Source organism: Tasmannia lanceolata, unplaced genomic scaffold (assembly GCF_043159265.1).
Source record: "Tasmannia lanceolata isolate RefF3 unplaced genomic scaffold, GAP_Taslan_0.1 ptg000020l, whole genome shotgun sequence".
NCBI lineage: Eukaryota > Viridiplantae > Streptophyta > Magnoliopsida > Canellales > Winteraceae > Tasmannia > Tasmannia lanceolata.
In genome coordinates this window covers 2518716-2576506 of record NW_027518697.1, presented here as the reverse complement: position 1 = coordinate 2576506, position 57791 = coordinate 2518716, and the positions used below count along the sequence as shown (strand labels likewise).

Here is a 57791-nt window from a genome sequence, read left to right as displayed (position 1 = left end):
TAAGGAAAAATTTTCCATTTCAAAGGTTTTCTTACAATCCTAACATGACCTAATTGACCTATAGTAGCTTAAGCCCTGTTCATTTCAGATTATGACAACCGATTGTCAGCCCTAAACCTATTAGTTGGTCAAGTATGAGAATGATTATGCAGTCACATTTACTATCAGTGGTAAAATGCCAGTTTTGGGTCATACAAGGTAGCATACGTGGGAGATGAAGCCATTGATCCTGCAGAACATCAAGAGGCTATTCATGTGGCCATGATCCATTCCAGAAATGAATTTAGGATAATGGGATCAATGTCTAAAAATTTTTATTTGATTTTCTTCTCCCTTCGGTTTAGTGACTTTATGCCTAGTGTTTTTGCAGTATAGATAAAAAAATGTTTTAATTTACATTTTAAATAAGGGAAATGATTTCAGCGCTCCAATGTTTTGATAAACATGTGCACCACTTGTTTGTTGTGTAGTATTTAAAGGGCTTTAAGAGCTTTTTGAGAACCTAAATATTAGACCTGGCAAACGGGCGGGTCGGGTCGGGTTGCCCGCGGGTCAAAATGACCCGCATTCCTATGGGTCAGCAACCATGTGACCCATACCCAATGTGAGTGGGTCGGGTCGACCCGCGGGTTACCAGTATTTTTTTGCCAAAACAATGTTTTTTTGGGGGGTGATAAATTCACCCCCTTCTATGTATGAATTAAACTCCTAATTTTCAAAATGGACTGTACAGCCTAAACCATAAGATGATCCAAACAGTCCATTTGATGGGCCACAATGTAAATAGATTGTGCCCCAAAAATTATTGCCATAGGATGATCCCAACCGTCTGATCTATAGAAGTTTCCATATTGTGAGTCCCTCTTTAGATCGGAGGGTTAGAATCATCCTATGGTAACGATTTTTTGGGCACAACCTATTTACATCATGGCCCATCAAATGCACGGTTTGGATCATCTTATGCTGTGGGCTGTACCGTCAATTTTGAAAAATAGGGAGTGTATTCATGCTTAATAATGCCCTCTTTTAAAATAAAAATATTAAAAAAATCCAAAAACACTCACGGGTTGACCCCGACCCTACCCATGTTTTTGTGGGTTGGGTGACCCGCAGTTCGATTTTGACGGGTCACTAAAACTCGACCCGTGCCCACAAATTTGCGAGTGGGTAGGGTTGACGTGACGGCACAGGTGGCTTTTGCTAGGTCTACTCAATATATCCTCTGACATCCCTTTAAATACTACTAGACAAAGGCAAACAAGTGGAGCGCATGTATACGAAAACACTGGGAGCGCAGAAATCATTAGGTTTCATTGTTTTATTTTCCGTCGAAAAGCGCTGAATGCCCTTCTCCCCTCTCTCGGTTTTTATTCCTCAAATGGGAAAGAGTCTGAATCTCTATTCCGAGATAGGGATATGATATTTGCCAAAGGGTCCAGGTCTCTATTCATTTTCTTCTTCATTTGAAAGCCAGGTTTCTCTCCAGCTCACAGCTATGAGGTACGATCACTTTCCCTTTGCAGTAGAAAAATCTTAGGCAGTGAGGCAAACTCTATTCTTAGTTTCTTACACCCTATCCTTGAATCAATCCATCATCCTTATCAATTGGGACTGTGACAGACACTGATTAGAAATCCAAATTTCTAACACTAAAATTTTTGACATCTGTTGCACATTATTTGGAGGTTGGCTTGAATTTTGACCAACCATTAAAAATTAAAACACTCAGTCTGGTCCAGACTTCATCAGATGATTTAAATTTAATCCTCTTATGAATTTCCATTATTAATCTTTTGCATTTCTACATTTTATAAGGTTAAGGCTTTATAACCTAATCTACCTTCCCTTTATTTCTCATTTAAACTTATTATCTCTAACTCATTACACAAGGAGTCTTAGATAGGGGCAGTGGATATGAGCCATCGGTATTGTGCACATCTCTCAACTCAACTCAACTCAACTAAGCCTTTCTCCCAAACTAGTTGGCCTCAGCTAATGAATCCTTTAGAAAATTTTCATGAAGAAGGATCTATTCGGCTCAAATTGACTAAGTCTAATCCTGACACTAGTTGAGTTCGTCTACATGGATCATTTTCTTCCATTCTATCCTATTCTGGGTCGTGTTCTCTGTTATGTTCCTAGCTCTCAAGTCTTTCCTCACTGTTTCTACCTAAGTTGTTTTCGGTCTGTTAGGTGTGTTATATTGGTATTGTGCACATCTCAAGAGAAAAAAGAAGAAGCTGTTTCTGTGTGTTAGGTGTGTAGAAAACAGAGAAATACCTTTTCAACTAGGATCAAACACGATGTGCAGCGAAAATGACAAGAAACGGTGCAAAGAAACATATCACACTAGATTTATTTGTTTTGGCTTCGGCCGTGTGCCTACATCTACAGGAGAAGGGTTTTCACTATTTCAGTCTAGGGTTACAAACTTCTCTTCGTCTTGGACAAGAAAACACAAAGAAAACCTAGCTACCCGTAACCCTAACATGTGGCTTAAATATCAATGCCATTACGTCAAGAAAATTAACCGCAACCCTAACAGTTCTACCCGTGTGCGCATCTCGCACATTAGTTTAAAACGCCAGAATACAAGACATCTGCCCAACAAGGTGATCTATCAATGACATCGCAAATGAATTAGCTCAGCCGGAGTGTCTAGGGAATCTTTTGCCCATTTCAGATTCCTAAAATTGGAAGCCGCTATTTAAGGTTTTTTTTTGCTTCCTAATTTCACTGTTTATTCCTCTGTGCACATTTCAGACCTTTGGTTTTTCTTTTCCTTCTTAATAACGTTCACCACTCAGAAGATAAAAAATTGTGGAGTGCAAACTTATAGCTGCAATATTTTTCTGTATTCTCCTGAAACAATAAACTAATATAAAGCCCCTTGAACTGAAATTTCTGATCTGGTCCTTATACTCGCAGCTTGGACACCATCAGAATGGTATAATTAATGCATGTAGAAATAAAAAGAACTATCAATTGAAGGCCTTAGTTATTCATTCAACAGTTATCTTGGCCATTTAGTTGGTAATTACATTGGTTTTGGTATAATTGTATTTTTTTGTTGTTTCAGGCACTCCATGAAAACCCAGCGACATATTCAAGTTCAAACATGTATGATGTTTGGTATTCATTCCATCGTATTCCTAGCTGGCATTGGTACTTGTGCTCATATTCCTTCATTTTCCAGCAAGGTGAGTGAAGCAGAGTGCTTCAATCCTCCATATTATTGATGTGTTGTGCTGGAAGGTTTCTGATTTTAGATGGTTATTCGACTCGTATGATTTACTGTTTCTTTTCTGAAAATACATTGATTCTTCTAAGGAAAGTTCCTTGTTTGTATCGCTTTGTGATAATTGATTGACTCGTATGATGATCCATCATTTTGTTGTTGATTCTGAAAGTAATATGGCAATTGTTGTTGATTTGAAGTTGGTTTTCAAAGAGTGGTTGCTATTCAAGTGAACATTGACTGGCATGTAGGAAAACAGCTTGTTTTATTGGTAACAAACGAAGTTTGTGAACAGGGAGACATAAACCAAAAGTGGGTAAAAAGCTAGAGTAAAATGATTCTTTTACATAAAGTAGTTCTTTTAGCATCAGATGTGCTGCCTTCATAACTTCAAGCCCATCTAAAAGGTTGGAAATCTCACTAAAGATAAGAGAAGGATGCTGAGGGGGTGAAGATGACTCTTATATGGTCCATAAAATGATGTTAGTGATCTCTGTTGATCCATAAACATGATGAATTCATGTCATAGAAACTGCTTCAGCACATCTTGAGAAGGAAAATAGTGTTATGAAGTAGACAAATTTGAGATCAACAGGTAGAAGATTTATCATTAGTGAGGAATAGTTTTCTAGTATAAATTTAACTCAGAGTTTAAAATTGCAACTGCATTCAGTCGTAGCACACCAATTCTTTTCTCCAAAGCTTCCTACTTTTTCTGTTACTTACATTTCTTCAGTGGATTGCCTTCTTCTTTTTTTTCCTGCCTCCTTGCTACTTTTACTTTGTATTTTGTCTTCAATTATTTTTCTCTCCGAACTTTCTTTTTTCTTTATCTTTTCTCCATAGTTTGATGATATTCCTGATTAAATTTCATCTTTCATGGACTGACTTTTTATAGGTCAAAACTTTGTTAACGAAAACATAATACAAGCACTATGTCAATGAGATGTCTGAATTGGGGTCTAGTGGGGCAGATTTATGTTCTTTCCTGGGACTGTCTCCATTGATTGTTGCTTCTTTCTCTATATCTCAGATTCTTCGTAGTTCATACTACTGATTTAGGTGTTCTAAAAACTAAAATATAGATAGAAGTATGGAAATATTTCTTCATTCGGTTCTTACGTTTGATGCAATCTGTTCATTCATTACTTTGGTTGAAAGCTGGCCAAGATATCCAGAAATATTGATGCAGATATTCCCAATTAGTAGTTCTATCATTGATGATTTAATGTGTGGAAAATTTTCTTTAGGACATGTTCCAGCTTGAGAGGATTGAATTCCAGTCCTGGGATTGTCTCCATTTATTATTTTGGTTGAAAGCTGGCCAAGATATCCAGAAATATTGATGCAGATATTCCCAATTAGTAGTTCTATCATCCTTGAAGATTTATTTTGTTTTTTTAAGATCTAATGCAGTCCTAATGGGTCGAATCATGCAATTCAGTCCTCTAGCATCCTGCCTTGAAAGTGATTAATGATTGACCTTTCCAATATCTCAAGACCAACTTAACCATGCCACCTATTTCGTACTAAGATCTAATTTTAAACATAAATCTCTAGTCTGTAAAGTGTAATAGTTAATTTGGCGTTCCACTCATCAATTGTGCTGTGTGAGATTGAGTTTGCACTTTTTTGTGCATTATTGATGTGTTTTATTTAACTTCTGATAAATATGTTTAGGGATACATTTGCATTTAGTGGCGTGATGCCTAATTTTATTGATGTGTTTGCATTAAGGACAAACACCAACTTAACCATGCCTACCTATTTTGTACTAAGATCTAATTTTAAATAAAGTGTAATCATTCATTTGGTGGTCCACTCATCAATTGTGCGGTGCTAGATTGAGTTTGCACTTTTTTGTGCATTTTAGTTGTGTTTTATTTAACTTCTGATAAATATGTTAGGAATATATTTGCATTAAGTGGCCTGATGTCCCCAAGAGGTGCCTAAGGGGTTTTTGCCATGAAACTTGATTGTCATTTAATTTGACCAGTTTCCATTTTGTTTACATGATTTTAATGCAAGATAATAAGGTCTGGTCTTTTCTTCTTTATTTTCAGGTGGGCATGTGTAATTTGGGTGTGGATCATGAAAAAAAGAGCAATCAAAATATCAATGCCTGTTTTCCATCCTCTCACAAGTATCTTCTCAAATCCTACTTTGAGAAACACGAGAACCTACTCGATTCCGATTTTCAAGGTTTTCTGTCACAAGAGTTCTGTTCTCTTGGCTCATGTAAAGGGCTGGTACATAATTTGAGTTCCATGCTTAGAATATCACTACTGCAACAACATCTGATTGGCGAAGGTTCTCATCGCCGTTTGGTTTCTTCCGTGAAATTTGATATCCTCTCAGATGCCATATACGAGCAAGCTTCACATGATTGTAAAGTAGTGGTTATTGAAAGACTGCCATTGGGGGTCTTTGCTGACCCATTTGAGCTACAGCATCTTGTTCAGCGTGATGGTAGGGAATCCTCTCTCTCTCTCTCTCTCTCTCTCTCTCTCTCTCTCTCTCTCTCTCTCTCTCTCTCTCTCTCTCTCTCTCTCTCATACTTTGAAAGCAAGATCAATGGCTTGCCTTTTAATTTTATCTTGGCATGGATTTATGTATTGCAGTGTTTGTTGATGCTGCTGTTTTTGGAGACACGAATCTTGAATTACCTTCAGCCCTTTCCAAACGATCTGCTGTTGAGGTTCACATGAATATCAGTCACAATGTTTTATCAATGCACAACAAAGCACTGGACATTGCTGTAGAAGTGCCATTGCATGCAAGGTATCCGGTAAGTTTGAAATTTGGAAAGTTAAAAAAAAAAAAAACCAATGTTTTCTGTAATGGCCCAATGGATATAACATGAATCAGTTCTTTGGTTTGTGTCATTTGAACTGGTTAACTTGTTTGTATTGTCTTAACCAAAACTTCTATAAGTAATTTACATCTTTTTTTTTGCAGCCACTTGATCAAAGTGGTTATTCAAGGGTTGAGATGAGCTTGCCCGACTTGTTGATGCGTTGCAGAGTAGAAAAATCGCAAGAGGAATTTCTGTGGATGCCGATTGCTTGGGATGGCGACTCCATGAATACAGACATTGCTGTGTGGCAAATACCTTGCGGAAACAGGGTACATGCAGGAGTTGTATCTGCTGTTACTTTTGTTTCAGCTATAGTCTCTGCTCTTTCTATTGTTTTTTCAGCTATATTGTATTCTTCACCTACCCATCATCTTATTAAGAACTCTCAGTGATTGTTGTTATTAATTTATTGATCTTGTTTCTCTTACATTTGATTTGATCTTTTTTTTTTGGGTTAAATCAAGCATTTATAGAAGAAGAATTATATGAAGATCATGCTGTTACATTTGCTAATTCGTGGTTACTTTGGTGGCCCGAACTATCTATCATGTGGCCCCACTTCATAGGTAGGTCATTCGAGTTAGAGATTCTCAGTATTGTACTAAGTGACCAGTGTTTCAAAATGCGAATGTGAATGCGGGGCCTGGTAAATCACTAAATCCTAGTTGACTTGACATAGCATGATCCAGTAATTGGTCGTGCGGTTCTCAGTTGATGCAAGTAGAGCTAAAAGAGTTTAGATTGACTCTGTAGCAAAATGTGGACTTAGACAAGAACTCGGCCAAAGTAAAAGGGTGTCAACGATGATGCAGGGGGAGTTTTGAAACTATGCGTCTGACTATATGCTCCGATGACCTAGCTCCATTTTGGTGGGATTTACCTTGGCTGGGGACTGGTACAAATGTAAAGTCAGGGATGAACCCATCAAATGGCTTTTGCTTGTTCACTGGGCACTGTTGACTAGAGGCAAGCTCCAGTATAATACGACCTCATCGTAATACAACAAGGCACCTTTTCATAGTGGGTCCCAAGTAATTGTCAATATGGATCTCCCATGGCCCCAAGTTTACGTCAATCATGCAATCCTTACGTCCAATAATTCATAGGTAAAAACTACATATATATTAACAGTATGAAACATAATGGTCCATATTTTAAATACACAGGATTGTGTGCTAGGGTTGCATGATTAGTGTGAACTTATATGGGTCATCAGAGATCCAAAGCAAGACCTATTGAACGGATGGATTGAATCAATCAAATGTGGGACCCACTATGCTGTAGTGGGGACACCTCATCATATTACAGTTATCGCCCTTGATATTTGATCCAACAACGGGCCGACTTTATAAGAGGCAGTCACTGGATCAAACACACAGTAGCTCCCTCCTGAAACAAATACTCCATGATCGTATACCAGAAATCAATGGCACCATCCTTATTACGAGATTCCAGTACAGATTTCTAAAGTATTCTTCTTTTTCCCAACGACCGTCTCTACAAGGGCTGGTATCTTCTGTGAAATCATCAGATATCAGTCTATTCGGTTAACACCGATTGCTTTATGGGGTTTAATAGTTATCAAACATAGATCCAGTAAACAGCCGTCTACAAGTGTATGACTTAAAGAAATTTTCACTAATATTGGATCACTTTCATTAACAAAAACAGGTGTGCATAAATAAGCACTTACAAATAAACAAGGAAAGTGATAGTGATAAGATAAAAGATCAAGATAAGGATTATCTTATCTACCTAATCAAGCTAGATAACCTAATCTCGCCCTCTAATGATCCAATGGTTAGATCTTACCATATATGACCTGATATATCTCAACACCAAGTCTCAATAGCTTTTGAGACAACAAATGTGACAATTCCTTGCTCCCTTAACAAAATTTCAGATCACTTTTCTGCTGGGTAAGCTACATTGGCAACATGGGCTTTCATGTTCTACGACTCGGGCCGAATGGGCCGAAGAGTGATTTACACTGTACTGCAAGACCAGTGGATTACATTTGGAGAGTTCAGATCAACATGCTGTACTGGTCCTAGTTGCTGCTAGACCAGTGGATTACATTTGGAGAGTTCAGATCAATATGTTTTGCTTCTTGAAATGGATCGCAATCTTTCTATGGCCGATGGTGATACATTTCTCATATGCTGCACTCCATAGGCTGCCGTGGATGCTACTGTTGTTGAAGCTACCAACCAACTGTTAAATTAAAAGGACAGACTCTCAGCCCATCTATAATTCCAGTTGATTCAAGATCAAATGTAATTAGTAGAATTACCTCAAGTATGTGATGTATGATTGGGTTTCCTCGGTGCCAAATTCTGGTTGGAGAAGCGCAGCAGCAACTAAAACCAATTGGAAGACTGTATTAACCTGTGGCATTCATGAATTCACAAGTGAGAAATGAGAAAAAAAAACCATACATTTCCTGACTGATCACATCCGGAATCACTGAAAAAAAGAAAATTAACAATCATTATCTCGTTGAACTTCCAATCAAGCCGTGACAAATAGCGAAGGAACAAGATGTCATGTTCCTAGAGCTGGACAGTTATGATCGTCTGAACAGTGGGGTCGTGGTTGTCATCTATCCACAGTGGACCCCCATCAGATGACTGGTCCTAATAATTATCAACACACTGGGAAAAGTCAAGCCCATATGAAGTATAGCTATCTAGAGATACAGACTCAAGGTACGATATAATAGTTACTTCTGGGCTTCATCAACGACGTTCTGTGTTACATAGTTATGTAGCGGGCAGCAAATAAAGCATACCTTGCTGATGAGGAGGGGCTCCACCTTTTCTGGCCGGGTTGCATCAAGGTTGATGAAATCAGACCAACTTTTCCACTAATATTAGAATCACAATTAGAATGAATAGATTCTGAAAAGATTTAGATAGAACAATAGTTGTTCCCCAAAAATGTAAAAAATGTAACCTCACCTCCCAGCCCAAGCTAGCAGCTCTTTTATAGACAGCACCAGTGACGAGACCAACATCTCTTACCATAACGAGTCCAACGAGCCAAGCTTCACAATTCCAAAAACTAAATCAGACGATGCCTTGCCAAATATGTTTCAACTACAATTTTCCATAGACCTTAATGCCAAATACATGATATATGTTCATTCCCTTCCCTCCTATACATCAGAGAGTTTATATCATCAAAATCTTATGGCACTAAGTCCAAAGTTCTAGGGTAGGAAGACAGATGCTTTAGGTCATCGGGTTACGACTCATTCAATCTCCCATGAGAATAGCTTACTGGCCCAAAAATACAGTAGAAACTGCTAACAAATTGGGAATAACTAATGATACCAAAGGGGCCTCGAAGGTTGCATGGTGTTCCTCTGAAAATCATTATTACGCATGTGCCAAAAATAAAAGCGAAGACTACTTACGGTCCAAAAGGTCCTTCTCCACCATCGCTAGAGCGACACAGCATATTAGCACCTGTGTCATTGAGATACAAAAGTAATCAAATAGAATGATGTTAATGTTGAGTTTCACATGTAGGCAGCAAAAGAGTTGGATGCTTTTTGAGAAAGGTTGCATTAACAAAAGCGCAAACATGACTTTTATCACCTGTGATACCTAAGAGGGAGAGAACAGTAGAAGTCAAAGACTTCCGATTATTAGTTTGGAGCATAATTTGCATAAAGTTGTGGCTAAGATTTAATCACTACCTTAAAGGATGTACTACCAGGTCTTCTATCTCCATTACAAGACGTATTTATTGAAGGAAAATCCTAGGCGGGTTTGTATAGCAAATGAATGTCTAGATTGAAGAAATCGCGAAGCAGAAACTAGTATACGTTGTAAAGTAGACATGGAGAACGTGTACGGCCATCATGGGATATGCGTGTTTCGAATATATTATTACGATGAGGATGGGATTCAGGGGAAGATGCGAATTAGAGAATGACCTCAACATTAAGAAATGGAGGAGGTGGATTAGAAAACACATTTAGACTGCATCCTCCTTGATCCTAGTAAATAGAAGCCAGGTGGGTTTCTTGCAGAGCACAATGAGAATTAGAGGAGACGCACTAACCCCTTTCTTCTCATGATATGCGGATGGCTTAAGCCTTTTGATAGGTTTGGGGGTGGAATGAGGTTCCATTGAAGGACTTCAAATCAATGGGACCGTATTGATATTTGGTATGGAAGTGCGGACTAACTAAAGATACTCGAGTGAAATTGAGATGGTTTAGGGTGATGAACGAGATGAGAATGTACCTTGCAAAAAGTTCGTTTGTGGAAGGTAAGGTACAAAGAAGAAGATTAAGAAAAATAACGGACATGGTTGGATGTTGGGCCAATAGTCTCTCTGTTTCATATCTTGTCCTTCCACTAGGAATTGGAGTGCACTACAAAGAATTATTGGGACCAAAGGTGGAAAGAATAAAAAAAAAGTTAACATCATGGAAGGAGAGAGTGGCGCTGCTAGCCACAATTTGGGTCCTTTGGAAGGAGAAGAATGCCAGACATTTTAAAAATGCTTTCAAAGGTTCTCACTTAGCATACACAAAAATCATCTCTACCATTATCTTTTGGGTGAGGGTTCTCTCCTGCTTCAAGCTTTACTCTGGATCAGATATTAATAAGTGTTGGAACGATATCTGCTCTAGCTTAGAGAAGTTGAAATCAGCAGCACCTAGATGGACCCCACCTGACACTGCTTGGCTCAAGTTCAACTTTGACGGTTCTAGGCTTGGGTAATCCTGCGCCGTCCGGTGGAACTCCGGCTTAAGAAGTTACTCGGAATGCTGCCAAGAAATCAACATATTCGCTAAAACGATAGGGTCACAAACATAGTAGTTTGGATGTTGCACGAGACAAATTTTATGACGAGATTAGGCATAACATGAGAGGGTATTAAGTTTAGTTCTTTTGAAAAAAATGTTCAACTGCGAGAGTCCCCCTTTCACCATTGTGGATGGTAGTGAGGATACTGGCAACATTATTCAAATGTTTTGACATTTTTTGGGTGCTTCAAAGTCAATGATTGACCTATTTCTATGTGGGCGTAAGGATTGATCGGGCGAAAGAAGGATTTTATTTTTTAATTTTTAAATTTTTTGTGGTGGAGTGGGGGTGGCAGGGTCAACACGGTATGTGTTGTGGTGCTCTGGACCATGTAGATTACAAGGAATAACAGAATCTTTGAAGATATAGAAATACCCATTTGGAAATTGACAATGAAGGTTAAGCTACCATTATTAATTGGGTCTTGACAAGATAAGAGATTTGGCTAGGGAACTTACTCTGTAATTGGAAAGTCATCTCCATGAGTTGATCCTCTTCGGAATGGACTGTTCTAGGTCGTTTGATACTCTAACTTAAATTTTGATGGGATTTCTAGAAATAACCCGGGACTGTTGGACATTGGTGTGGACTTTTTAGGATTCGAATGTGGGATGTTATCAAAGTGTATTACGGATATCTTGGCAAAGTCTTGCCTCCAAACTATCGAGGGAGTAGTAGATCAGCTATATGTGAAGAGCGACTTAGAAATCTGATTGCTTGGGTGCCAAAATTAAGTTCAAGCCCATGGAGATTAGCAACTACAATATTGGAAGTGGCAGATTTTTTTTTTTTTTTTTGAAAGATAACAAATTTTATTCCATAAAGAAAGAAGTACAGAGGGGACAAGTTGTCCCCGAAACTAAGATTACATCCAGAATTTAATTCCCTCCATTGGGAAGAATCACACGAGTTGTTTGTAACTCGACGCCTTCCTTAGCAAGCTGATCCGCGCTACCATTCGCCGAGCGCCTTCTGTGTTTGATTTGCGGGTGAATAATACGTATAAAATCGCGAATAGCATCCATTATCTAGTAAAATCTCCATGGGCCACAACAGCTGCCAGTGGCCCAGGCAATGGTATTTGCCGAATCACCCTCAATCATCAAAGGCCCAAGGTTCTTTTTATCATACCATTGCAGACCAAAGAGAAGCGCTCTCGCCTCCGCCTCATTTGCATCGCATTCCCCCACAGGACCGGAGTATGACATAAGAGTGTTACCTTCGCTATTTCTAATCATTCCTCCAACGGCCCGTCCCGGGTTTCCGAAGGAGCTGCCGTCAAAATTAAGCTTGAACCAGCCGTCAGGTGGAGGTACCCAATTAGGCGTTATCAGTTGACGTGATCTTTTTTCGCCAATCACAGTATTCCAATAACGTAATGCTTTCCCTACCGAGTAAGGTAGTTCATTCTTTGATCGGTTCCACGCAATGATCGACATTTTAATCTTCAAAAGAATGTGCAACCAAGATCTGCTCTTATTTTGAAATATGCGACGATTTCGCTCCAGCCATACATGCCAAATTACCGCATAGGGAATAGCGGTCCACATTGATTCCCTGAGGCATCCAGGAAAAGCTCCACTCCAATGTAAGATGATTTCTGATATACTACTCTGCATAACCCAATGCATCCCGAAGGATTTGAAAATCGCTATCCAAATCCGGAAGGTAAAGGGGCAAACAGCTAGCAAGTGGTCCAAGGATTCCTCGTTATTCCTGCACAGGACACACCAATTAGCAAGATGAAACCCACGTTTTTGTAAACGCTCGCCAGTGTTAATGCATCTATGGACCACGGTCCATGCAAAACTCGTGACCCTCGGGGGTGCAATCTTTTTCCAAACTTTTGATTGCCGGGAGGCCGAACCATACCCGCCCGATATTTTTCGAAAGAAGGATCGCGCAGAAAATGCCCCTTGAGGATCCGGTATCCAGACCCATTCATCTTCAGTGTTTGGCGATAGGTAGCACTCATATAGTTCCTTAAGCAATGATGTGAATATGGGAATTTCGTCATCCTTAAGATGGCGACAAAGCCTTATATCCCACACCTGATTTCCTATTCCAACACCCCGGGATAGATACTCCGATATTCGAGCTTCCGGATTTAGAGCAATCTGGTATAGAGCTAGGTAGGCTTCCTTAAGTGACCTATCCCCTAGCCATAAATCCACCCAAAATCTGACCATATCCCCCTTCCCAACTTTAAATCTCAGATTTGGAGAGAAAAATAACCGTGCGCTTGTGACCGATTTCCAAACACCGGATCCTTCACCCTGTGCTGGGGATCCACTCTCCCATTCACCCCAACCAGATTTCCCTTAAACTATACCAAGAAACATAAATGATAAGGTGGGACAATCTTGCTATGAGAAGGGTTGTTGTTGGCAAAGAAGTAGCTATTAAGATATAGATAAACCTTTTGAGTTTTCTTGAAGAGTAGTGAAATATTGGTGTTTATGATTGTGGGCTCCTTGTTCATATCAAGGCCACCTCGTTCCCCATATCTTTTTAACTTTAACTAGCTAATAATATTTTCATCGTTAGTTTTCAAAACAAAAGGCTAATGAGTGGGATGAACAAACCTACTAGCTTGAACAGGAAGAGTTCTAACCTTATCAGCAAGGGGATCGAGATATGATCCTACAACTGAATTAATGCCCATCTTCCTAGCAACAAAGCCATCTAGCTACACAAAGAGATACAGACAAAAAATTAGGATTTCATTTTGTAGACTTTAAAAACATGCCATTGTGCTACTGACAAACAAATGTGGATCACTTACCCAGTCAGTTGCTCCAGAGATGGCCAACCCCACAAATGCAGGAAGATACCATTCATTTATGATCATCCTACAACAGATTTCTAGTTAATGATAATCATGCACAAATCCAGCATCCTCAATTCCTCATACATGAGAAAATAATGTCTTCTAAGGATATATAAATTAAGGAGTCATATAGAGTTACATTTGTAAAACAAGGACATCCAGGGAAATTGTATGGACACCTCGGGTCCTAAAAATTTCTCCACGCCAAGCACAAAAGTTTACAATGTATTCAAGACAAAACATTAACTTATCTTTCACCATGCAACTGCTCAATTCTTTCCTTTTTTCCGCTTATTTATTCAAGGCTATTTTGATCAACTCAAATTTCCCTTGATGGATGCGGGAAGCTTATTGAGGTAATATAAATAGGAAAACTGGACGATAGAACCTTCGGGGAGTTGGCTTTAGATATCTACGGTAGAGATTGACTCCATGTGTTGGCAGAGATTTTGGAAAAGAGTGGTTCATCCCAATATTTCTAGGCTTAGAAGAGGATTGCAATGTAAACCAGTTTAGAAATCTGGCTCTTTGATCCTCAACTAACAGTCATTGCCTTTAAGCTGAAATTCACAGAAGCAATAGGGCAACAATGGAGTTTTATGTGGTGTATGTCAACCATGACATTGCTGTACTGGTTCTTTCAATGAGAAAAATACTAAAGGGGTAAATTAGGTAGTCAGGCAAAGGTTTTGGATTCATTATCCAGTGAATTGAAAGGGACCAACCCTACACATATAGATACCCACTGCCCTAAAGGTTGGTTGGCGAAATATACAGTTAATCCCAGAAACCCAAAAGGGCTTCAATGAGTTCGCATGCCTTCTGATTTAAACCAATTTAGATCTTCCCTCTTAATGACAGAATATTTCAATATAGAAAGCTATCATTGACAGGTGCAGGATTCAATTGATCCGCTGCATAACTCGTCCATTCCTGACAGGAGGGTTTGAGTATAGGAGTTCTTTATCTATAAAGGCTACCATTCAGGCCTTAACCCCTAAGGCAGGCCTACTACCATAGTAGTAGCGTGGCGGATACAAAAAGAATATATGGAACCATTTACAGCATTCATTTGTTTGGGTAAAGCAGAAGCCTACTGAAGCATGTAACTTGTAAGCAATTTTCTTTCATAGTAATAATGGATAAAAACAATAGAAATATATCAAGGGAAAAACAGAGAGAGACCATCCAAGAAATGGACCGGAAACCAATCTGCTCATCGAAATCAAATTTGGAAGATTCAGAAATCCCTCTGAAACTCCGACTCCAATAACGCCGACTTTGCCACCACCACTGGATTCCTTCTCTTCATTTTCCAACTCTCGAGGCGATTTCCTCAATCCAAACCCTAATTTAAATGGAAAACTTCTATTTCGGAGCAAATTCAAGGCTTCCGCATTTCTTAAAACGAAATCCCCATGTAAATACAGAGGTGTAGCAGATTGAGAAAGCTTCCATGCAGGAGAAGATAGAAAAAGAGGCCCTGAGAATGGAATCCATTTGTAGAAAGGCGAGAAGAATCTTGTGTGAGAGGAAGTGAAGCAGAGAGGGATTGAAAAAGAGTTTGAAGAAGCGCAGGAAAGAGAGGGGGAGAATATGGAGAGAGGAGTAGGAGAAGCAAAGGGAAATGGAGATGCAGAGGCGTGACTGTGGAGAAGAAGAGATAGAGGGTTAGGTTTTCGAATGAGAGTTTTGAGTGAGCTGAAAACCGCCATTAACAGAGAAACATGCTAGACTAGAGATTGAGGAGAAAGAGTTTGGCAACAGAATAGCATTTGGAAAACTCACATCAAAGCATCAATTTTCATGTTTTTTAAGCAGAATGACGATTGGATAAAGGGCGGCTCAATGCACGAGGCTCCCGCCACTGCAGGGTCTGGGGAGGGCTAGATGTACGCAGCCTTACTCCTGCTTTGCACAGAGGTTGTTTCCGTGACTCGAACCCGTGAACTCAAAAAATTGGATGTGACGATGGGAAGTGACAAAAAAATGAATTCTGGGTTAATTGCAATTCTGGGATTTATGTCTCATTACTCTTTGATAAGAATGCATGAATGCCTCAATTGTGTGCGACCTGCCAAACAAAACAGATCAGACAAATCAAATGTGGGTCCCTCTATGGCAAATTAGTCCAACACAATAAGCACAATACTTAATAAACTGTTCTATAATATCACAAATTGACAAAATCTAAGTTTTTTTAAAATATCACAACTCAACTGATTGTCATATGAGGGATTGTAAACTGAACACCCAAAACCAAAGGCGAAGGCCCCCAAACTATGTTACATGGTCATTATTTGTTATTGATTTTTGAAATGGCCATCATATGCACATTCCCTTGTTTTCAACGTTTGATATTGGATTGAGAGCTCTAACACCGAAAACGCAAAATCAGTTGCAACATTGTATTTTCAATGATATGAGATCCAAAGGAATAAGGCTCCCAGCTTAGAGAATACATACGGACCAAAAGGATAGTACTATCTTTCCCAGCCTAAAATAGTTGAAGCATTTTATCAACTTACATTACATGACACTTTCCTTCATTGTGACCATATAGAAGAGTGGCAACAAAAAAAAAACAGCTTGAAAGAAAATAAATTTAGAAAGACTGTTTGCTATTTTGAAGTAAATTGCTTGCTATTTTGTATACATTCCAGTAAAAGGTATTGTCCTAGACTACAATGGTCCAGTCGGGGGTGGAAGGCGACTTGCTAATGATCGAATAGAGAAGGTGGGTCATGCCGACACCTACCATAGCCTTTTCTCTTTTGTTAATGAAATCTGCTACCGTTCAAAAAAAAAAAAAGGATATTGTCCTAGACTACAATGGTGCTATCTTTTTTAGTGGGAATGGCTGAACTGAAGCTATAGGGATAAAGGATCGTTTGAGAAAAATGATTTTGTCCTTTGGAATAGAAATTGCAACTGAAAAAAATTGAAATAGAAATAAATCCAGTCTACGAAAGGAATACTACTTAGAGAAATCAAATGTGAATAGAATACTGTTGCTATCAGGAGATACTGATCCTCCAGATAATAAAATCTCTACAGTCACAGTATATTTGTTGTGATTTGTGAACTTCACGCCGAACAAGATATTGCATCTAATGTAGTTAGATTGCCAGTGAGTGAATACAACTTTTTGGCCATGGAGTCATCTCCTCATGTTGTATAAATCTAAAAAAAGCATTTTAAATGTCATTTTTTCCAGATCATTAGAATGACTTCATGTGCATATCAATCAATGGAATTTGAATATTTTATATGTAACAAATCCCAAGTAGTCATCAATACTTGGCTATTAATAGTTTCTTGTAACATCAAATGATAATAGAGCACTGAGAGCTCTAACACCCAAAATGCAAAATCAATTGCAACAGAAGCATCAAAGAAGGTATCAAAATCTTATAGATGCAACGAAATAAATAAGTAGGCTATCAAATAAATTTAAAACCGATTGGAAAATGAAAGGAGTCCAAAAATCGAGAAAAAAAAAAAACAAATAGAAGTAAGAGAAAATCCCAATCCAAAAATTGGGGATAGAAACCCGAAATTTCAATTTAGATTCGAGAAAACCCTCTCCTTTATTTCCAGTTTCCAGACAAGAAAGAAACCCTAGAAACGAGTTTTCGTTGGATGTGTTTTGTCTGAAATCTTAAACGTGGAAGTAAATGAAAATCGGATGGTAAAAGCAAACTACAAAAATCAGGGACTTAGATGATCCGAATCGGCAATGAAACCCGAAAATCTAATCGAATCGGACATATACAAACCCTAACCAAAATCTTTGCTTGAGATAAAGAGAGATGTAGAAAATGAAGAGAAATAAAATGGGGGAAAAGCAAGAGAGAGGAAGACGCATACCTCTTGGTCGAGCGAGAGGGAAGAAGACCGGCTCGAGAGGATTTCTGAGTCTAATAATCGGTTTCGGACTCGCAAACAAATTAGGGTGATGATAAATTCGCACTCCCTGTAGGATGATTCGCTCCCCTCTTTCACTTGAACTGTGGGGTGCGTATAATCGGTTGAGGACTCTACAATCGATTGTCATGATCTAAAACAAACAGGGCCAAAGTCCAAAGCAGATTAACAATCAATTATCAAAATCCAAAACATTAATTATAAAATCCAAGACTTCAGCTATCCAAACACTACTTTCAAGTTAAAAGTTAAAACCAAGGTTTTACTAACTTCAGTTTTCCAAACACTACTTTCAAGTTAAAACCAAGATTTTACAATCCACGAGGATCTATATATGAGATTTTCTATGGTTTACAATCTTCAAAAGCTCTTTTATTTATAACCATCCAGTGTACATACAAGAGGACCCTAATTGAAATTAAACTCGGCCCAGTCTTTTACAAAAAGGATTGAGCTGAGTAAAGAATGAGGATCCTATGTATTTGCATATAATCAATATGTACATACCTTACCTATACATACAGGACATAAATACAAGATAAGATCTTAGACTAAATAACTCAATGCTTCTATTGTTACAAGATAAGATCTTAGACTAAATAACTCAATGCTTCTATTGTTGGACCCTAATTAATCCTATGGATCCTCAGGTTGCATTATGGTTGAGGACTTGGCAACCCAACCCGACTCGAACCTTACCTCCAACCTCTAATTTTATTGTGGTTTTCTTAGGATGCAACCCGACTAGATTTGAAAAAAAAAAAAAAAAAAACAAGTTAGATGGGTTGGGTTTGGGTTGAGAGATTTAGAGGTAGGTCGCGCTAGGATTGACCGTCCTCAACCCGAAGCTCAAGTTGGGTCAAGTTAGGGTGAGGGAATGCTATCACGGGGTTGGGCTAGGGTGGGCCTCAACTCAATGCAACAAGACCTGAGTTGCACCCTGAGTTTTCTGTTGTAATACAGAAAAATCTGCGCTTATCTAAGGAATAGAGGTTCTGTATATGTTAATGTGATATTTAGATAATTTTGAAGTCATGCCTCACCCCTGTTCAATGTCTTCCCCAACACTCTACTCTAAAGTATTCAACAAGAACTAGAAAAGGAAATCAGATTCTGGCAAAATATGATACTTTGAGCAGTCACTTGACTTAAATGTCTTTCGGATTGTTTCACCTCGTCCTAACTTACAGGCATTGCCCAAAAATCAGCTTTTCACTCCTTTGTGAAGGGTTGAAATTAAAAAACATGTTTTAGTGAAAAAAATATAACCCATCAGAATTTAATAGAAAGTTTTAACCTTTTATTTAGTAGGTTGAAAGTTTTACCCTTGTCAGTACATAAATGACAATACGGCGAAATTCGGGTGCATGATAAAAATCAGGTGCCATACATTTGTAATTGGCCAACCGTTCAAACTGGATTGAGTGGGTTGTTTGTGAACATTACCCTATTTGGTTCCCAAGACCATAGAAGGAAATATAGGAGATTGGTGGATTATCAAACTCCATTCCATGTTTGGTTGCCAATAGTGCATTTGAGTTCCATTTGACTCCCCAACAGGCTCTAGATGTCATTATTGTTTTTTTCCACACTTGGCGCTCATGTGGGACTAATGTTCCCTCTACTTATCTTCCAACCAAATTCTACTAAAAAGTTAAACTTTTGGTAGAAGAATGACATGGCCACATCTCCACATGGCCCGCTTTCCTTGTTGCTTTTCTTCTTTCTTTTAGCTTGCTTCTAATTCAAGTCCTACAACCCATTGTGTCTGTAATTAGCTAAGTGTCCTTTTTTTTTTGTTATTAGTAGCAGTAGGGTAGCTGAACAAGGTTCGTTTCCTTTTTCCCTTTTGCATGTTGCCTTTTGTATTTTAGATTGTTACCTTTTCTTTTAAACTCTAAGCATGGTAGGAGTTATTTCCTATAAGTAGTCGTCGACAATGTAAAAACACGGTTCATACTTTTATGAAATAAAGAACTTTTTTCGTCTTTATTCCTAGAGAGAAAGTGGTATTTTATTTGTTCTTCGTGGATTCGAACGTATATCCGATCGGAGGTCGACAATAATCAACCCCAGACTCGTTCTTTGCGCTTCTGGCTACGCCAGGTTGTATCAGAGCCCTGCTATGTTCCATACATGCCCTCCCATGAATAACGAGAATGACGGTGGAGATGTTCAATTCTCTACAGTCTATCGTTAATCAAATAGCGGAGCAATTGGCACCGTTGAATCCTATTGAGCGCGAGCAACCCCATGTCGATGGCAATGATTGGTGAAGGCACGTTAAAGCTCTACCACGAGTTCCACGCACGGACCATAGAGTTATGTATTTTCCCAACGATGATTACTCTAGTGAGGAGGAATTCGAAGACATCATCCATCCGAGGTATCCCGTGATCACGTTCTACAAAGCCATGGCTCGTGATCGCGATTATTGTATTAAGGTGGATTTGTCCGAGTTTAATGGTCAGCTCCACATCGAAGATTTTCTTGATTGGCTTGCGGCAGTGGAGAGATTTTTTGATTACTTGAAGTTTCCGAGGAGAAAAAGATAAAACTCGTGTCCATCAAGCTAAAGGGAGGCGCTTCGGCATGGTGGGAACAACTACAATTCTCTCGTACAAGGATGGGAAAGTGACCAATCTGGGCATGGGCACAGATGCGTCAAATCCTTCATGAGAGATTTCTTCCCATTGATTATGATCAGGTACTTTTTCAATAGTACCAAAATTGTCGTCAACGTAGTAGATCAGTGCGAGATTATACAGAAGAGTTCTACAGGCTATCGTCCAGAAACGATATTTCGAAGACCGAGGCACAACGAGTGGCACGCTACAAATGAGGTCTTCATTAGGCAATCTATGATCAAATCGCTCTCTACCCGATTTTGATGATGTTTGAAGCGGTAAAGATGGCGGAACAAGTTGAGACCATGATCAACCGTTCGGCCCAAAGGGATTTTTACATGAGTCAAACCATGGTAAAACACCGCAGATGATGATTCCAAGGCAAAAGAGAAGGCGGTTTTGGATCTTCCTGTTGGGGTAAGCAAGTTTGCCCAAGCATTCCCGACATGAGGAGGATGATGTGGAGATATTCCATTAACTTGGGCATTAACTCCTCCAGTTCCACGGGGTGATCCGTACGAGTCGCAATTCGAGTAGTGGCAACAAATCGGGTTACAAATCCAACGAGTGTCTCAAAAGTGGTCGGCATACTACAAATCTAGTCGTTGGTGACAAACATGAAGAAGATGAAGAAGAGCATGAAGACGAACAAAATATTGAAGATCTAAGAAAGGAGACCTAGTATCTTTTCTGTAAAACCACATTTGAACAAGTGTTCGATTAGCATCAAAGCCTCATGGTAGAATCCTTCAAATTTCCCTACCAGTTGACGTGTCACCTTGCTATTTTCAACTTTCCCGAGCGAAAAATTAATGAAAAGCCTCTCTCTCTCTCTCTCTCGCCTCCAATTCATCTGCCCTCCGCCCCTCACTCGCTTGGCCCTCCCTTTCTTGCCTTTCTTAGACTTGAGCTGTAGCCCTTAACTACATGACCTTTGTCTTTAGAGGCTTGGTTGCTCAAAGTTCATATTCTAGCTTCAAACCTCTCTCAATCAACTCCTCCACCTGAGCCTATTTATCTAAATGGAGTTTCGTTATTATGGTTTATACACTAAATCTAATCACTTGTGGCATAGATGTAAAGCTAGATGATTTTCACCCTGGTGCCTGTTCTTGGCAAGAAGTCTCTGGATTTGACCTAACCATCTGTCCCACTTTCCATTCATCTTTCTTTTCCTCTTATTTTGCCATTGAATGGACTTGTTTATCTTTCACTTCCTTTTCTTCTCCTTCGGGTTTTCTTTTCGCCACGTTAATTCCAAGGGTTTCCTATACGAGGATTGCAACTGAATGGAACCCGGAAGATTTTTTACATTATGGCATTAGGAGAGAATCCCATTTGCCATCCTCTACTAGCGGATCTTCGTTGTTGATGTGAGAGATGTCATTTTCAGCTATATCTCTGTTGACTTGTTGGATTAGGGGGCCGTTTGGGTGCCACGACTACTTCCAAAAGTCAATGCCTTTTTCGTCTCCAATTAAGTAACAAACAGTGTTCTTGGACGGAGGATGGTTCTGAAGGCCTAGGAGAGCTTGGAGAGCGTTTTGATGAGCCATATATTCCCAACCCCCTTAGATATTTCTTTTTGAATTCAATCATTCCAGGGTGAATCCATATTACTAATGATGTGCCAAAAGAGCTTTAGCTCAACAGCTTTATTGATATCACTTAGCTTCCTGATCCCTAGTCCCCCTTTTGACTTTTGCCTGCAGACATCTTCTCAAGCTATCGGGTGGTATTTGCTTTCAATTTGCATCCTGCCCATATGAAGTCCCTAAATATTCTCTCTATAGCCGGTCGGCTTTACTTTTACTTTTAAGTACATTGTAAACAATATTTTCAAAAGTTAATTAACAAATTTACCTTTTATATGACGACTCATTAATTTCCTAAAAATGGTATTTTACGTTTAAATTTTTTTATTCCCACTGGAAAATGGCAGGTGTCAGGAGCTCTCTGACAACACTCGTTGTATTCATCTTTTCTTATCTTATTAATAAATTTTGCCTTAAAATAGGTTTGGGAAAACCCTAATTTTTCCTATATAAGGGATGCTAATGCTAGGTTAAACGATGTAGTCCCTTGTCAGCGCCTCCAAGTTCTACAAGCAGAGCATCCTGTGGTGGTGTTTACAATTCGGCGGTTTGCTTGTTCACCATTTTAATATCTATTTTAATTTTAACATATTTATAGTTTTGATTTATTAGATTTTTGTTAGTTTTTCCTTTTATTTGGATCAAACTAATCTAATTTTCTTGTGAATGTGATATTTGTACCAGGCAAAACCCTAATCTTATTTCTTGCATAGCATTTGCACTCAATCACCTTAAAGGATGATTTTCGGGGTTTAAGATCACCCACGTCTTAAGCCAAGCTCCTAGATTACGCGATATTCTTTCCATCATTGGCCGAGATGAGATCATATGAATGGTACTCTTTCACCGATGGATTCCTACCTTGTTTGTTGTAGATTAATATATAATTAATATATTCATAGCTGTGGAATCGAAAGCAAATGATTTGAAGATCTACCATTATCTTCCGGTGAAATTTTTTGGAGATTTGGCAAATATGGTCCAATACATATTGTCATATTATAAATCGATAGATATTTGATTTCCTTGGTGATGATACGATGAAGGACGAAATGATCCGTTCGAACAGAGAAATTAGGGTTAGACATTTTAATCCTGCATCATTGATTAATACAATCAATAAAATATTATGCCTAACCAGAAGAATAAAATAGGGCTAGACATCGTAATGCTTATGCAGAATCCCTTGATCATGTGCAAATTTCACTAATCATATCATAATATCGGTAATTTCTCGCCACCATTTTTTGAAAAAAAAAGACACCATATTTGCAATTTTTAGCCATAGTTGGTATTCTTAGTGATCTTTCCTTTTATTAAGTATGTTGTTGTGTCTAGGCTATTGACATTCGCACTACCATGTTTTGATAATGGGGCGAACTTAACTCGTAAGATCTCACATCGGAAAAGGAGAAAAGATTTCTGGGCTATATATGTGGATTCTCCCTCTCCCTAAGTAGACAATTCAGCATCTCCAAGCGGTAGGCCCTGCGGAGTGGGTCGGACATGGTAGTGCGAATATCAATCGCTTTTTTTTTATTCGTATTATATATTTTTATTTCTCGTGAGATGACTTAGAGAAGTTTTAACTGAAAGATGGTTTGTTTAATAATTCGTCCAGGAAAATGCTATCATGGTTCGCGAGAGAATGGTTTGCGAGAGAAAGACTTTACCCTGATTCAATTGCCATGGCTATCATTTTTCTTTACCATTCCTTTGAACGAAGGTCATCACTTGGACGACTAAGATCACCAAATTTCCTTGAGGTTTTGGGCCATGTCCTACCAAATCAACACAGCTCAACTCAACTAAGCCTTTGTCCCAAACTAGTTCGGGTCGGCCCCACCAAATCAACGGTGGGGATTAATTGGTCTGGTGAGCAAACTGCATTATCCTTTTATTAAACACTATTCACTATACTTTGATTTATTAAAAGGTCAATTATCTGACTTGAAGAATCACCCTTTATTATTTTGTTAGAAAGAATTAGGGAAAACAATGAAGAGTATTAAGACATAAAAATGTCATTAGAAATAGGGTTTGTCGGGAGGGGATAGAGGATAGCGTATCCGGCTTGTTTGGGCTGGGATATGGACCAAACTGTTGATTTGGGAATAAGCGATCTTTTAGGCAAGAAACAAGGGGGTGTGGACGGAGGAGAATAGTGAAAAGTGTATAAAGCGGGGTCCGCGTGGTCTTAAGGGTAATTTATTTTGAGAATTCATGGGGGGAGTGTTTCTGGCTTTGTTGAATAGGACAACAAAGATATCATACCAGTTTCCTTATTTAACTGTGCTTGTTCTTATCTTCAATGGTAACAGTTCAATGATGCTACAGCTCAAGTTGTAAAATTTGCTTTATAAACATAGTATTGGGCATCTTTTAAAAATAGAGTGTGGGCCCATCGTTCACTCCAAAGTTTCCATCTAAATTCAAATTTTAGTGAAATGCCAAAATTCTACCCACAACTTTTAACTTTCATTTTTTTCTTTATAAATGCGAGTCCACCCCTCTCTCTTTTCACTGCAATTACTCCTCCACTTGCTCTCTTCGCTCCTTCCTCATTTCGCTCTCACAAGCTTTCATTTTCTTTCCCTTTCTCCCCTCTTACCATATCTTCACTCTCTCACCACCCTAAAAAAACCCACAAAAAAAAACCTCTCGATCAAGCTCTTCAGTAGCCTCAAAAACACATCTGAGAGAGAAATAGAAAGGAGAAAAAGAGAGAAAGTATTCTCCTAAATCCTTGTGGATTTATTCTGTTTTTGTTTTAGCTTTTTTCACGTGGTTTTCTCGTCAACTCTTGCCAGTTTTATTTTATTTTTGTTTTTCGTTTTCTTGTTGTTGGTTGGCACGTTGAGGGTGAAAAAAGCTTTCTAAATAAGAAAGAAAATAAGCAGATATTTGTTTTAGGGTTTTAAAGAAGAATGCATGATATGGACATGCATGATGGGGGGGAACGGAATGGCCACCAATGGATTTGGTGGGTCACCGGGTCTCACTCAGCGGGTCATGCATTTTTCTTTAACCATAAATACAGATGAAGATTAATATGATGAAGATTAATCATGCAGATGGAAATCCAATTAGAAATAACGAATGGCCCTTATTTCATTGTTTTCTATTATATTTGTTCTGTTGGCGATGGCATTTTTCTATGTTCAGTCAAGTATTAAGCCATTAAGGGAACAATCTATCTTGAAATTCGGGAAACGCTGGAATGTCTTCTGAGAGAGAGAGAGAGAGAGAGAGAGGGAGAGAGTTATTTTCTCCCCCCCCCCCCTTTTTAATTGATCAGCCTTGCCTTTTCTTTTCTTTTTGTTTGTTTAAGAAATTGGTTAGAGAGAGTTATTTAGTGAGAGTGAGTTATTTTGTTTGCCCTCAAGACATTGGTTTTCATTAATTGGATCCTCTGTTCTCATTCAATGAGTAGTTAACATGAATTCTATAGATAGTATAAAAAAACATGGAATCTGAATCTTAAGGATCTGTAGGTATGTACAAGTCAAACAGGATGAGAGCCGAACCACACCTTTTCGAGATGAACCAACCTTCTCAAAGTGAAAGGAGAAGGACCAGAGATGAAGATTTCGATGGCAGATCGGAAAGCAACGACCTCAAAGGGGCGTCCGACAATGATCAAGATATCAATCAGCCACTGCCAAAGAAGCGACACACTCAAGATCAAATCCAAGTGATGGAGGAGTAAGCTTGAAAAACCAATATTATCTTTTCAATATTAAAAAAAACCATCTAAATTACTTCTATTACTTTTTTTTATCCATAAGCTAGGGTTAAGCAGGACCCCTACTAGTAAATTACCCCTACCAATGAATTAATATAAAAAAATATATTGCAATCAAGAGCACAATGCACCACCCCTATCCCTAGAGACCTTATCTAAAAGAAAAGGGGAGAAACAAAGGATCCCATGCGATCCAAATTCTTCAAACTCCCTATCCCTAGAGACCTTATCTAAAAGAAAAGGGGAGAAACAAAGGATCCCATGCAATCCAAATTCTTCAAACTAGCCCTAGATACAAGAACTAGGGAAAAGGGGGAAAACAATGGATTCCCAATGGTCCGATATATGTTGTGGATGTAGATTTACTTTCGTTACTACCTCGATTCGAAGGGTTTAATGTTTTATTTTATTTATGGTGGTGTTCAGTTTTTTCAAAGAATGCCAACTTCCGAATGACGGACAAAGGAAAGAGTTGAGCCGTCAACTAGGGTTAGAGCCTCTGCAAGTCAAGTACTGGTTCCAAAACAAGCGCACCCAAGTGAAGGTAAAATGTATCTGCATGGGCTGACACCTTTTTATAGTATAAAATAGTATGTTATACTTTGGATTTGAGTTCTTTACTTTATGAGAAATATCTGCTAAATATTATTCTAGTCTTAGCCATTTTAGGTAATCTTTAATTACCATGTTTTGCTAACTTTAGCTATTCTTTTTAAACTTGACTCCCAGGCCAAATGCGAGCGCCATGAGATCTCAAATTTAAGGGCAGAAAACGAAAAACTCAGGCTGGAGAACTTGGCTTACAAGGAAGCTTTCAGTAACACCTCATGTCCCAACTTTGCGGGGCCACTCCTCGCTCGGCGAGATGTACTTTGATGAGGAACATCTGAGGGTTGAGAATCAATGGTGGGCCCTCTCTTGGGTTGTCCGACTATGCCATGTAGCGCTCAATCCAATGGTCAGCCAGAGACTTCTTAGGGCTGTTAACTCAGGCTGGAGAACTTGGCTTACAAGGAAGCTTTCAGTAACACCTCATGTCCCAACTTTGCGGGGCCACTCCTCGCTCGGCGAGATGTAGTTTGATGAGGAACATCTGAGGGTTGAGAATCAATGGTGGGCCCTCTCTTGGGTTGTCCAACTATGCCATGTAGCGCTCAATCCAATGGTCCGCCAGAGACTTCTTAGGGCAGTTAAGTCAGGCTGGAGAACTTGGCTTACAAGGAAACTTTCAGTAACACCTCATGTCCCCACTTTCCGGGGCCACTCCTCGCTCGGCGAGATGTAGTTTGATGAGCAACATCTGAGGGTTGAGAATCAATGGTGGGCCCTCTCTTGGGTTGTCCGACTATGCCATGTAGCGCTAAATCCAATGGTCCGCCAGAGACTTCTTAGGGCTGTTATTAGGTTTAATGATTGATAATAGTTCTGGTCCTTTTTGAGTTATTGGTTAAATGAGTATCATCCATTTTACTGTTTTAAATTTGAGTGATCCGTTTAATGACTTTCCTTCACTTGCTGTTTTTCTCTTTGAGTTTTTTTTTTTTTTTTTTTAAATGAAAAAGAATTAAATTAATAGAGAAAAGAACACGGGGAGCACCCTTGCGGTCAAGGTCATCAGATACAAAACAGAAACAAAGGGAGAAAAGATCAAACACACTACAAAAAGCTCTCACCAAGGGAGGAATTCAAAGAAGGAAAGAAAACCCGGGGAGCACCCCAGAGATTGAGATGATCATGAACAAAACAACCAAGAAAGAATAAATACAAAGAATACAATACTAATAACTATTAAGGAGGTAGGAAATTGATAGTTTCCAAAACCACCCTTGATACTCCCTCCCTGGCTATTCGATCAGCCATTCGGCCTCACTATTAGTTGACCGCCTTGGGCGATGGAAAGAGATCGAGGATCCCGAGATCAAGGATCCATCCACCCGATCCGAGAATATGGTGTGGGCCTAATTGCGAAGGAGTTGAGAAGAAGTGAAGAGATTTGAGAGAGCATAAGTGGAGAGAATACGAAGAGAGCATGAGTGGTTTTCTAGACGTTTTCCAAGGATTCTTCATTCTTCCCTCTCAAGTCTCCCTCGCAGGCCATCTCTCACAATTGGCTCAACTAATATTGATTGGAATATCTTTTCATGCCAAACATCCGCTTATTGCAAGAGAAATTCCATAGTGAAGGGTGCCTTTGCAAAAACCAGCGGCAAGAGATACTCCATTGGATCACTTCATTTATTATTTCTTGGGATTTGCTAGGGTCCATCGCGGATGGCATTTTGCGGATGATCTGTTGCATGTGTGGACGCTACCAAATCCATAGCCCGTTTGGATACCTCATATATTGTATTTGGATTTGGAATTGAGTTTTGAATACAAAAGGAAACTGGCAGATCTGTGGATTTCCAATTTCTTATTTGCACAGCTTATTTGGAAATTTGATTTTTTTCACTGCCAGTTGCTGAATTGGAAATCCAAGAATTTGATCGGATCCAAATTACAATGGAAAAAGGGCTACAAATGTGGGAAATCCAAATCAAAATCTTCCATGCATCCAAACGGGCCCATATTTCTTTACCTTTACATTTTGTGGGGAAATGATATTTTTCTAGTTCAAGGGGTCCGAATTATCCTACAGGGGGTGCGAATTATTATGGTCCATAGTATGCCAGGTCTCCTGTGCCGGAGTCTCTTTGTCTCATTGTCCGGAATCTGACACGCTCACACACAGGGCTGAGCCCATAAATATAGAAAATCTGGTGAATGCGATATAAAACATGTGAGGGGCCAGGGCTTTTTAGATATCTTAGTTTCAGAGGCAGATCTCCGTGTTTTCTAGGGTTTTAATAGCGATTCATGGCAACGAAGAAAGAAGCATAATAACGAATGCAGGTTGTCAGTACGCCGTTATATTTTTGCTTCCATTTTCGATTATCTGGAGATGGATTTTTGGTATTGAGAGCTCTTTCTCTTCTCGTTTTGTAATCTCATCTATTCGAAGGATTTCAGTTGATTTGTATGCTTCTGAGTCATGAAATGGACATTCATTTTCTGTTTTTAGGTTCAATCAATGGTTCTAAGCATAAATTTGCGACTTGTCGAGAATTTGGTGGCATATTTGTTGGTTTTTGTTCGATGATCTAGAGAGAGGTAATTAATTTTTCGGGTTCTTCTTTCACTCGTTTGGGAATGACATGCTTTGGACAGAGTTTAGGTTAAATTTAGAAGCTTTAAAGCTGGAATTGAAAATTAGTCGTGTCCATATGTTTGCGAAATTTTATAGAACAGGCGATTGTCTTTGAATTGCTTCCTGTTTGATGATCTGAAAATTTATAGCTGATTTTTAGGGTTTTGGTTTGAATTGCTTCCTGTTTGAATTGTCTTCAACGATTTAAGCTGATTTATGAGCTTCCGAGTTGGAAATTGGAAGTAAATTGGTAAATGATTCTATGCAAAAAATGTGATACTTTTATAAAAAGATGCGATCGATTTTTTGTTTGTGATTTTGGATTTTCAAAATCTTGATTTTTTGGGATAGTTAAGTATTTTGGAAAATGTTTTCTCAAGAGTGTTTGGGAAAAAAAATGTTTTTTTGGAAAGATTTGCTTTTTACAAAAAAATAAAGAAGTGTAGTTGGAAAGATAGTCCAGAACGAGAGAAAAGAAAGAGAAGGGCTTATAAAGCATTACCCTTCTCTATTACTTGTTTGGTTGCCCATTGGGTTGAACCCATGAGTGGACCCGCGGGACGGTGCCACGCACGCACGCGGCGTGGGCAATAGGGCGCATAGTGGCGCTTTTTAAGGTGCACTTTGCACTTCACATTGAAAAGTCACTAGAAGCTCTATAAAAAGAGCATCTAACTGATTCTAAACACACTTCCACATTCTTACAAATTCCCCAAGTGTTTCTACATATGACTGATTCTAAACACACTTATGACTGATTCTAAACACTCTTCAACATTCGTACAAATTCCCCTAGTGTTTCTACATGCTGTTTTCTTTTGTTAAATTTCTGAAGGGCATTTTTGGGTTTGATTCCGCTAGTGCGAGGCGTCATCAAACATAAGTAGGATTTTCTTTTGTTAAATTTCTGAAGGACATTTTGGGTTTGATTCCGCTAGTGCGAGGCGTCATCAAACATAAGTAGGATTTTCCTACTTGGCTTCATTGTATCTTGGAGGCAATTCGCGGATCCCCTTTGCACATTTCTAAGTGGGGGCGAATCTGGTCTTAAGGAAAGTGATATCACGCCTTGAAGCAACACATTTCTGTTTTCTCACCACCAACAAGAACCCTCAAATTCTCCAACATTTTTACTGATTCTTATTCGATGATCTGAACTTTGAAGATAGATGGTTAATATTTAGGGTTATTTTTTCATTTCAGAAACAGTTGTGTTAAATACATCCAGTTCAAAATACTGCTTGTTTTTGAGGTCTAACCAAATTGTTTTGGGCATAATTTGGGAATTTGATGAGATTTGACGGACTTAGTTACTGTTTAGTTTTTTCTCTAGGGTTTGTGTTGTCTTTTTGTGGCTTGTTTGTATCTTTGATGGATGTTGGGTTATTCTGGGTTTTTGAATAAGATAAATTAGTTATTTAAGTAAGGAAACTTCCTTCCTCTCGCTGATGGTGGTATTTGAAGGATTAGATAGTTCTAGATGTGATTTGATTTGATGACCTCCTGATGACGGGATTGGCGACAATGCCACATAGTACACACAATTTATTTTGGATGTCTTGTTTGTCCATTTTACAATATTATAAATGAGTATTTTGGAATGCTTTGGTTCTCTCCCTTTGTTTTTATGTATGCTGATCTGAAACTGGATTTTTGGGCTGATTTGCTAATGGTTTCAGATTTCTGCTTCGATTGGTGAATTTTCTTTTTTCTCTCAATGAATTAATGTTTTGTCGACCTTCTCTGTAATATTGACTGGTTTTAGAAGATCTTTGGTGGGGTTGAGGTATTGCTTTTTCTATTGTCGCATTGGTATTTTTTCTTTTTGGGTTATTGTTTTCCTTTGCCTCGATTCCAGTCAATTTTTACTCATTCTTTCCGGGATTATGTTTTTTCTTTTCTGTAAACAGTAGTTTCAAACCTTAAAATAATTTCCTTCCTTTTGATTCTAATGATTGAATTCTTTGATTGCATCTGTAACTGTTTACGGTTTAGTAGATAGCGAAAGGACTGAGTTTTTTGTTTGTTTGTTTGTTTGAAGAGTCAATTTGATTCCATGCCCAGTAGTTCTTCTATCTGACCCGCCTTTGGTTTTTACCCTTCCTGTCACCTTTGTTTTGGACCTGTCTTTTGCACTCTCTTGATCTTGCAGTATCTTGTATTTGATACGTCTGAGTTGACAGGTATCTTGTACTCCTTCCTTCCTCTCTTGATTTCCTTCATTCATATTAATAAATCACAGAGAAGTCTGATTCCAAAATGAATTCCTTACGGAAATCATTTTGGAAAAAACACATCATTTCCTAAGACATTTCTCGTACGATTTTCTATTGTTTCTCGTTTCCCGTTCCCCCTTTATTGTTTTTCATGTGTTTCCCGTTTCCGTTTCTTGTTTCGTTTCCCACCCTGGTAACTATGCTTCTGCTAAACCTCTGTTTATGGAAGATGGATGCTTCAGTCACCCTCGAGTGTGTTCATTGCCTCACTCCTGGGCCTCAATATCATAGTATCAAGAGATCTACTAGCCCGCCATTGAAGGAAGAGGAATGGATCGCCCACTCTTGAGAGTGTGATTGTTGCTTCACTCATAGGCCTCATGTCATTGGGTAGATGAATTACTTGTACAAGGATATCATTTGCTTGACCAATCCAATGTCATTATGGAATAAGATCTTTGATAGAATGGAGAAGAAGCTGGCAATTGGAAGAAATCATTTCCTACTTTTGGTTGGCGCATCACTCTTAAGAAGGCATTGCCCAATCTTCCTATTTATTTCATCTCATCGTTCAAAATTCACGTTGAGATGGCAAAAAGGATGGAGAAGTTACAACGGAATTTTATTTGGGATAGGAAGGAGGAGAAGGAATAAGGGAAAAGTCTAAAATATTTGGTAAAGTGGGAGATGGTTTGCTTACCTAAGAAGGATGGAGGATTGGGTATTGGAATCTCATGGATAGAAACAAAGCCCTTTTGGGAAAATGTCTTTAGCGCTTTGGAGAGGAAAGGGGAAGCATTGTGACGGAGATTTATTAAGGGTATGGGAAGGGAAGGGATGGGTGTGTCATTGGTAGATTAAGTAGATGTTGAGATTCGGGAGCTTGGAAGTTCATTTATCCAATTTTTGAAAACTTGATTCAACGGATTAGGCTTTGAGTAGGGGATGTGAAAAGGTTGGGATTTGGCTTGATACAGGGTCAGTTGAATGCCTGTTGTCCTGAGCATATACTTGGCTCTTTAGGTTTTTATAGATAAAAATGTAAGTGGTTTTATTGCATTGAGAGGCTGGGAGGGAGAGTGGTTTGGGGATGAATATTTTTTAGAAACCTAAAGGACCATGAACTTGGTTGTTTGATTAACTTTCTTTGTATCCTTGAGGACTGTTTTATATCTTAGATTTTGGCAGATCGAAAGGGGTTTAGGCTCCTAATCCTAGGAGCATGTTTTTGTCTAGCTGCCACTTCAGGTGGCTCACTACCTCAAGGGCATAACCTTTCCTTGGAAGAAGATTTGGTTGGATTCTGTCCAACGAAAAATTCAGGCTTTTTGCCAGACCACTATGCTTAAGAAGATTAATACAGTGGACTGGCTAAAGAGGTGTAATTCCAAATGTCGAACATATTTCCCATGTGCTTAGAAGAGGAACAAACAATTGATCACTTCTTTATTCATTGTAAAACGGCCATGGCAATTTGGCACTGGGCATCTGGTTGGTTTGGAGTTGGTTGGATTTTTATTTTTTTCCTGGATTTTGTTTCCAGCCTTACGGAAAGTTGGAGCATTGCTAGGATGGGTTCTTTTGGGTGATGGTTTCTTTTGACGTGATGGAAATATGGGGTAAAGGAACTGCCATACTTTTGATGATAGATGTTATTCTCTGTCTTGGGGAATTAAATTTACTTTGGCTTGTTGGGCCTTTAATATGGAAGAATTCATGGGATACTTGATCGATCTCATCTGTAGGAATTTGAAAGACATTTTAACGGGAAGGCTACCTAAGGAGAAGCATTTGGCTATGTTGTGCCCTCCCCTCGCACAATCAAGGTAAATTTTGACTGTTGTTCTCTTGGCAACGGATCGGCGGGATTAGATGGAGTTTTAGGAACAACAACAACCAAGCCGTTTTTTCCTCGGTTCTAAGTGGTCATGCCGGTTCCTTAGAGGCGGAGGTTAGGGCTCTCCACTTTGGGCTGCACTTTTTTTTTGTGATCATATGAGTGATCGTCTTGAGGTGGAGGAGATTCTTCCAGTGTGATTTCTTGTGTGCATGAAACTAGTTTGGGTCCACAGAGTCTTATTAGATATATTGATAATATTTGTGATATCGAAGAGGGATGAAGATAATTTTTCTCATATTCGAGTAGTGCAAATGATCTTGCTGACAGGCTAGCCAAATCAGTAGTGGCTAATTCTCATAAGTATTGTGGTCCTCTGTTGTCCAATGATTTGCCTTCGTAATCTACTTTTCAGTTTCTTGTAATAAATTGTTGTTATGTTCATAAAAAATAACAAAAAATTGTTTGGCCCTCCACTCCCACCATGATCAGATGTTCTACGCTCCTGGTTCCTCACCTTCATAAAGAAGGTATGGTTTTAAAAAATTTTAAAGTCATTGATCAGCACTTGACTAAAAAAATATATGACCCTTTACTTTGAGAAAATTGCCTATTAATTAGAAGCGGTGAGATTTGCATGCTGGGATAACATAAACTTGATCTTGGCTTCTCATCATCTGATCCTCTGAGGGTCTATGATGGTAGAAATTTGATGGGTAGCTCATAGACATGGAAAGTTTAAGTCTCTGGGTCAATGATTGTTCAAAAGCCACTCAATTTGATCATTCTGCCCTCACTATTTTTTTTTTCTTTTTTGGGAGTTTTAAAAAAAGGCTTGCTGGTCTTTTCTCTGTTATATTTTACAGGGTCTTCCCCAAATCTTAACTTCAGAATAACAAGAAATAAGCTCTGGAATCATGCAAGCTGCAAAGTTTTATCGCAACCTTCTCAAAGCTGTTGGGAAACACATCGGCAAGGAAGACAACAAAAGGCACTTTGGAGATTTCATAGCCCAAGAGTTCCGAAAGAACCTTAATCTGTCAAATACTGCAGCCATTCAACACAAGATAAAGCTTGCGCGAGATTACACTCTTCTGCTCACCAGTGTTCATCATCACCAGGACCTTCTCTTCTCTTACAACATAGCCGTGGATAGATCAAATGTAGTGAAGAAGACCCTAAGGAAATCTGCTGCTAGTGTTGGTCTTCAACTTTCCGATGTCTATCAATCTTGATGGAAGAGCTTTAAGAAAATCTGCTGATTGCTAATACTCTGTTCAAGTGACCTATGATTTGGTGAGGCAGTAGCAGAAGGTAGAAAAGTTTTGGAATTTTCATGTGCAAGTGGCTAAAAGTGCAGAACCAGTGCCTTGTCATCCTTCTTATTTAGACAGTAAGTTCACTGCTATGTCACATTGTAACTGTGCCTTCAGTAACTGTATCTTTTTTATTCATTAGAACAAATTGTACTCTCTCTAAGAAGCAAAAGTAAATAAACAAATAAATACTCTACTATCCTCCCTAATGTGCTTCATCAACTGATCAAAGGGGTTGATCTCTCATACATGATTCCGTATCTCCCTTTACTTTCATAGATGGTCCGTACAGTACTTTTAGAAAAAATACTGGACTGTAGGGGCTTACACCATATAAAATCTCGTATTAAACAGTGCACAAGTTGTGTCTTTGGGAAGAGGTGAAGGCAGATGAAGTGGTGGGAAATTAGGAAACATGAATTTTAGGAGTGGCAATACCATTTTCCTCAACATCCAAGGAAGTTTCTTAGTCAAAATTTGTTGATTCTCTGTAGACGTCCTTTAAACTTAGTCAGCTTGGGATTGGGGGAGCTTTTCATTCTCAACTTTTCCCAAACAACAAGACAGATTGAGTTTTTTACATTAAGTTTTTGGGATACCTTTTCCAAAGTACAGAAATGCTCCCTCTCTGCTGGCTGTAGAAGACGCTCTGGCGTTAGGATGTTCGCAACAGCTATCTCTTTCTTTCCTAAAAGACACTTATTTGGCACCACTTTTATGTCGTTCATGGGGTGGGATTAGATCATTTTACCCAAATGCAAACACAGTTGACGACACCTTGATCGGATGATCTTACCAACCCCTGTTTAGCGTTTTGCCAAGAAAAAAGGTAAATTGCTGATTTTTGGTGCTCTTATCCTACAAGAACCCTCAGGCCCAGTTTGTTTTGGATTTTGAGTACTTACTGTGAGTTCAAAACTGATTATTGCCCTCAGAATTAAACCTATTTTTCACCCCAATAATCAATTTTGGAGTCATAATCCAAACTCATTCGCTAATGTTCTTGGAAACCTACTTATCCAACGTTAGTCCTCTGCGATCTAGACGGTAATTAAGCCCCAACTATTCAAATTCTAAGAATGTTGGAAGTAGACAGAGAAGGTCTTCTTACACAAAGACCTACAAGTCATGGCCTACGACTTTTAGTCATTACCCGCCCTGTCCGAGCTCTAGCTTTTCTTTTCTATTTAATTTAAAAGCTTCATCACTTAAGGAAAGGATAAAATCAGAGTGTCCTATCTGTCTAATCCTTTTATAAAAAAATAAAATCAAAGTGTCCAATCTGTCTAATCCTTTTATAAGTAATGTTTCATTATAGGAGAAATTATATGGTGGCCGCGGTTTATATGTAAAGGGCGGAGAGAGAAAATATCCACCCCGTTGATTTTTTATCAACCTAAAAGTCAAAAAATGAGGTTTGACCTAGATAAAAAATCAAGGGGGATAGTTCTCTCTCTCTCTCTCTCTCTCTCTCTCTGCCCTTTACCTCTCTCTGCCCTTTACGTTGGACGGTCGGCCACCATATAAAAACTCTCATTATAGTACCTCTATCATTTCATAAATCCAAAATTACGTTACATTTGACTCTGTCTATTGATAATTGTTTGACTTTTATTTATACCTAGTTGGAATTATAGTTCCTTATTCACAAGACTCGGGCATTAATACAATAGTTATTACTTCTACAACTAATGATAATTTCGTCCTAGTTTACTATTATTTATACATAATAGTGTAGAGCTCCCAGACCCCCACAGATCTGGTCTACTGTGTTGTAATTTTTAAAATCCTTTGAAAATGACTTGAAAGTCCTAAAATTCTTTAGAAAACTTTAAAAGAATCAATCCAAAGCCCTTATCAGAACCAGGTCTAATAAGGATTTGAGAGTCACTACCTAGGAATGGGCATATGACACTTAATTGACTGCTTAGATAAAACCAACACAGTAGGTCTTGCTAGGTTATATGGATGGAAGTTATTAAGCACCATCTATGCCCAGGGGATCCTGGTCTTAAGAATTAAATTTGCCTATTTTGGAAATCTCAGTTGAAAAGTCCAGAAATTTCAAGTTAATTCTGAAAATTTTAAAAATCAAATTCTCTAGAAAATTTGTACGATCGTATAAATATGGATTTGTTTGCATGTTTTGAAAACATACGATCAAATTCAAGGGAAACTCAAATTTTTACAAATGAAATTCGTACATTCTGATACAAATTCATACATTTCAAGCTTCTTGAGAATTCTTCGTAATTCTCTGAGATTTTTGAGATCCAACTGCTAATAGTGATATTAGGGGTTATTAAACCTAATTACTATTGAATTACCTACTGGATCTCTTAGAAGTTTCAAATTGCAATGCAACAATTCTCAAGATCCAACATTAGATTTCACTAGCAATTTGAAATTAGAGACTGATCTAAGGAAAAATATTAGTAAAAATATAGAAACCCCAACTTAGATCTACTAAAATTGGGGAAGAGCCTTGAGAATTAGGGTCGGAAACCCTAATTCCCTAGATTTCTCCCTAATTTTAAGCTAAACTATGCTAGGAAATTAAAATAGAAAATAATTTGGAACTTGGTTTGATGAAATTCTGGCAAACTCCGGCGATCCGAGTGGTGGCGCTCCGGTCCCTCAACTACGCTCTCCGATGATCTTGACGGAGAAATCGTCAGAGGAGGTTAAAAAGGTCCTATGAGATGGAACAACCTTATCAAATCCTTGTCCACAGGTTATCCCATTAAGTGATCAGTTCAGTGCGTGATCCAATCATCACACCCATTCCATTCAGTGCATGGCCTATCCTACGATGCTACCTAAGGATAAACATATGTCAAGAAGCATCTCACATACTCCAAAATTCACCCAAAAGATGTCATGAAACAATCAATATATTCATTTATTAAAAGTTTAATACAAGTTGCACTGGCTTTTAGGGCATACACTCTATCGCAATTAGCCGGGACATGAATGAGAGGAGAGTTTCTTTTAATCTTTGCAAGCATCGGTCTTAGATGCCATGAGCAGCTAAGAGTTTCATTTATAACATTGACAACAATCTATGAGTCCAACTCAATCCATATTTCATTGATCTCTTTCCTTTTTGCTAGATATAACCTTTCGTAGTTTGCGTGAATTTCCAATATGTCTATCTCTCCTATAGGAACGTTTAGGAAAAAGATGAAGCTTATGTGACCCTTATCATCCCTAATTAGGCCCCCAATTGTTGAACCTTCAACAACCAATTATTCATCGGTGTTGAGCTTTAAGCTTCCTCTTTTCGGTTTCTTCCCATTGCAGTACCTCTCTTCATCTTGTTTTTGTGTGAATGGGCAACCAAGTGAAGTAGCAGTCTCAATATATATTCCTTTTAGTGAGCTTGTTCCTTAGCTTCAAATGACAAAATCAGTCTTGTCAGTTGGAAAGGATGATCAAGAGAAAGTTTCTCTTAGGCCTTGAGCTGCCCTCAAATCTTTGTTCATTTCTTTCTAACCAAATATGGTGAATAGAGACCAAGAAAGCCATCCTAATGGACATTGCTGATTGCCCTCTTCTAGTTATTGTGGTACGGATCCACCTTTTATCATTTAGAAGGTATTTGTGTGGTTTGCATCTAAATGTGAATCTTCAGATAAGGGATGTAACGCCCCAACGCGACCGTGTAGATATTATCCAGTTCTAGGCCGCAGCCCTCCTCGGTTTTAAAACGCGTCTACACATATAACCCAGGAACTTTCTCTCTCCGCTTCCGATGTGGGACTATTATAATCCACCCCCCTTAAAGGGCCCAACGTCCTCGTTGGCACATCGTACTAGAGGAGGTACGGCTTTGATACCATATCAGTAACGCCCCAACGCGACCGTGTAGATATTGTCCCGTCCTAGGCCGCAACCCTCCCCAGTTTTAAAACGCGTCTACACATATAACCCAGGAACTTTCTCTCTCAGCTTCCGATGTGGACTATTATAATCCACCCAATGTAATACCCGGTAAAAATAACAGTTATTGTTAATAAAAACTATTCACATGTTACTATTCCCCTCAGTTTTTCCTATAAATAGAGCAGTCAGGAAGAGAAAAGGAAGAAAGAGAAAGAAAATGGAGGAAGAGAGGGAGAAGAAGGAAAAGGCTAGGAGAATCACTTCTCCCTGATCTTTGTCATCTTCAAGGTCAACCATCTTCAAATTTCCACTTCTCAGGTTGGATAAGGCAGGTAATAGCCAGACTCGACTGGTATCTTTTCTCAATGAAAGTGATGGGGATATGATTGTATGTTGTTTTATTCAGATATTTCTTATCCGTTTTACTTCAAATATTCATTGTTTACATTTGGAAAACATCAAATCATATTTGTTTCAAAATGATGAAATATGTTTCATTCTGAAAAATGAAATGAAATGTTGGATTTCATATGCATGAAAAGTTTGAATGAAAATGAGAAATGAAAGAAATGGAAGAGGTAAATATGCGATAATCTCTCTCGTGTGACATGTTTGTACCTCTGAGCCGTCGACTTACCCAAAAGCGGAAGAGAGCCAAGTCCAAAGCGGACAATACGAGGGTGAGACAGATCGTTACAGAAAACTTCAGAAATAGAAACAGTTGGAAACTATTGGGCTTTAAATGGTTTGTTTTACCATCTGGTTAAATTGTTTCTATAAAAAAAATCCTATTATTATTAGTTTTAAATTCACATTATGTTATATACAAAATACTGCATATTGTTATAGAACTGTCTCTTATTATTGATTTCAGCTACTTGTCGAAGCTTCTATATACATGCTCTCATAACCCACTTTTTCCCACAAGGATTTGAAAATCTGGATGCGGGAGTATTTGTCAATGATGAACCTTAGTTATGAGAAGTGTGAAAGCAATTTGAGGAAATACGGAAATGATGAAACTAGTCAATCTCCACAAATGTAAAAGGTTTTAAATATGTCATAGTTGGGATTTTTTGTAAATTCATGATGTACTTTAACCTTCCGCTGCGTAATTACAGGAATAAATATGTTTTTTGCCCGTAACGATCCGTGCAGTAAAAATCTGGGTCGTTACAAGGGACCTCCAAATCCAGCAAGAGATGTCATTGTCAGTTGTATATTTGTTCATTTGTTCGATTGGGAGGGGGGTCTAGGTGCCACGACTACTTCCAAAAGTAAATGTCTTTTTTGTGTCCAATTAATTAACTATTTCTTTTGAATCTAATCATTTCATTGTCAATCCCTATCACTGATGATGTGCCAAAAGAACTTTAGCTGGGTGGCTTTATTGCTATCAATTAGCCTTTGGATCCCCAGCCCCTTCCGAACTTGGTGTACAGATGTCTTCCCAAGCTATCGGGTGGTATCTATTTTTTCAATTCGCATCTTGCTCATATGAAGTCCATAAATTCTCTCTACAGCTGGGTGGTTGTTCTTTTACTTTTAAGTAATACTCCACATTGTAAAAAATATTTTCATAAATAAAGTTATCTTTTATACTACGACTGGTTAATTTCCTAAAAAAGGTATTTTACATTTAAATTTTTTATTCCCACTGAAAAACGGCAGGTGTTAAGGGCTCTCTGTCAACACTCGGTGTATTCATCTTTTCTTATCTTATTAATAAATTTTGGCTTTAAAAAGGTTTGGGAAAACCATAATTTTTCCTATATAAGGGATGCTAATGCTAGGTTACACGATGTAGTCCCTTGTTAGCGCCTTCGAGCTCTGCAAGCAGAGAATCCTGTGTTGGTGTTTATAATTCGGCAGTTTGGTTGTTCACCATTTTAATATCTCGTTTAATTTTAACATATTTATAGTTTTGATTTATTAGATTTTTGTTAGTTTTTACTTGTATTTGGATCAAACTATTCTAATTTTCATGTGAATGTGATATTTGTACCAGGCAAAACCCTAATTTAATTTATTTCTTGCATACCGGTTGTACTCAATCACCTTAAAAGATGATTTTCACGGTTTAAGATCACCCACTGTGGACCCCGATCCGGGAGAGAGGTGAGGGAACGAGCCCCCAGTGGCCTCTTGGATCATCCACGTGTGAATGAGAGCTCTACCAAGGAACTCTCGAAACGGTTGCCACCCTCATAGCATAGCACGAGTGGCGATATAAAAGAGATACCTCTCGATTCGGGAACAAGTCCGGATTCGAAACGTATCTAAACAAACTCAGAGTCGCCATCCACGATATACGGCCATGGATCCTTTAAACAAAAATATGCTCTGTATACCATGGATAACCAGAAATATATATGGGTTCGTGCCTGATTACGAATGGAGAAGGTCTGAGAGCACCCCCAATTCGTCCGAGTGCAAGCACTTGGTCTCTTATGCCATTTATTATTAACCTCGAAGAGTTTCGGGCGAAAATCATATTAAATAGGAACAATTCTCAGGAATCGTCTACCTAAGCATGCATTTCCTGAGAATAAAGAATGAGCACACTCAAAATGAAATGAAAAGAATGTGTCACATAAGCAAAGTTAGGTTATGAGTGACATATCTAATGGGTGTCTAAGTTCTGGTGGACATACACATGCAAACTACAGCTAAAGGTATAGTATCAGTACAAGAAAGTAAGAAAACACATCAAAACATAAAACACAAATCAAACCTATATATGACAGGACAAGACAAGTCCTAACTCTAATGCGACTTGACTCGGACCAAGATGGCCGTCCATCCCAGCTGCTCTACGTATCCCGGCCTCGGGAAGAATCGGAGTCAACGTAGTTCGAATGACCTATTCTAAACTACGATGCCTAACCATCTAGAACCGCTATCCTAGACTCGATCCACTAGACTCGATTGATTTTTAAAGCTTTTTGAACGATTGCTTAAATTCAGGTGAATTGTAATTTTTAGGACTCTCTATATGCCCTAACTAATGCAAGTTGGTTAGCCTTAAACTAATGCGGGTGGGCCCTACATCCTATGTGTAACTAGGCTGTGCATCATAAAGAAAACCACGGGCTAACTATATGCTTCCTAGTCTAGCCATCGGTTCGACTAAATGTCTAACCGATCGACTCGAGGCCTCCTAACTCTAGGGACACTCACACGACAGGACACACCATATCAAACAAATCAGGACAGACTCCTAACTCTAAAACAAACCAAACGGCTAGGACAGACTCCTAACTCTAGAGGAAGATCTCTTTGAAAAAGGTTTTGAAGAAGTTTTTGCATTTTTGGAAGGTTTGACAAATTTTATTTTTAAAGGTTTGGCTGGACCTAGGATGTGGATCCCAAGCTGCACTACGTACCTCTTGAAAGAGGATCAAGCCAACGTAGTTCGAATTGAACTCTCCTAACTAAAACCTAACACTTCAAATGATTTAACGCTTTTGATATTTTTTAAAGCTTTCATATGTTTTTTTGAATTTTAAGATATTTCAAATGTTTTTTTTGGATTTTAAAGCTTTTCCAAGTGTTATTTAGATTTTTAAAACATTTTCACCTTCAAAGGGAACACGCAAGCATAATCACAAACTAGGGCGAAGCCCTAAAGCAAAAAGGGAAACCCTGAATAAGCAATTAGTGTCTCAAAGAGACGAACCACAACAAATAAACAATGTCCCAAGAACATCGAAAACAAGATCAAGATCCCAATCAGGAAAGCTTCCTTTGGGAAAATGATATCAGCATAATCTCATTCTAAGAATCACTATGCCCTCTGTCTCAACCAATTTCTTATGAACAAGCTATGATGCGGTGGTTTAAGACATCTTCAGAAACTCAGTCTATCTCCTCAATGGCCAGGAAACCACCTTGATTCAAATTACCAAACTAGTCCTTGGATTACAAAAATTCAGTTGAGAATGCACAAAGAAAGTCCAACTGACAGAGAGATGAAAACTGATTTTTAGAATTTTTATCAAACAACCAATGGGTTTAAACAAGATAACAAAGTATTATTGCTGCCCTAAATCAATATTTCAGCAATGATCAAAGGCTTTTGGATGAAAGAATGCATGAACTAAGCTAAGCCTACTAGACCATAAAACATCACCAAATCGATTGATAATCATAAGATTATTATCATCCACGGGCTATCCAAGTAATCATAAGACATTACAGCAAAAATCAATTTGTAAACCCAGGGTACAAAATCAATGATTCAGACTGAAGTCAAGAGCAAAAACTGTAGTTCAAATTCGGCTACTAATTATGGTTCAAGGATCCAAGCCATTCAACAGAACTATAAAAAGCACAACCACATAAGAATTGAACAAAAATACAAAGATAATAGAATTATTACCTGGATGTAGCATTGCAGTTCTTACTTTGAATTTAGATGGAAAATGAAATGAGAACACCTTAGGCACGGTTAGATTCCGACGTGAATGTCGGAGTTGCGAAGATCGGCAAATTTGTTGCAGAGATTGGCGGATTTGTGACTGAATTGGAAAATTGAACGAAATCGGCAAATTTGTTGCAGAGATTGGCGGATTTGTGACCGAATTTGAAAATTGAGCGAGATCTCAATGAGGAAAGGGCTAGTAATGGAGAAGATGACCGGATCTAGTGACGGATTCCGGCGGAATTTCCATCGGAGAAGAGTTGCTCGGCCATTTTTCTCCTCCTTGGTTCAAATTTTATTCTCTCTATTGATCTCTCTCTTTCTGATTTTTAGGGCTTTTCTTTTTGTAAATATGAGAGTTAAGAGCTTCCCTTGACCGGCCGGAGCTCCGGCGAAGCTTTCTCGGAGAAGATGATCGGACGAAAAAATTCCTCTTTCTCTCATCTTCACATGCTCGCTCTTCTCTCTAACTCTAAAATTCAGACAAGATCTTTTATCTTTTCTCTAATTTTTTTCAAATTTCAGATCCGAGACTCGTCATCTAAAATCTCTATTCTTTTTCAATTTAGAAACCCTAATTCTTCTAATCAAAATCAGCAAACCTCTCCTTTCTTCGATGTTGCAGAAAATGAGGCAAGGGCAAGGGGTTGATGTTGACCGGCCGGAGAGTGAAATCCCGCCGGAGAAGATGGATTTTGACCGGAGAAAAAGGTAGAAATGGGTTTAGAAGTGTTGGCGATGAAAAGGCCGCGGATCGGAGGTGGAGATCAAGCTCTCCTCTGCAATTTCTCTTCTTCTCCCTCTCTCAAAGCCTATCTGCAAATCCCTTTTTCCTCTCATCTCTCTTCGAGAAAAATGCCCTGCTTCCCTCAGATCTGAGATCTCCTCAAATCTGAGATCTCTCTTGGTTTCAAAATCCCTAAAGATGGAGGCAACTTTAATGGCGGAAATTACTCCACAGGAGTTCCGATCCGTTGACCAGAGAGGATGAACTTTTCTCTATCTCTCTATTTCTACAACTTCCTCTTTATCTCTCTTTTCCTCAACTCTCTCTACTCTGTAAACGAAAATAAAGGTTCGGATTTATCGAGGAAGAAGAGGATGATGATGTCCAGGTTGAGATGATAAAGGGGTGCGAGTATTGCAATCATGGCCGGCGGCTGAGAAATTGGCCGGAGAAAAATAGCCCACCTCCTCTCTTTCTCCTGCTCATTCTCTCTATCGCAAAAAAAATGAGATCCCCCTTTTCTTTGATTTGATCGATTGGCTTTTATAAGAAATTGGTGTGCTAATGTTAGCACACCCCTATCTTGGTATTTGCACACCCCACTTAGCTTTTTCCCACCTTAGTGACTTACACATAGGATTGGTATTGACACACCATTGAGACGATGATTCACCTCCCTCTTGTTGATGTATATACAATTCTTCTCCCATTCTGCCTATGCTGATTTTGCATCCATACAATCACCATCTCACAAATGGATCACATTGCATCACCCATACGGACAGATTGTCCTCTAGCGCTACTAACTGGACAGCCCACTTTTGATTTTTGTAGTTGGATAATTCTTTTTTCTCCTCAATCTCAGCCATCCATCCATCTTGTGTGGCTGAGGTGATTTCTCCATACATTCTCAAGAAATAACTACTGCCAATTCTTCCCAAGTTCAGCCCCTTGATCAATATGAGCCGTCCATTTAATAGATAGTAAGAAAATTAGGTGCCTTAAATGATAATGACACCCACTCTCTTTCTCACCTATCTCTGTTAGAAAATGAAAATGAGCTCTCTCTCCTCTCAAAAAAAACTCAGCCGAACAACTTTTATATAGAGAGATGGGGCTGATGTTAGCACCCTATGAATTTGGTAATCGCACACCCCCCCATTTGGGTCCTTTTTATCTTTGCAATTCGGGACTAATATCGACACACCCTCACTTCGATAATTTCAGTGTACATAGAAACCTGGTATGGGCACCCCCTCTTCGTACTTGGACAGCCCCTTGACAAGCACTTGATGACTATTTTTTTATATATAGGATGGCTTGAGGTGGAAAAAGGGTTCAACAAAAGAGCCTTATACTCTACACTCATTTTCTTCCCTTGGACAGCCATATGTATTGCTTGGACAACCCTCATTAGCATCTTTTAAGCACATTATTTTTACACTAGAGGGGCAACTTGGGTAGAAAAAGAATCATGACACACCCATGCTTTGATATTGACACCAACTCGTATGTCTTTTCTTGTCTAATTTCCTGAAAGTGTAATAACCCTCTGACCATGGTTCCAACATTAAAAGGCAAGGTAAATTAGTGAAAATATCAGAGTAGAGTTAGGGAATTAAACCTTAGAACTTGGAGACTCAAACGATACCAAAGCTCTAGGGTGTTTTTTTTTGTAAATTTCTTTTTGATTTTCGGATAAATGAAATAAGGAACCGAGTCAACTTAAATGAAGGGTTTTACTAGGAATCTGGGGTTATTTGGGCTCTGCAAAGGCTTCACAATGATCCGCAAATAGACACTTTTCAGTTTATCTAGCACTCGGGACTTGGCTCTTCGGGAATTTATTCGACTATGGGAAATTAGGGTCAGGTCAAAATGGGGTGTCTACACCCACGTCATCAGCCAAGCTCCTAGATTAGGCGATATTCTTTCCATCATTGGCCGAGATGAGATCATACGAATGGTACTCTTTCACCGATGGATTCCTACCTTGTTTGTAGTAGATTGATATATAATTAATATATTCATAGCTGTGGAATCGAAAGCGGATGCTTTGGAGATCTACCATTATCTTCGGGTGAAATTTTTTGGAGATTTGGCAAATATGGTCCAATACATATCGTCATATTATAAATCGATAGATAATTGATTTCCTCGAAGAAATGATCTGTTCGAACAGAGAAATTACGGTTAGACATTTTAATCATGCAACCTCGATTAATACAATCAATGTAATATTATGCCTAACCAGAAGAATAAAATAGGGCTAGAGATCGTAATACTTATGCAAAATCCCTTGATCATGTGCAAATTTCACTAATCATATCATAATATCGGTAATTTCTCGCCACCGTTTTTTGAAAAAAAAAAAAAGACACTATATTTGCAATTTTTAGCCATATTTGGTATTCTTAGTGATCTTTCCTTTTATTAAGTATGTTGTTGTGTCTAGGCTATTGACATTCGCACCACCATGTTTTGATAATGGGGCGAACTTAACTCGTAAGATCTCACATCGGAAAAGGAGAAAAGATTTCTGGGCTATATATGTGGATTCTCCCTCTCCATGTGTAGACACATTCAGCATCTCTAAGGGGTAGGCGCCGCAGAGTTGGTCGGACATGGTAGTGCGAATATCAATTGCCTTTTATTTATCCGTATTAAATTTTTTTAATTTCTCGCGAGATGACTTGGAGAAGTTTTAATTGAAAGATGGGTTGTTTAATAATTCCTCCAGGAAAATGCTATGACGGGTTTGCGATAGAATGGTTTGCGAGAGAAAGAGTTTACCCTAATTCAATTGCCATGGCTATCATTTTTCTTTACCATTCCCTTGAACGAAGGCCGTCACTTGGACCGTTAAGATCATCAAATTTCCATGAAGTTTTGGGCCAGGTCCCACCAAATCAACGATGGAGATTAATTGGGCTGGTGAGTGAACTGAATTATCTTTTTATTAAACACTGTTAACTATACTTTGATTTATTAAAAGGTCAATTTTTTGACTTAAAGAATCACCCTTTATTATTTTGTTAGAAAGGATTAGGGAAAACAATGAAGAGCACAAGACATAAAAAATGTCTTTAGAAATAGGGTATGTCGGGAAGGGATGGAGGATAGCGTATCCGACTTGCTCGGGCTGGAATATGGGCCAAACGGTTGATTTGGGAATAGGCGATTTTTTAGGCAAGAAATAAGGGGTGTGGATGGAGCAGAATAGTGAACAAAAAGCATAAAAAAGCGGGGCCCGCCTGGTCCGAAGGGTTATAATTAATGAGAGATTTCAAGGGGGAGTGTTTCTGGCTGTGTTGAATAGGACAAGAAATGTACACTCATTTAAAAATCCTAATTTGGGGAAACGAATCTCTCTCTTTATCTCTCTTGAATTTTTCTACAGCTCAAGTTGTAAAATTTGCTTTATAAACATAGTATTGGGCATCTTTTAAAAATAGACAGTGGGCCCATCGTTCACTCCAAAGTTTCCATCTAAATTCAAAAGTTTAGTGAAATGCCACTATAAATGTGAGTCCACCCCTCTCTATATGCTCTGCAATTACTCCTTCTCCACTTGTTACCCTTTCTCCTGCCGCCTTCCGCTCTCACAACCTTTCAGTTTCCTTCCCCTCTCACCACCTTCCTTTTTCATGGCTTCTTAACATCTCTTCACTCTTCCACCACCCTAAAAAAAACCCACAAAAAAGACCACTCTCTCTAAGAGAGGGAAATAGGAAGGAGAAAAAGAGAAGTATTATACTAGATCCTGGTGGTTTTTTTTTTTTTTTTTTTAACTTGGCTCCAGAACGGTTTGGAGGAACTTCTTCCAACCCCTCTAGTAGCAAGGAATTGATATTTCCACACCCCTTGCTACTAGAGGGGTTGGAAGAAGTTCCTCCGAACCGTTCTCGAGCCAAGTTATGTTCTGTCTTTTTTTTTTCTTTCTCTTGGTGGTGGGCACGTAGAGGGTGAAAAAGATTTCTGACATAGTTTGGAAAGCAGCCTCTTCTGCCTGTGTATTACTTGTGAAGAGTCAACAGAGAATCTAATCAACACAAATTAAAATGAAAAAAATCTAAATAATAAAGAAAATATGCACATATTTGTTTTAAGGTTAAAGAAAAATGCATGATTGATTTTGTGGGTCACCGGGACTCAGTCAGCAGATCATGCATTTTTCTTTAACGCTAAATACCAGTAGAAGAAGATGAAGATGAAGCATGCTAATGGATATCCAAATAGAAATAACGAATGGGCCTTATTTCTTTGTTTTCTGTTGAGCTTTTTCTTGGGCGATGATATTTTCACTCCCCCTGAAGTACTCCTTCGCTCCCCCCATTAACGCCTTTTGACGTCAAATCACGTTAAAAGGGGAGCGAATGCGCACTGTAGGGGGAGTGAAAATATCATTGCCCTTTTTCTTTTGTCGAGGGTATTTATCTTTGTTAAGCCAAGTACAGATTAAGCCATTAAGAGAAAAAATCTATCTTGAAATTCGGGAAACGCTGGAAAGTCTTCTGTGGCAGAGAGAGAGGGAGAGAGAGAGAGAGAGAGAGAGAGAGAGAGAGGGGGGGGCGGGGAGTTATTTTCTTCTTTTCTGATCAGCCTTTCTTTCATCTTTTCTTTTATTTATTGAGCTTCTTTTCTTTTCTCTGAGTAAGTCTAAACTGAAGGGAGCCCTCTTGCAAAAAAGAGGTGAAAGGGCACCCCATTGGCTGCACATCACGTCATGCTTGACTTTTCAGCAGTTATTAATGCATGATGGTGATGTGTAGCCAATAGGAGAGCCCTTTTACCTCTTTTTGCAAGGGCTCCCTTCAGTCTAGAATTCCTCCTTTTCTTTATTGAGGGAGACTTATTGAGATGTGTGTGTGTGAGAGAGAGAGAGAGTTATTTTCTTTTCCCCCCTTTTTTTAACTGATCATCCTTGCCTTCTCTTTTCTTTTCTTTTTGTTTGTTTAAGACATTGGTTAGAGAGAGTTATTTAGTGAGAGTGAGATATTTTCTTTTCCCCTCCTTTTTACTGATCATCCTTCTTCTTTTCTCATTTATTTTGTCTTTAAGATATTGGTTTTCATTAATTGGATCCTCTATTCTCATTCAATGAGCAGTTAACATGAATTCTATAGATAGATTATAAAAAAACCATGGAATCTGAATCTTAAGGATCTGTAGGTACGTACAAGACAAACAGGATGAACGCCGAACAACACCTTTTCGAGATGAACCAACCTTCTGATCAAGATATCAATCAGCGACCGCAGAAGAAGCGATACCATCGTCACACTGAACATCAAATCCAAGCGATGGAGGAGTAAGCTTGAAAAACCAATATATCTATTCAATATTTTAAAAAAATCACATCTAAATTTACATCTATTACTTTTTTTATTGGTAAGCTGGGGTAGGCAGGACCCCTACCAATGAATTACCCCTACCAATGAATTGATATAAAAAAGATATTGCAATCAAGAGCACAATGCACCACCCCTATGCCTAGAGACCTTATCTAAAAGGAAAGAGGAGAAACAAAGTATCCCGTGCAATCCAAATTCTTCGTACTAACCCCAGAGACAATAACTAGGGGAAAGGGGGAAAACAATGCATTCGATCCGATATATGTTGCGGATGTAGATTTACTTAAGTTACTACCTCTTAATTCTTAGGGTTTAATGTTTTATTTTATTTTATTATGTTGTTCAGCTTTTTCAAAGAATGCCCACATCCGGATGACAGTCAAAGGACAGAGCTGAGCCGTCAATTAGGGTTAGAGCCCCGGCAAGTCAAGTTCTGGTTCCAAAACAGGCGCACCCAAGCGAAGCTAAAATGTATCTGCATGGGCTGACAACTTTTTATAGTATAAAATATTATTTTATACTTTGTATGAGTATCTTCTAATATTAATTTAGTCTTAGTCAATTTAGGTAATCTTTAATTTCCTTGTTTGCTAACTTTAGTTATTCTTTTCAAACCTGAGTCACAGACCAAATGCGAGCGCCATGAGAATTCTTATTTAAGAGAAGAAAAAAGAAAAACTCAGGCCGGAGAACTTGGCTTATAAGGAAGCTTTCAGTAACACCTCGTGTCCCAACTGGCTGCTCCTCGTTTGGCGAGATGTCTTTTGATGAGCAACATCTGAGGGTTGAGAATTAATGATGGGCCCTATCTTGGGTTGATCACATACTCCATGTAGTGCTCAATCCAATGGTCCGCCGGAGATTTTTAGGGCTGTTATTGGTTTAGTGATTGATAATGCTTTTGGTGCTTTTTGAGTTATTGGTTAAATGAGTATCATTCATTTTACATCCGCTTAGTACAATAGAAATGCTACAGTGAATGGCGCCTTTGCAAAAACCAGCGGCAAGAGATCCTCCATTGGATCACTTCATTTATTATTTCTTTACTTACATTTTCTAGTGCTATTATAAATGCATTTTTAGGACGAGGATCCAAGCGGAAGTGCCCTTGAGGTTAATTTTTGCAAGAGCACCCTTCACTTTAGAATTCTCATTATATCATTATAGGTGAAATTACAGGACATACTGGCATTCAAACACCAGGGGAAATAATATGATGGGCCCCAACCCATCAAAACAAGAAGTGTGAAATGATGGGCCCCACCCTATCTATAGATTTGGCCATTTGGGTGGAGATGGTGGGACCCACTCGATCAAAACATGGTGTAAAATGGTGGGCTCCACCTTATGCATTGATTTTTAATCCAGAGCATAAAAGCGCGAACAGCATCTAAAAACGTCTCATTGTGCACGCCACCTAAGAAGAAAAGTGTAGCGAGCAGCGGCGTCTGATTTGTGCACAAGTGGGCCCCTCCCCCACCCAGGTCAACAAAACAGCTGTTGTAGATGCGGTTGGGGCCCACTGGGCTCCACCCCAACCAGATTTCATCTACTAAACGCATTTCCCATTAATTAAACAGAAATGATATCAGCACAACCGTGTTTTAAATTTTTAATAACTGCACAGACCCAGCTTATCTTTTCTTTTTTTAATTCCCTTGTAAGCTTTTTGGGAACTGTAATACCCTTTCAACAGCTCTTTAAGTACTAAAAACTAAAAACAAATATGTTTAGTGATAATATCAAAACATGGTTGTGCTGATATTATTTCCCTAATTAAACCAGCAATAATATAGAGGCTTAAAGTAGTGCGTCAGTTCTCCGATGAACGATTCTCTTTGTCTCATTGAGAGAGAGAGAGAGAGAGAGAGAGAGAGAGAGAGAGAGAGAGAGAGGAATGATATTTTCCCCCTCTGACGGATAAAATCCGCCCCCCGCCCTTAACGTTATTCGTTAAGTTTTCCAGGCAAAGGAAAACGTTAATGGGGTGAATTTATCCTGTAGCAGTGAACCATTCTCACAGAAACCGTTAAAGGGGGGGATTTTATCCGTTTGGGGGGGGGGGGGGGGGGGGGTATCATTTCCCATTATAAATTTAGAAGATCTGATGAATGCGACATGAAAAATGTGAGGGAGCCAGGGTTTTTTTTTTTAGATATATAAGTTTCAGGGGCAGATCTCCGTGTTTTCTAGGGTTTTAATGGCGATTCATGGCAACGAAGAAAGAAGCTTAGTAACGAATGCAACTTGTCAGTACGCCTTTTAATCTCTCTCTCTCTCTTCTTATGTTCTTTTGTTGTTCTTCGTGATCTTTTTGCTCTTCTCGTTTTTGGAATCTCGTCTCTTGGACAGATTTCAGTTGATTTATGAACTTCCGAGTAAGGAAATGGAAGTTCATTTTCTATTTCTAGGTTTAATTTTCTGTTTCTAGGTTCAATCAATGGTTCTAAGCATAAATTTACGATTTATAGAGAATTTGTGGCATATTTCTTTGTTGTTGTTCTATGATCTGCAGTTAGGTAATTATTTTTTAGGGATTTTGTTTCGCTCGTTTAGGAATTTAAAAGCTTAGGAGCTTGGCAATTGAAAATTAGTTGTGTCCATATGTTTGCAAAATTGTATAGAACAATCGATTATCTTTGAATTGCTTCCTGTTTGAGGATCTGAAAAAGGATAGCTGATTTTTAGGGTTTTGGTTTGGCTAGTTGTGGAGTAGCAAGTTTTCAGCGATTTCAGCTTATTTGTAAGCTTCCGAGTTGGAAAATGGAAATAAATTGGTAAATGATTCTATGCAATAGTTTTGAAACTTTTATATTTTTCTGATCGATTCTTACTGGTTCTCATTCGATGATCTTAACTCTGAAGATAGATGGTTGATATTTAGGGTTCTTGTTTTGTTCATTTCTGAAACAGTTGCGTTAAATGCATCCAGCTCAGAAGTACTGCTTGTTTTTTAGGTCAACCAAATAGTTTTGGGCATAATTTGGGAATTTGTTGAGATTTGGAAAACTTGGTTTCTGTTTAGTTTTTCCTCTGGGGTTTGTGTTTTCTTTTTGTGGCTTGCTGTATCTTTGATGGATTTTGGGTTATTTTAGGTTCCTGATTAAGAAAAATTACTGATTTAAGTAGGGAAACTTCCATCCTCTGGCTGATTGTAGTATTTGAAGGATTACATACTTCTTCTTCTTCTTCGTTTTTGATGATTTAGTTTTGTCGAGCTGGAACCTTGCATGGTCCTGTTGCTAGATGTGATTTGATGACCTAGTTGGCGGGATTGATGGCGATGTCACACAGTACATACAATTATGTAATTGAACAACGTTACCGGGATCGCCCTCCCAACCTCCGACCCACGATCCGGGGTCGTCGACCACAACCGTGGGTCGTTTTCGAACCGGATCACCAAAGTTGGGTTCTCTTTTTGTGTTTTTATGTATGCTGATCTGAAACTGGATCTTTGCGCTGATTTACTGTTGGTTTCAGATTTCTGTTTCAATTGGTGAATTTTTTTTTTCTCTATGAATTAATACTTTGTCGACCTTCTCTGTAATATCGACTGGTTTTAGAAGATCTTTGGTGTGTGAGGAATTGCTTTTCTTTTCCCTCAATTCCATTTATTTTTTACTCATTCTTGCCGGGCTTATGTTCTATAATGACTGAAACCTTAGTTATTTCCTGTAAACAGTAGTTTCAAACCTTAATTATTTCCTTTTAATGATTGAATTCTTTGTTTGTAGCTGTTTACTGTTTAGTAGATATATACAAGTTTCTGACCTTTTTCTCTACTTTCCTTTTGGTGCATGTGAATAGATTCATGCTTGGGAGATAGCAATGGACAGAGTTTTTGTTTGTTTGTTTGAAGAGTGAATTTGATTCCATGCCCAATAGTTCTTATATTTGACCCGCCTTTGGATTTTACCCTTCTTGTCAGCTTTGGTTTTGACCCGTCCTGTCCACTCTCTTGATCTTTCGGTATCTTGTATTTGATATGTGTGAGTTGACAAGTATCTTGTAATCCTTCCTTGCTAGTCCGATTTCCTTCATATTAATAAATCACAGATCTGAATTCCTTCTTTAGTTTTTTATTTTCTGGACCTTCTCAATAGGAAGGTATTTTGTTCTTGCTGTCTGAATGATATTCTTAATGTCTTTCATCATACATTCTGCATTCAGTTGTCAGATTTATTTTTTATTTACAGGATTTAATCTCTTTTCTGTTCCATTTGGAAACTTGCCACCTGTAATTGCATCACCCTTTCATGTGAAAACCTGCAACCTTCAATCGTTTGCCGGATACTTAAACTCTTCATTCTTGTCCAATATTACATATTTATTATGGGCAGTGATAAATTGACCCCCATCTCTCTCTCTCTCTCTCTCTCTCTCTCTCTCTCTCTCTCTCTCTCAGCACTGCCCTATATGGGGGTCGATTTATCACTGCCCTTTATTATTGTTATATATTCTTATAAGTTATTATAGATGACAATTTTTGCACTCGAAACAAGAAGTCTCTTCACCCTCTTCAACAATATTGAAATCTTCTTGAGTTTCATATTGGTTCTTGTTTACCTGTATTTGATTTTGCTTTACATAAACACATTCAGATTCAAACTAAAATCTTTACTAAAGTACATGTGAAAGTTATTCTATACACTGAGTGCTTTTTACCGCCTTCCTTACAGCTTGTCAGGACTCTGCTAGAACATAAAATCCATAATCAGTTTTGTACAAAGGTATAAGTGTAAGAGATTTGGAACCCAGCTGCCATGGGGAGCTAAAGATCACTGTCCCCTCAAAAAGATATCTGGAAACCTTTGATTGAGAGAACATCATGGCTCAGACACTTGAAGCCATCAGGGGTGGTGGAGGCTCTATCAGGGTTGGGACAACTGGGACTGTTGGATCATTGATGACCAGGGAATTGGAATCCCTGAAACATTGTCCACATGGACCAGTTCCATCTAGAACAAAATCTCAAACGGTCTCTGTCTCAGTTCCATGTGGCAGTATTACCCCAAAAAAATCACAGTCAAGAAGAAATTCAATCGACGAAGCCAGCACCAGCACCAGCTCCAGCTCCAGCAGAACTGTTAATCACAGAAGCCATGGAAGTACCCAAAAAACAAAATCTAGCCTTAAAAAAAGTGACCCTCTCCTCCCTATGCTCAGCTCTGATGACATCCCCATAAAGAGAAATCCTAACAGAGAGAAATTAGACAAGAAAGGATCCTTAATTGTCGAAGTGGTAGACATAAAATGTGGCAGCATGGAGAAAACATGGTCCACCCCCATCACGAACCGGCTCAAGAAGCTTGGCTTCTCCAAGCTCTCTGAAACCATCACCTAACCTTACAACTTACTTGCATCAGCTTTGAGGTTCCTGTAACTGAACCTGGGCACCCTTCGATCATCTACAACCTCCACCGCAGAGCAGATGCTCGGCAAGAACCCGCCACCTCCTTTCTTCTTCTTTTTCGAGGTCACAATTTCAAACCCAAACTTGGGTCTAAAACTACTACCACTGGTAGAACGCATCTCTTTAATCTGTGTCGGTGGTCTCTGTGAGCGGCCATGGCAATCCAACTCAAGCCTTTTGAAGTACTCAATCTCCTGTAATACAAGGGAACCAATTGTGCCTCTGGTGCCAATCTCGACCGGAGCCAGTGTTGCCGCCATCTTTAGGGAGAAATGGGCACCCTTACTTCAGATTTTATAGCATCATGTTGTTTGGTTGAAGGAAGAAGAGTAGTTTCTTATCTTTAAATGTGTGCATTGCTTTGAGTTTGGGTTATTCTAGACTTGATCTATCACATATGATTTCTCTAATGTGGACAGCATTGTATTTTGCAAGGTTGGGCAGATTGATGATGATGTGGGTCATCTTATTCTTGTGTTTGTAATGAATACATCGGTAGGTAACTTTGACATTTTTAACAATTTTAACTGCTATTTTATGTTTCTGTTTGGCTTTTTCTTCATTTCTCTGTCTTGGCCGGCAAGATAGGAGTGATGGTGGGGCTTATTTTGGTCGGTGGAGCATCTTTTCAATGCATTTTTTTAGGTAAGGAATCATGGGTATTTTGCTTTATTTCCCGTTTTTGCTTTGAGCAGTTATTATTTTAGGCTACGGTGAAGTTAATAGTTTCCCAACTCAACTCAACTAAGCCTCTGTCCCAAACTAGTTGGGGTCAGCTAATGAATCCTTTAGAAAATTTTCATGAAGAAGGTTACGGTGAAGTTATAGTTATGAACCCTTTATGAAGATTTTGTGGTTGCTGTTTATGCCAAATCTCAGGATGGGAAATGAGCTTTTTCAGTTTTTATTCCCCATGTGACCGATTAAGATAAGGTTGTACAAGGAAAATGATATTTCCATCTCCTTTCTCAGCACTTCCACCCATTTTGCTCGTCTTTTCCCAAGGCCCTGTTTGGATTGCAAGAAAAACATTTCTGATGGAATTTTTTTTTCTGGAGTAACATTTTTTCTTTCCAAGACTATGAGGGAAATGATATAATTGTGGTTAATTTAGAGGGGTATTGTCATAAATTTAAAGGTCCATCAACATGTTTAGTTCCAGTTATCATATAAATTGAAGGTCTTTCTATATAAAACTTGAACTGCTGTGGTTTGAGTTACTCTTTTTTTGTGTGTGTGAATGTGTGATCAAACAATGGAAAGCAATCTACCCGAAAAAAAAACAAATTCCTGCAATCCAAACTGGGCTTAAAATAGATTTATTTTCAGGTAGAGACACAAAATGGGGTTCTTATATAATGCATGAACATATGGAGCCAGTTGTTCAATGATCCAAAGGCTTCCTAGGGATGAGCCATACATCAAAATCTATTCCATCGGACCATACAGACCATTGCTTCTTTGTTTTCTTACCGTATATTTAACAGCCACAAATTAGATGGTTAGAATCGTCCACTAGCTGTGCATTTTGAAGCATGGCCCATCGATAAAAAGCTTTAACAGATACATGGTTTGGATTATTGAACAAGTGGGCCCTGCATGGACATGTAACCGATTCTATTTTTTTTATTTTCAAGGAAAAAGAAGCACCCACCATCTAAGAACCCAACAGAAGGTAGTGGAAATGTAGCCTTTTTTTAGGAAAAAGACAACAGGTAGGTGTGGAAATACTTAAAAAGGGGGTGGAACTATCATTTCCATATGCATAATACGCTTTCATATGAAGCTTCAGCATTATTTTTTGCCCGGGTTCTAGTTTCCATGGAAATTGCCCACCTTCCACTTCCAAACCCTCTTAAATTTCCATTGGAAATCAAAATGATGAGAGAAGAATGGATGGTTGGTAGTCTACCCATATCTCCCTGTAGTCTGCCCTATCTACCTCTACTGGATGTGCCATTGCCCTTGGCTGCCAAACTACCAACGAAGACCTCTTGATTCTGACTTTCTGCTGAGGAAGGTAAGCAGTCTTTATTGTGAGTCCCACCTTCCATGTTATATGGGACCATTGATCTTGAGAGCCATTGATTTCAGAGTCTATTGTAGGAACAGACATTTCTTGTGTTGTCCCATTTCAACCCACAGGATTAACGAAGAATTGTCAATATGGTAGATCATAATTATTGATTAAGGGTTTTCTTTTACATAAAATAGAATCTTTTGGTACAATAGAACCAAAAGTGATGCTGATTATTCAAGAACTAACGTCAATTTTCCACTCTACAACTCCAACTCGGTTACCATATCATTATTCAAGGAAGATAGTGATCTTTCTCCTACAAGGTTACCCTATCACTATTTAAAGAAGATATCAATGAACTTTCTGTTAAATGGTTTTCATTGATGTGATGACTCTCATTACATTGAGTTTTTGAGTCACGAACTCGCAATTACCCTGTCACCCACCCGAGTTGATGATGATGCGGGTCATCCTCAACTCGGTTACCATATCATTATATAATCACACTGGTAAAGGGATTTCTCAATGAAATAAGGAGCAGATGGTGGTAAGGGGACGAATTGGAATCAACCAGAACCCCAACTGACTCTATGGTAAAAGATCAACCTGAATGGACAAAGTTTAAAATTTTATGAAGTTTAAACGAAACATTGTCAATAATAAATTTCTGAAAACATATTTAAAGCATAAATTTTAGAATAAACCTTATGTTTACAGGCATGATTTAACAAACACGTACTCCATTAGGAATTAAGATGCCTAGGATCATCCGACCTTACTAATTTTTGCTATATTTATACCCAATCTAGGTTGGCGCCCACTGAATGATTTAACTAAGATCATGACATGTTGGTTGACCCAATCACAATGGTTCTAACAAAAAGAAAAACCAATATTAGGGATTTAGAGAAAATCATGAAAAAATTAGGACAGATTTTAGTGCTATCGAAAGAAAAAATCCATTCATCTTTGTTTTAAGTTAACCTCATTAGCAGTTACAATTTCTATGTATGAAATAGAGGTGTTTTGGTCTTTTTTTTTTTACAAGGCATGAGTATTACGGACATTTTTTATGAGACATGGGTATTTTGGTCATTTTCTATGAGAGAGGGGTATTTGGTCATTCTAGTTTCTTTTTTTCTAGGGGATTTTTTAATATTTTTTAAGCTCAGCATCAAAAAATCACTTCACATTATTCTGTTCTACAATAGAAACTACTTTTTTTTTATACAGTTTCTGGGGCAGAAAAGAAAACAAAAACATTTCTGGATTCTGACTGATTATACATACCAAACGTGTTTCTCCTATTTTTGATTTAAAAATCAGAAAAAACAGTTTTCTGAAACGTATCCAAATGCACCATCAGTTTCACTTGGGCAGAACGTAAGGGAAGGAAACATACCTGCAGATGATTCATCATGTGAAGGCACATTACTGAAGTGATGATGGACTGAGTGAGATCTCAACCGTCCAATTCCACAATCACGGGCCCTTGTCAGCAACATGATGAAAGCGTCAGATGGAAGCAAAATAGAAACAGCAGAAAAACCAAGGAATCTTGGATTTATTGACAATAAGGGCCATTACAGTCCACCGTAAGTTGCCTCCATTAAATACACACAAGCCTCAACACCAACTTAAAAGACAAAGCCTCCCACACACACCCCCAAATAAAGCCACTGTTGTTATACATAACCAAAGAGACCATTATAAATTTATAATATGCACACCCAGTCAGCAACACTACCAGTAAAATGAAGATTAC

At 38.6% G+C, this 57791-nt stretch overlaps 5 protein-coding genes and 2 long non-coding RNA genes across 10 annotated transcripts in view; 5 read left to right on the top strand and 2 right to left on the bottom strand.

Annotated features, from left to right (window-relative positions):
- Positions 1-1260: 1260 nt before the first annotated feature.
- LOC143854510 (uncharacterized) lies at positions 1261-6522 on the top strand. Its single transcript, XM_077364510.1, has 5 exons — positions 1261-1500; positions 3080-3200; positions 5302-5707; positions 5860-6026; positions 6197-6522. The coding sequence occupies exons 1-5, from the start codon at positions 1496-1498 to the stop codon at positions 6485-6487; spliced, it is 990 nt and encodes a 329-aa protein (XP_077220625.1). The 5' UTR covers positions 1261-1495; the 3' UTR covers positions 6488-6522.
- A 1196-nt stretch (positions 6523-7718) lies between these two features.
- On the bottom strand, positions 7719-17676 carry CLS (cardiolipin synthase). Of its 2 annotated transcripts, none has more exons than XM_077364007.1 (9): positions 17622-17661; positions 14937-15825; positions 13707-13773; positions 13536-13610; positions 9514-9565; positions 9056-9141; positions 8887-8961; positions 8389-8483; positions 7719-8309 (listed from the first exon to the last, which is right to left on the bottom strand). In XM_077364007.1, exons 2-9 carry the CDS (start codon positions 15464-15466, stop codon positions 8189-8191), a joined length of 1101 nt encoding a protein of 366 aa, XP_077220122.1. In that variant the 5' UTR covers positions 15467-15825; positions 17622-17661; the 3' UTR covers positions 7719-8188. The 2 variants fall into 2 exon arrangements, 1 of the variants encoding a protein (XP_077220122.1); XR_013237445.1 differs by having other exon boundaries at positions 8253-8309; positions 8389-8731; positions 17622-17676.
- Positions 17677-22328: 4652 nt separating this feature from the next.
- Positions 22329-27156, top strand: LOC143854664 (homeobox-leucine zipper protein ROC2-like). The gene is made up of 5 exons (XM_077364739.1): positions 22329-22447; positions 22585-22735; positions 25395-25605; positions 26072-26189; positions 26375-27156. Exons 2-5 carry the CDS (start codon positions 22729-22731, stop codon positions 26519-26521), a joined length of 483 nt encoding a protein of 160 aa, XP_077220854.1. The 5' UTR covers positions 22329-22447; positions 22585-22728; the 3' UTR covers positions 26522-27156.
- A 5596-nt stretch (positions 27157-32752) lies between these two features.
- LOC143854823 (uncharacterized) lies at positions 32753-34410 on the top strand. Its single transcript, XM_077364927.1, has 2 exons — positions 32753-32874; positions 33781-34410. Exons 1-2 carry the CDS (start codon positions 32753-32755, stop codon positions 34118-34120), a joined length of 462 nt encoding a protein of 153 aa, XP_077221042.1. The 3' UTR covers positions 34121-34410.
- A 12409-nt stretch (positions 34411-46819) lies between these two features.
- On the top strand, positions 46820-49491 carry LOC143854080 (uncharacterized). 2 transcript variants are annotated; one of them, XR_013237360.1, is made up of 4 exons: positions 46820-46984; positions 48409-48547; positions 48937-49061; positions 49217-49491. It is a non-coding gene; the product is annotated as an uncharacterized LOC143854080 (long non-coding RNA). The 2 variants fall into 2 exon arrangements; XR_013237361.1 differs by lacking the exon at positions 49217-49491 and having other exon boundaries at positions 48937-49161.
- A 1176-nt stretch (positions 49492-50667) lies between these two features.
- Positions 50668-54550, top strand: LOC143854647 (uncharacterized). Its single transcript, XR_013237560.1, has 2 exons — positions 50668-50839; positions 53273-54550. It is a non-coding gene; the product is annotated as an uncharacterized LOC143854647 (long non-coding RNA).
- Positions 54551-57559: 3009 nt separating this feature from the next.
- Positions 57560-57791, bottom strand: part of LOC143854965 (syntaxin-22-like) — an 8781-nt gene continuing 8549 nt past the window's right edge. For both annotated transcript variants that reach the window (XM_077365114.1, XM_077365115.1), the window contains exon 7: positions 57560-57791. This exon is cut by the window's right edge and continues 147 nt beyond it. The gene's annotated coding sequence lies outside the window, so the exon portion shown is untranslated.

Bases quoted from the DNA above. Each gene is read 5' to 3' on its own strand.
- CLS (XM_077364007.1), bottom strand. From the start codon at position 15,466: ATGGCGGTTTTCAGCTCACTCAAAACTCTCATTCGAAAACCTAACCCT. The intron at 13,774-14,936 runs GTCTCTCTCTGT...AATCTGTTGTAG, and splicing joins TCCGGTCCATTTCTTGGATG to GATGATCATAAATGAATGGT. The intron at 9,142-9,513 runs GTAAGTAGTCTT...GGAATTGTGAAG, and splicing joins GGAGAAGGACCTTTTGGACC to CTTGGCTCGTTGGACTCGTT.
- LOC143854664 (XM_077364739.1), top strand. The intron at 25,606-26,071 runs GTAAGCTTGAAA...GGTGGTGTTCAG, and splicing joins CAAATCCAAGTGATGGAGGA to TTTTTTCAAAGAATGCCAAC. The intron at 26,190-26,374 runs GTAAAATGTATC...CTTGACTCCCAG, and splicing joins ACAAGCGCACCCAAGTGAAG to GCCAAATGCGAGCGCCATGA.
- LOC143854510 (XM_077364510.1), top strand. The intron at 5,708-5,859 runs GTAGGGAATCCT...TATGTATTGCAG, and splicing joins GCATCTTGTTCAGCGTGATG to TGTTTGTTGATGCTGCTGTT. The intron at 6,027-6,196 runs GTAAGTTTGAAA...TTTTTTTTGCAG, and splicing joins CATTGCATGCAAGGTATCCG to CCACTTGATCAAAGTGGTTA.
- LOC143854823 (XM_077364927.1), top strand. From the start codon at position 32,753: ATGGAAGAATTCATGGGATACTTGATCGATCTCATCTGTAGGAATTTG. The intron at 32,875-33,780 runs GTAAATTTTGAC...AACTTCAGAATA, and splicing joins CCTCCCCTCGCACAATCAAG to ACAAGAAATAAGCTCTGGAA.